The sequence below is a fragment of the Equus quagga genome, chromosome 11 (genome assembly GCF_021613505.1).
Source record: "Equus quagga isolate Etosha38 chromosome 11, UCLA_HA_Equagga_1.0, whole genome shotgun sequence".
NCBI lineage: Eukaryota > Metazoa > Chordata > Mammalia > Perissodactyla > Equidae > Equus > Equus quagga.
Genome location: NC_060277.1, coordinates 92,950,602 through 93,015,633, shown reverse-complemented (window position 1 = coordinate 93,015,633; position 65,032 = coordinate 92,950,602). Strand labels below are relative to the sequence as shown.

General features: G+C 46.0%; 2 protein-coding genes across 2 annotated transcripts; one reads left to right on the top strand and one right to left on the bottom strand.

Annotated features, from left to right (window-relative positions):
* Window positions 1-4,975: 4,975 nt before the first annotated feature.
* Window positions 4,976-19,620, top strand: GPR179 (G protein-coupled receptor 179). Its single transcript, XM_046674834.1, has 11 exons — window positions 4,976-5,769; window positions 7,073-7,181; window positions 8,809-8,896; window positions 9,333-9,568; window positions 10,333-10,401; window positions 10,774-10,883; window positions 11,190-11,428; window positions 11,613-11,751; window positions 12,413-12,518; window positions 13,019-13,165; window positions 14,512-19,620. The coding sequence occupies exons 1-11, from the start codon at window positions 4,976-4,978 to the stop codon at window positions 19,618-19,620; spliced, it is 7,146 nt and encodes a 2,381-aa protein (XP_046530790.1).
* A 1,873-nt stretch (window positions 19,621-21,493) lies between these two features.
* Window positions 21,494-38,656, bottom strand: MRPL45 (mitochondrial ribosomal protein L45). Its single transcript, XM_046677067.1, has 8 exons — window positions 38,520-38,656; window positions 37,413-37,590; window positions 36,888-37,005; window positions 33,692-33,790; window positions 25,359-25,407; window positions 24,331-24,480; window positions 23,727-23,900; window positions 21,494-23,515 (listed from the first exon to the last, which is right to left on the bottom strand). Exons 1-8 carry the CDS (start codon window positions 38,652-38,654, stop codon window positions 23,429-23,431), a joined length of 990 nt encoding a protein of 329 aa, XP_046533023.1. The 5' UTR covers window positions 38,655-38,656; the 3' UTR covers window positions 21,494-23,428.
* Window positions 38,657-65,032: the final 26,376 nt, after the last annotated feature.

The following is a 65,032-nucleotide window of genomic DNA, read 5'->3' as shown; positions in this document are numbered from 1 at the left end:
CGGCTCTTGGTTTTCACTTCCCGGGCGCTCAGGCCGAAGCCACCCCTCTCGGTCAGGTGGAGCGGCCGCGGAAAGCCCGGTCTGGTCCTGGGAGAGCCGCTGGCCTAGAGGGGACCTCTGGTTCTGGTCCCGCCTATGCCGCTATGCGATGTGTAACCGTGGCCGAGTCATTTCTTCATTGACTAACTGTATCCTCCTGGCATCAGTGAATATGGAATGACACATGAATAATGTGTTCTACACCCAGTGTGCTGCTAAATGTTGAACAGCCGACTCTCTGGGAGGAAAAGGAGAATGTATGCACATATGTATCAGTACATAAGTTTATAAATTATAATGATGTAAAGGATGTGTAGTACACAATTTACAAATAATAACATACAATTGCTGATTTCATGTAACCAATTGATTCTCACATAGTTCTCACCAATTGATTTCACATAATAGAACCTATTGATTCTCCCTTGCACACTGATTTTTGCCAAATTCTTGTGTGGGTAGCCGACCTGTGGTTTCAATTGATGGAGGAGTGTAACTGCGACATGAATGAATGTTGGTTGATATTTTCCTCTATGTCAATGTAAGAGGAAAGAGAAAAACTGTCAGTTATGAGAGCGACTCCTTTGCTGACTCAGAAAACGATTTTCAAATGCTGAAAGTACATTTCCTCAATTTTTGTGCTATGCACAATGTATAAGCTATAGATATAACATATTAAATTTTAAATCTGAATTAACATTTTCTCCATCACTTTCTTAAATGTAGATAATCGACAAAATAAATCAAGGCTTTCATTTGCAGCGTTTGCGGATTTCCATGGTGTAAATACTCCCACCATGGCTGATTTCAATCTATCAACTTGACTTTACTGAACACAGAGTTGGAAAGAGATGAGCAGTAGCATACCATTATGTAGTAGTTTCATCATGCAAATACAACAACATAAATAACCTTGAGAGCATGGGTAAATAATAGTAGTAAAATTATTAGGAAGTGATGAGTTTTGACATCTTTGATTTTAATATTTGTTTAATTATGATTGTTCAATTTAATTATTAATAGTGACTGGGTCTAACAACGGGCTTGCAAAATTCCTGAAATTTTAACACTTGGCTTTCACAAGCCTGTATGAGCCAGCTCCACAGCACCACTAGTCCTCATTTTTCTTATCTGCAAAAGGATAAGGATTGCTGCTCTGCTTACTTGCAGGCAGGTTGTGAAGATCAAGTAAGATCAAGCTTGTTGTGTAGAGGCAATGGGACTGGAGGCAGAGAGGCCAGTTAGGAAATAAATGCACTTGTTCCATGAGAGATGTTGAGGGATGCAAGGGATGAGGAGGATCAGCCAGCAGAATTTAGCAACTTTAGTACCTGAGGGTGCATCGAGGGGAAGAGGGTTAAGGGTCTGCTATGAGTCCTGCAGCCAGAGAGCCCTTTTTAAGATGGAAATTTGTCCATAGCCTGTGATTCTAACCCTTCATGGTTTCCCATTGTTCTTAGGCTAAAGACACAACTCCTTAAGGAGGCCTGTGGGGGTCTGACCCCTGTCTCTCTCTGGCCTCACTTCCCACCAGGCTCCACCTTGCTCTCTCCCCTGTACTAGCCTGTGTCTGGCTCGCACACATATGGCCATCGCATAAGCTATTCCTTTTTCTCTAAAGGCTTTTTCCTTCTCTTTTTGCTTAGTAAACTCCTACTCATCCTTTAGATTGGGCTCACTCCTCACTACCTCAGGGAAATCTCCCTGCCCAGGCACTTCCTCCTCACTGAGCTCCAAGACCACTCCTTTGTTGCACGTATTGCACAGGTGTCATTTGTCATCTCTCTGTGGGGTTATTTGATTAAAGTCTAGCTTCCCTACTAAGCTGTAAGCTCCAGGAGGGCAGGGCTATGTTTGCTTTTTCCCCATCATGGACTCTCCAGTGCCAAGGACTGTGTCTGGCCCTTGATACCTAAGCATGGAATGGTGGTTCAACCTCACACCTTGTAGGAGGCTCCTGATACAAATCTATCTCTAATTGTGCACAAAAGAAGTAATATCCTTCCTTGCTCATGAAGAAACTGAAGCTCAGAGAGTTATTCACCTAGGGTCAGAGTTCAAAAAGGTGAGTGGAATTCAAGACCAGCTCTGTCTGACTCCAAAGATTTTATTCTCTACCCTCTCTCTCTCAGGTGTCACTCAGGTTCCTGGAGAAAAGAAATGAAATTGCTATAGGATCACAGAACACCCCACCCAACATCCCTGGCTGTCTCTGGAAAAGTCTCTGGCCCTGGAACAAATTACCCCATGAATGCAAGGTGTGTAGCTCGGCAGCGCCCTCTGCTGTCCAGCTGCTTCTTGGCCCCGGAGGGAGGCTGACCATGTCCACCACCTGGGGTATCGCCACCTGCCCAGAGCACAGAGGCTCAGGGGGACACACACAGGCTCTTTGTAAGGCAGGGCAAGGAATGCTGCCTTTTTTCACTTTCTTAAATGTCCAGGCCTGTAGCCCAGGTCCTGGAAAAGACATTGAAAATTAAGCTCCAAGCAAAGGGAGTGTATCTTTGTATGAGTTGTATTTGTGTTTGTTGAGTGGGTTTTGTGTCCACACATACCTCTTTCACTGAGGGCTATGTCAGTGGTTCCTGCAGTGGCAGGACCCTCAGTTCAACAGGTATGTGGAGAACAACTCAGAGACCTAAGCCAGTCCTGAGGTTCCCCCAGTCATCCAGCAGTGGGCTATGCTTCAGGGCTGCGGGATGAGCGGGACAGGTACAGTCCCTGCCGCTCTGGAACTTGCCATCTTGTTTGAGTCCCAATCGTGCCATTTCCTGGATGTACGACCAAGAGCAAATAATTAAGCATCTTTGAACCTGTTTCATTTGTAAGAATAAGTCAATAATAATCCCCCTTAGATGGGGCTGTTGTGGGGATTAAGTGAAAACTTACATCTAAATGCTAAAACACTATAAAGACATTAGTTATTATTATTAAAAGCTTCTTGGAGGAAAAAACAAATTACTGTTTTGTCTTCACCTAATGTGTTTTGTTGGCCCTCAGCTAATGGCAACCAGTCATACCGAGAACGTGGAATGGGTCACTTGCTCCCCTCCATCCTCTCTCTGTTAACACACACATTATCAGAGAGGCCAAGGAGAGAGCCAGGGATGTGTGATACAGGTCTGACCCCACTGACCACTCAATGGCTTTACGGCCTGGAGAAGGTCACTCTGCTGACATTCACTTTTAGTTTTAGTTTCCTTCTGTATTAGAGAAAGGTCTGGGCTGGAGGCACTCTTAGTTCTTCCATCATAAGGATTCTGCTTGGGGGTGTCCTCTAGCCCCCTTCCCCTCCTCCCACACCTTACATTCCCATTTAGGGTTCTAAAGCAGAATTGTTGTTTGCAGAGGCCACCTGTAAAGCAAGGGAAGTTTTTAGCAACCACCACCCATCCCTTCCTACATACACTCAGTGATCAGAGACATTAAAGGTTTAAGATTGTAGGGGACAGAGTGAGAAGGGAAGAAGCCAAGAGACAGCATGCACAGGTGGGGCCAGATCGCAGGGTGAGTGGGAGCACATTGGCAGTGGAAAGGTGATGGAAGTGGTGGGGGGGGGGGGGGCAGGGGCTTCATTCTGCGGCTACCCGCAAGAATCCACACTCTTCCGGATCCAAGGAGGCTGCCTCAGACAGTGCTAACTCTGGGCCCCCCAGTTATGATGTTCAACAGAGGGAAGGATGTGAGGAGTAAGAAAACGAGGAAGAGCAGAATAGGTTAGGCACAGTTTTCATGAAGAAAGGAATAAGGCAGAGTCTAGGATGACAAAATGAAGATGGAAGAAGTGGAGGCGAAACTTTGCTCACTCTCTTCTCCCTGCCCCCATGATGTCTCCCCTCCCCGCCACCAGCTGGGTTGTTGACTCTGCGGTGCAGGAGAAGGAAGGTACCCCTGGGTTGGGAGGTGGAGACCTCGTGGAGGCTCCTGCTCTGTCCTGAACAAGAATGTGGTCCTAGGGAAGTCCCTTCCCCTCTCTGGGCCTTGATTTACTCCTCTGTAATGAGGCTTTATTAAGATCTCCAAGGTTGAATAACATAACAAGATGACGGTGGTGATTTGATGGGACAGTATAGGGGAGTCAGAGCTCTGGGTTTGAGTCTCAACTCAAAGTAGGCAGTTACGTGGTCTTGGGTGAGTCTGTGAGCCTCAGTGTCTGCATCTGTAAAATGGGGTTAAGAATATTTACCATCCATGGTTGTGGGGAAGATTCATTGAGATGACGCACGTGAAAAACACTTTATAAACTGCCACAGTCTGTACAAAGATTAATTGTGGTGATATTAGGCTCTCTTTCCCACCCTCACCATCCCCAATCTCCAATTCCAGTCAGCAGCACAGTGTCAGGGGGTACAGGCAGCCAGAGCAGATTGCCAGGAGATGCAGCTTGGCCCTTTATCATGCCCATCGCAATTGCTGCCAGGAGGCTGAGTGGAGCAGAGGGGCGGAGAGAGGGGCATAGGCTCATCTGTGGTTGCTATGGCACCCCATCCCGGATTTGCCCATCTCTCCTAATGGAGCAAAGGGCAGAGGGAGGGGGAGAGGTAGAGAGAACAACTGTTCCCTTCCTCTATCCTCCCATCTCTCTCTCTCTGGAGCAGATGTGAGGTGGGGAGTCAGGGGAGGGGGCCTAGATACTGGATAAGAGGGGGAGGGAAGAGTGGTGTGCCAGGATTTAGAGGGTTTGTGATAGGGGGCCACACTGAGAGAGAAGGGGGAAGAGCCCTCATGCCTACGTCCAGAAGCCAGCTGATGACGTTATAGAGAAGAAAAAACAAGCAAGACAGCGCCAGCGTGAGAGAGAGAGGAAGAGAGAAAGCGAGGATAGGAGGCGTGGAGGCAGGCAGCCCCAGATTGCGGCCAGCCTCTGCCTGGGCTCTCCTGCCGCCAGATCCCCCAGGCAGCCTGGACCCCAGGGTCCCTGACAGCTGCCCCGAGGATGGGCACCAGGACAGTGGTCGTGCTGCCTCCTCTGTGGGGACTGCTGGGCTGCTGTTTCCTCTGCGGCTGGGCTCTAGGGGGTCCACGGCCCCTCCGCTCTCTGCCCCCGCTGTCCTCCCACATCAAGCCAGGATCTGTACCCATGTGGGTCCCCCTGGAGGGGCCTGAGGCAGCCCTGGCTTTTCTCTACTCTGGAGATGCCCAACAGCTGTCAGGGGCTAATTGCAGTGAGCGCTATGAAGCCCATGGAGCAGAAGCCAGACCAGGGCTCCCCCCAATCCTGTGGAGGGCAGCAAGCACCCTTGCCCAGGCTGCCAATTTCCTCAACATGCTGCTACAAGCCAACGACATCCGTGAGTCCAGTGTGGAGGAGGATGTGGAGTGGTACCAGGCACTGGTCCGCAGCGTGGCTGAGGGGGACCCAAGGGCGTACCGGGCTTTGCTGACCTTTAACCCTCCACCAGAGGCCAGCCACCTGCAGCTGGCCTTGCAGGCAACCCGGATGGGGGAGGAGACCATCCTTCAGGACTTGTCTGGGAACAGGGTGCAGGAGGAGAGCCCAACTGGGGCCCTGGACACCCCTGCCCTGCAGAAGCGGGTGCTGACCAACGACCTACAAAGCCTCGGCAGCCCCAAGTGGCCACGGGGAGATGGATATGTGGGGGACATACAGCACGTGAGGCTGTCTCCTCCCTTCCTGGAATGCCAGGAGGGCCGGCTCCGTCCCGGCTGGCTTATCACACTTTCGGCCACCTTCTACGGACTCAAGCCAGACCTCAGCCCCGAGGTCAGGTAAGTGGGTTTGTGCAGGATTCGATGCATTTGTGGGTACATAGGGGTGGGGGCGGTTCAAGTCCAGCCAGCTGTGCATGAGCAATTTGGCATGCACATGTGTGTCTGGGGGGCACAGATGTGTGTATTTGCATTCAGCTGTGTGTATTTGCAGTTGACTCTGGGAATCTGTAACTATGTTAACATAAACAGGTGTGAATGTACATTCTGTGTATGAATCAATCCACTTACATGTAGGTATACACGTGTGTGTATACAGATGTGTGGGTATAGCCAAGCATATATCTTGGCCCCCAGGTCTGAGTAGTGGGTGTAAGAGGCAGGAGAGGGCCTGATGTGGAAGACAGTGACAATCTATGAACAAGGCATCTCAGAGGAGCCAGATGGGCACTCTAGGAGTTAAACCCACTCGCTGCTCTCCAGCAATCTAGAGCTGTAAAAGGAGGCTTCTCCATGGAAAGGAAAATTCTTGGGGGGGCTTTGAACATTGCCCTTTCTGTCCAGGAGTTGGCAGGGTCCCCAGGGTCACTTCCAATGGCTATATTCTTACATCAAGTAGGTTCCACTGTTCTGCCTGTTCTGACCCAGGAGCCTGTGATACTCCTCAAATAAGTGACCCCCCTCAACCAGAGTAAAGAGATGATTAACAGCCCCGGTGGGAAGTAGGCAGCAAATGGGCATACTGCAAGGCATTCAACAATCAACATTGCTTTCCAGCTATGTGTCCCCGTTCATTGTCCCCAACGGGGTTCCCCTCCCACCGGCAGGAAGCCTGGCTCCTTGCCAGCTCTCTCCCCACTCAGCCCAGAGCAGAGGTTGAAAGCCCTTGGGCCAGGCAGCTCTTGCTTTGGGCTCCTCCATTCCCCATCGCCTTTGCTGTGATCAATTCAGACCTGGTTTAGGCAGAGTGAAGGGGTGGTTAATAGCTGAGCTCTGTGTGTGTGTGTATATGTGTAGTGGGGAAGTGTGAAAATCTCCTTCAGACACATCATCAGAGCCCCAGCTGCCACATGTCTTGACATGCCCCCTCCCTCTACCCATTGATAGAAACCAGGAAACGATAGGATGTTGAAAAGCTCAAGGACGGGGGGATAACCTAGGGAGAGGGAGACTGTTGCCCACAGAGACAGTGAGAGTTAATAGCACCAGAGAAACGAATGCATGTGTGCCCTCTCTCCCGACACATTGCAGCCACTGTGCTAAAGTTTGCAAAGCTTGCATTGCCCCATAGTCTGCAGCCCAAGGACACGTGTCCACCTTGGCATCCTTTGCTGTGCCCCTAAGTGCCCATTCACTGTCCTAGGGGGCAGGTGCAGATGGATGTAGATCTTCAGAGCGTTGACATCAATCAGTGTGCCGGCGGCCCAGGCTGGTACGGTAACACGCACCTATGTGATCTCAACAGCACCCAGGTAAGGATAAGGAGGATGGGGGGGCGGCACTAGGGTCCTGCCTCCTACCCCCTTTCCCATCACTGCCACCACCCAGCTCCAAGGAGCAGCTGACAAAGGCACATCAGCTTCTCAAGGCATCAGTGGAGTCCCTGGTGATGAGATAGATAAAGATGAGACACCAGGCTTTTTATACGCAGCCTACCCTCTACCCTCCACCTGAGAAAGCCACCCTCTTCTTTTGAAATCTCAGTGTGTCTGTCTTCTCTCCCTTCTGTTGCTGCATGCTCCAGGATCCCTCCCCAGGACCATCTCCTGAGCCTCTATTAATCATCCCCTTTCATTCTCTTGGACCACGTTCTCCTTGTCAACAGAGCTGCAGGCTCCTCTGTCCCACAAAGGATGCTCTGTCGGTGTTTCTTTGTTGAAATAAGTGGAATTGCTGGTTGGGGCCCGGGAGGAATCTAACCAAAGACGGAGCTTGAAAGGCTCTGGGACTCAGGTAAAGGTGATGGAACCCGGGCCAGATGCTGGCAGAATCAAAGTCACGGATGCGGGAGAATTTGGATAATGGAAAGCAATGGCTGGTAATCCTGAAAGCCCAGTACTGGGAAACTGGGAGGCCAATGAACTAATCTTCTCCACGGTTACATTGACTGCATGCTTGTTCCTGAGCTGGACTGAAGCCAAGGCGAGCCCTGCAGCGTGCTGGGAGGTGGGGCAGGTTTGGGGACCTGCTGCTCTTCAGGACACATGTGTTTGAGCTATCAGTCCAGGGAGAGAGAAGGGCTCCCATTGTTCAGTGTGCTTTTAAACCCAGCCACATCCACATCTCTGGGTACACATTTGTCTGACTGTGCAGACTGTGGCAGGAAGAGTGTGTTCATGGTCCAGGCAAGAGGGGAAGCTGGGTCACAATTTCAGAAGCACTACCCTCTGGATATGCAGTCTCCCTGGGTTAACCCCTTCCTTTGCCCCACTGCTGTCTGTTCCTGACCACTCCCTCCAGCATATCTGGCTTCATCCATGTGCTCATCTTCCCTGTCTGGCTCTGAGGTCTGCTCTGGCCCCTGCTGGGCAAACATCAATGGGCAGAAGTGGAATAAAGAACTGGCCTTGGCATCCCACCAGCCTGGCATTAGGCTGGCATTAGGGCTAGGGGAAGCAGTCCTGTGTCAAAGCCAGATGGCCCCTGGCAGAGGAAGCTGCTCCCCTGTGGGGGCCTTTTCAACCCACCTGTGTGCCAATGAGGGAGGCTGATGGGCAACCTTTGAAGCAGGATGTAGGCACACAGATGTGGCTGTGCTTGGAGTCCTCCCTACTTCCATCTCCCCCCAGCACCTCACTCTAGAGATAGCTGGGCACTGGGGAGTGAGACCTATAAGGCTCCCATCCCTCTGCTGGTCTGAATAAAAGGGTGATCCATCCCTGTACTCTTTGCTTGGGGGTCTCTTTGAGGAGAGGCAGTAGTGAGCGGTAGAGTAGGGTTTCCATAGAGGGGGGAGGCTTCCCTAGACTAGGGAGAGCTTCTGGTGAAGTTCCCTAGTGTGGACCCAGGCACCATGGATAGAAAGGCAGATGGACCCTCCATCTCTTCCCAGGAGGGAAAGCCCCATGTAAATACCTGTTGTGTTTGTCATTCCCACAGTGTGTCCCCCTAGAGAGACAGGGCTTTGTCCTTGGCCGATACCTCTGCCGCTGCCGACCTGGCTTCTACGGGGAGAGCCGCCCCGGAGGTATGTAACTGTGGTGAGGGCCAGGCAGGTGTTTTACACATTAGGCTGGTTGCAGGGGGCCATCTGGGGAAGAAAGGCAGGCTGGGGTAAGACACTGGGAGGAAATTTGTGGGGCAAGGGCAGAGAGAGAGGTGGAGAGATGGAGAGGCAAGCAGGATCCAGTTTGGGGGTGTCTGTGCCTTCTGAGAATGAGCCCATAACACACCGATCTGATGCAAGTTGACCTCATAATGAGCCCTAGCATGTCATCACCTCGTCCTGTTATCCTGCCTTCCCTGGGGAGTACCCACTTCCTCATTCCTCCCCTTCCCGACCCCAGGGGCTAGGGACCATAGGAGGGCAGGGAGAGGGCTGTGGTGACCATCGGGAGAGAAGGCTGGGATCTCAGGATGCCCCAGCTGGGCCTCTCTCCCTGCACCCATCTTGTTCTTTATAGGGTTAGAGGAGAGTGCCGCCCAGCCTTCCGGGCAGTTTGGGTCCCCACAAGGCAGCTCCAGGAGGCTGCTGCGGTGCCAGCCATGTGCTGAGGGCTGCACTAGCTGCATCGATGCCACACCGTGCCTGGTGGATGAGGCCCTGGCGCTGCGGGCAGCAGTGCTGGCCTGCCAGGCCTGCTGCATGCTGGCCATCTTCCTGAGCATGCTGGTTTCCTACCGCTGCCGCCAGAGCAAGGCAAGGAAGGCCCCACATCTCTCTCCTGAACACATGTCCTACCCATCTTGGGTCCCTAGCATCAACTGAAAACTAGAGACTACCTAAGACTAGAACTTTCCATGGGAGAAACAGGTTCTGGCCTTGATTCTTAATCTAACTCACTATGGGACATTAGGCAAGTGACCTCACCGGTGGCCTTAGACCTGTTTCCTCACCTGTAAAATGAAGGCATTGGACTCGACTCGAAACACTGTGTAGGCACTAGGGGAAGGGATCCAGATCCTTGTGGAGCTCCCAGTTGAATGGAGGAAGCAGACATGTAAATAAAATGACAGCACAGCAAGACAGGGGCAAGGATGGAGGTGAACCAGGCTTGAAAGTCAACCAGATGGTCAGCAGGCAGAGAAGGGGCTATCTGGACAAGGGAGCAGTCTGACCCAAAGCTTGGAAAAACACGTGAGATCCCTTCTAGCTCCAGCAACCTCTGATTTGAGCCCATTTCTGCAGCAAGGCCCAGGCTGGGATTGGGATGGGCAGGTGGCTGGGGTGGCAGGGGCTACGTGAAACCTTGGCCTTAGCCAGGCTCAGTGCCAGTGGAGCTGAGCCTGTGGTGGGAGTGGGGGCATGGCTGTGGATGGAGAGGATGGAGCTAATGTTACAGGGGGAAACCTTAGCCCAGGGCCACAGCATGACTCCTAAAACAGGGCTGAGACCCTCCTGCACCATCGTCCAGGCTCTGTCCTTCCACTGCCCTGCTTACACGCCTCTCTCTGGGTTCACAGAGGATCCGGGCATCTGGAGTTGTCCTGCTGGAAACCATCCTTTTTGGATCCCTGCTGCTGTACTTCCCTGTGAGTTTGTGGCCAGAAGCTAACCCTACCTCCCAAGTCTCAACCTGGCACCCTCCAAACCCCAGAATCCTTCTTCCTCTCTGCCCTCTTGGGGGGATTCAGAGACCTCAAAATCCCCTACTCATATCCACAAATGCCAGGCTGGCCTAGTGAGCTCTGGAGCCAAACAGTCCAGGCTTAACAGGGCTCTGTGACCTGCTGTGAGACTTACAAGTCACCTAACCTTTCTAGGACTTAAGCTGCTCCTTTACAGAATGGAGTGACGATGCCTCTATTGCAAGGCTGTTAGGAGGATCATCAGTGTGTTTGGCAGAGGCCTGGCACGTAATGGAAGTGCAGGGGAGAGCAACCCTTTTTGTCCCTCCCCACCAGGTCTTCATCCTGTACTTCAAGCCCAGTATATTCCGCTGCATCGCTCTCCGCTGGGTCCGGCTGCTGGGTTTTGCCATTGTCTACGGCACCATTATACTCAAGCTTTATAGGTAGGGTCTGGGCAGACCTTGCTCTCACGCTGCTCACTCCAGGCCACCCCAGCTCATTTTTGGAATGGAGTTCTTCACAGCCAGACCCTTACCAGCTCCACTCCCCTGTGCCCCCAAGGCCTTCTCCCATCACTGTAGCCCTCTCCCCCATGTAACTTTCTGGAGGGTGAGGGGGCAGTGAACCACAGAAGGGATGGGAGGACAGGTATGTGTGGAGGGGAGGGAAGCAATGGACAGAGGCCAGAGCCCTGGCCCCTCTCCTTGGTCCTCCTCCATGCCCCCCACCCACCATCCACACCCTTGTAGAGTGCTCCAGCTCTTTCTGTCTCGAACGGCCCAGCGGGGCCCCCACCTGAGCAGCGGGCGGCTCCTGCGGCGTCTGGGGCTGCTCCTGCTGCTAGTGCTGGGCTTCCTGGCTGTGTGGACGGCGGGGGTCCTGGAAAGAGGCATCCAGCACACATCCCTGGTGACCCGAGGCCACACTCCCACAGGCCGCCACTTCTACCTCTGCCACCACGACCGCTGGGACTACATCATGGTTGTGGGTGAGCTGCTTCTGCTGAGCCCAGTCTGGCCCCTGGCTCTGCACCTCTAGGGGTCCTCTTGTCCTGTCCTCTGGCTTTGGACCCAGACCCCTGGCCCAGGCTCCCCACAGCAAGCCCTACAGAGAAAGGGGCAGCATGGCTGCTAAGGTGGTGCCTGGCTCTGTCCCTCCCTGCTTCCCCACAGCTGAGATGCTGCTCCTGTGCTGGGGCAGCTTCCTCTGCTACGCCACCCGGGCTGTCCCCTCCGCCTTCCACGAGCCGCGCTACATGGGCATCGCCCTGCACAACGAGCTGCTGCTCTCTGCTGCCTTCCATGCTGCCAGGTGAGGACAGGAGCTCCTACTTATGACTCCTCCCACCCCAACATCATGCCTCACCTTTCCCAGGTGAGGTCCCTTAATCCCATGGCCGCCCTTGCAACACTACTATGCCTTAGCAATGTGAGGAAGGCCCACCACCTGTAGCTCTCTCCCTACTCCACAGATACCCTTCCTGCATGGAACCCAACACCCAAGAAAAGGAAGCGTGCCCCACTCCTAATTCCTCTCCCATTCCTAAGCCACTTCTCCAGCACCCTCATCATGCTCCTTCCCACACATACTCAGTTTTCCCTGCCTTCTTCCTCCTCATACCTCGGTGATCCCAGCAACAGGCCTGCTGAGTGTCTACAAGGACCTGGCCCTGTGGCGGAGGCAGAATCAACCCACAGGGCAGCCCATAACAGAGTTGTGGAGCATGAGTCTGTGCTATAGGCAGAAAGAGAAGGCGAGCTGGAGTAGTCTGGGAGGGCTTCTTGGAGGTGGGGGTTAACATGAGCTAGGACCTACATCCTAGAGAGGGCAGGAAGAAGAAAGAGTATCTTCGTCATTCCACCCAGCCCCTCCATGGAGATCAGGGCTGGGGCTGGGAAGGTAAGCCAGTGGGGGCAGGGAGGAGGGCCACTCCCACCTGCTGCCAACCATCCCCCTCCTACCCCACCCTCAGGTTTGTGCTGGTTCCCTCCCTGCACCCAGACTGGACCCTCCTCCTCTTCTTCTTCCACACCCACAGCACAGTCACCGCCACACTGGCTCTGATCTTCATCCCTAAGGTGAGGTCTTCCCCCTTCTGGATGTGAGGCAGACCCCCAGCCCTTTGTAAGGGGCACTGTATGTCTGCTGCTGCAGCAGCGCCCTCTCCAGGTCAGAGTGAGGATGACACCCTGGGGTGAGTGGGTTCTGAGCAACCTGGGCCCTAAGCCAGGAGCCACTTGGGGGAGGAAGCTACCACCTCTCTGCCTCCAATCCCTGAGCAAAGGAATACGAGCTAGGGCTGGAGGAGTTCTTGTAACACAACTGAAAACCAACTCAGGAGCAGCTAAAGAGGGACAGGGCTAGGAATTGTGGGGGCGGGGGTTAGGACCCCCCTGGTCTCTGAGCTAGAGAAAGTCAGGGAGGATAAGGCGGAGCAAAACTCTTCGGACCCCCAGAATTTCAAATCAGAGGTAGGGTGAGGATTCACAAAGTAAAGGCGTGTTCCACAGGGCAGGGGGAGTAGAAGTGAACAGGGAGCCCAGGTGACTCTTTCTCCAATCATGCCCACCCTGGCCAGTTCTGGAAGTCGGGGGCTCCTCCCCGAGAGGAGATCGTGGACGAGGTTTATGAGGATGAGCTGGGCCTGCAGCGCTCGGCCTCCTACCTTGGCAGCAGCATTGCGTCAGCCTGGAGCGATCGCAGCCTGGACCCCGGAGATATTCGGGTATGTGCCACCCTCCCCGCCTCCTTGTGATGCTGGCTTTTAGGGACTGGCACTGCTGCCCTGCCACCTGGGCTGTGTGCCACTGCAGGTCCCCTGCCCTGCCCCTCGTTTTCCCTCTCTCCAAGACTTGCCTCCCTCCCTTCTCCATGACTGTATTTGAAGGAGGCCACATACCAGCCTGGTACCTGAGGCCCAGGCCACTTGGCCAGTTAGAGGCAGAGCCGTGAGTGGAGCTCCAATCCCGTGTCCTCCACCCCCACTAGTGGGGCATCATGAGTGCAGACTAAGAAGACCCACACCAGGGCAATGGGTGACCCTAGGGCCAGCCGTGGGGCTGGGTGGTTCAGGCAGTGAGTGGCTACCAGAGACTTCCACACCAGGATCCCCTTTCCCTGGACCTGGCAATCTTAGAGAAAGGAAGATCTTCCTGAGTCCTACAGTAAGAGAGCATCCTTACTCCTATTTTTCTGCTTAGGAGTATCACTATAGTCAGGGGAACCCTAACGAGAGGCTCAGTGGGTGGGAAATAAGGAGACCTGGTGGTCTAAGCCCATTGTTTTATCAAACCTAAGGTGTAGGAACAACCTCAGAACGTCATTTTGTCTACCCCCTCCACCTCCACTGGGGCCCACCTCTAGACTTGACTTGTTTCTATCTCCCAGATCCCTCGTCCCAACTGTCCCTGCCTCTCCCGCTGTGTCCTCCTCACCCTCTGAGCTCCGGCCCCCTGGGTATAGGCTGAACTGAGACCCCAATTCAGCAGGGAGGCCCACTGCCACAGCAATGCTCGCCTGCACCCCCCTCCACTTTGCAGAGCAACAACCAGTCTACTCTTCCCTATGCTGGCTCTGGGGATAAACCCAAAGTATGACTTTCAAAGCCCCATTCCATCATTTACACCTGCGTATGGCACTTTTCACACCCACAGGGCCTTCAACGTCATACAATCCTCTTAAGGAAGCTACCTAAGCAGGCAGCCAGTTACTGTTACTTTATAGAAGCAGAGGCTCAGAGTTCAAGGAAATAGCCTTGAGGCACATGATGGGTCAGCAGCCTCAAACCCAGGTTTCCCATCCCCAAAGTTGCTGATTTCCCACCAGACCACAGTGCCCAGCACTGAGTGGATCTGGCTTGGAACTAGGTTGGCACTGGTCTTGCAGGAACAGAGAGGTGAATTTCTGAGAATTTTCAAAGCAGGGAAGGGACAGAGCGTGGCGGGAAAGAGATCCCCTAGAGGAAATGGTCTGAATAAGGGCGCAGGGGACAACAGTGCAGCCAGGGGCTGGAGAGAGCTTAGCCCGCCCATCTGAACGTCAGCTCTTCTCCTCACTCCTCCCTCCCCGCAGGACGAGTTGAAGAAGCTCTATGCCCAGCTAGAGGTCCACAAGACCAAGGAAATGGCTGCTAACAACCCCCACCTGCCCAAGAAGCGGAGCAGCTGGCGCCAGGGCCTGGGCCGCTCCTTCATGAGGTGCCTGGCCGAGTTCCCCGAGGCCCTGACCAGGCAGCACTCCCGGGACTCGGGCTCCCCGGGCCACAGCAGCCTGCCCGGCTCCTCCCGCCGCCGGCTCCTCAGCGCCAGCCTCCAGGAACCTGAGGGGCCACCGGCCCTGCGCAAGTCCTGCAGCACCTATGACCACCACGACCATCGCAGGGAGCAGGACCCGCCTCTCCTCGACTCACTGCTGAGGAGGAAGTTAGCCAAGAAGGCCTCTCAGGCTGAGAGCCCGGAGCCAGAGGAAGGGCCCCCTGCCCTGGGCTTCAGGTCAGCCAGCGCCCACAACCTGACAGTGGGAGAGAAGCTCCCCAGAGCCCGGCCCGCCTCCCTGCAGAAGTCGCTCAGTGTCGTGGCTGGCTCCAGGGAAAAGGCCTTGCTCGTGGCCAGCCAGGCCTACTTGGAGGAGACCTATCGGCAGGCGAAGGAGCGAGAGGAGAGAAAGAAGGCAGAGGCAGCCTTGGCGAGCCCAGGGCGGAGGCCGTCCAGGAGGCTGGAGCGAGCTCGAGGCCCCCTGTCAGCCCCACCTTCCCCTGCCAAGAGCAGCAGCATGGACAGCTCCCACGCCTCTGGGAAGCTTCACGAGGAGGCTGTGAGAAGACTGCCTCACCCACCTATTCGGCACCAGGTCTCCACACCCGTCATGGCCCTGTCTGGGGCCTGCCTGGGAGAGCCAAGGATGCTGTCTCCCACCTCCACCTTGGCTCCAGCTCTGATGCCTGCTCCAGCCCCAGTTCCGGCCCCTGCCCTGGCACCAGTCCCAGGACCCCCCCAAAGCCCTAACTTACTCACCTTTATCTGTCCCTGGGAGAATGCAGAACTGCCAGTCAAGAAAGAAAATGTGGCTCAAGCAGGCCCCTCAGGGCCAGAGCAAAGCAGCCACTCCCCGGCCCCAGCTCGGGCCAGGCTCTGGCGGGCCCTCTCTGTTGCAGTAGAGAGAAGGGGGTCTGGGGAGAATGGGAAGGACACAGAGGATGGCCATCTCCAGGAGGAAGCTGATGATGGGGATGAGAACAAGCCCAAGATCTTCCCTAAATCCCACAGCCTCAAGACCCCTGTTCAGCAGGGCTCCATGCGCAGCCTGGGACTGGCTATCAAAGCTCTGACCCGTTCTCGGAGCACCTACCGAGAGAAGGAGAGTGGGGCAGGGAGTCCTGAGAAGGAGGAGAAGCGCAGAGCTTCAGGAGAGGGGGTGGGGGCATGCCCCAGATCTCCCAGGTTAGGCCGGCCCAAGGCAGTGAGTAAGCAGGCGGCCCTCACCCCTTGTGACGATGAGGAGTCCCTCCAGAACCAACAGAATGCTCACACCAGCAGAATGCTCCAAGTCTGTCACCAGGAGGGCAGCAGGGAACAAGACAACAGAGGCAGGAGGACATCCCAGAGCCTAGAAGAGGGGAAAGTTGAGAAAGCAGGTTTGACAGGGCCTACCACACTGAGGCCAGTCAGGCAGGGCACAGCTGGGGACAAAAATGCTGAGCGAGCAAAAGGAGCCCCTGTGGGGTGGCAGGAACTGCCTCAAGCTGGCCTTCAGTCCCTGGGCAGTGCTGACTGCAAGGTGGCAGAGGTATGCCCCTGGGAAGTCACCGAGGCAGCAGCGTGTCAGCCTGACAGTAGCAGCAAGGCTGAAATCTGCCCCTGGGAGGTGACTGAAGGAGCCCCTGAGAAGGGGGCATTGAGACAAGATCTAGATGATTCTCAAGAGGAGAGGGGAAAAGCCTCAGAAAAGTCAGAGTCCAAAGATGTGGTCGCCATTGCTCGGAAAAAGCCAGAGAGGCTGGTCAGGGGGCAGGAAGCTGTGTGTCCCTGGGAGAGTGCCGATCCTGGGGGTCTGTCCCCTCGGTCAGCACCTCAGGACTCGGACAGAACCAAGGGCAGGTCTGAGACGTCGGGCAGTGCGGAGGCTAGAGAGGTGGAGAAGAGACGGCGGGAAGCCACTGGCTCAGAAGCTTGTATACCCAACAAGGCCAAGGCAGAGCTGTGTCCCTGGGAGGCAAGTGGAGGAGGAGAGAATGGGAAACCGTCCCAGGAGGGAGTGAAGCAGTTCCCCCAGGAAAAGCAGAAATCTCCCAAGAAAGCAACCTTCTGGAAAGAACAGAACCTGGGTGGAGACATGGAGTCTCTTTGTCCATGGGAGAGGACAGATTTCCGAGGTCCCACAGCAGTCTCCACTCAGGCCCCAGGAACCCCCCAGTGCTCAGGGGGTTTGGGCAGCAGCATCGTGGAGGTGTGTCCATGGGAGGCAGGAGACGCTCCTGCTGTCAGGAGAGCGGAGCTGTGTCCCTGGGAGCTGGGTGACGAGGTAACAGAGAAGGAAATGCTGAGTCAGGGGACAGGTAGAGAATCTCTCCAGGAAAAGGGGAAAACCTCCAGAAAAGGGAGCTCTGGAGAGACAGGGGCACAAACTGGGAGAGCAGAGCAGAAGTTTAGTCAACAGGAGGAGCTGGTGTGTCCCTGGGAGAGCACGGCCCCTGGGCACTCCAGCCCATGTCTAGACAATTCCTCATCCAGAGCTGGTGGCCAACTCCTCAGCAATGGAGGAAAGAGGCCCATGCAGGACAGTCCACAGGAAGACTATAGGCCAGAAATAAAGGAAGTAACACCTGCCAAGGCAGAAATCTGTCCCTGGGAGGTGAATGAAAGAACAACAGAGGACTGGACATCAGGACAGGCACGAAAAGGAGGAGACTCTCAAAAGGACAAGAAGAAAATGCCTGGAACATCAGGAATCAAAGATGTCACAGCTTGGGAAAAGCCTGAGGGACAGAACAAGAAGCAGGAAGCAGTCTGTCCTTGGGAGAGTGTGGACCCTGGCAGCTTCTCCCCACAACCAGGTCCTCAAGACACATTTAGACCCAAAGCCAGTTTCCAGGTGTCAGGTGGTGTGGGAAGCAAGACTGCTGCGATCCGTCCGTGGGACGCGGAGGGAACTCTGCCTGCCGACAGGGCCGGGCTCCGGCCCTGGGAAGGGAGTGCTGGAGCAGCGCAGGAGAGGGCTTTGGCCGTTGAGGCCATTAGGGAATTGCCAATCAATACAAGAAAGGCTTCTGCAGATTCTGGACCCGGCGAGATAGCTGTTACTGCTCCAAAGAAGCCAGAGAGGCCAGCCCAGGAGCGGAAGGTAGCCTTGGATGCAGGGGGCTCCTCTCAGCATTCAGACACCCTGGACACTGACAGACCAAAAGCTGGATTCCAGGAACTGGACCGTGTGGGGTGCAGGCCAGTTGAGGTATGTCCCTGGGAAGTGGAGGAAGCGCCTACCAGTGAAAAAGCCAAGATTTGTCCCTGGGAGGTCAATGAAGGAGCTACTGGGAAGGGACTGGAGCAAGAGTTGGGGAGTGATTCAGCAAGTCAGAGGGAGGAAACTCTAGAAAAGGGGAGACTCACCTCTCTAGAAGAAAACATATCAAAATGGGAGACAAAACTGGATCAAGAGCAGGAAGCCATTTGCCCTCAGGAGAAGGACTCGAGGGAACCCTCTGCTCAGGCTTCGGAGGTCTCAGACTTGTCCATCAGCATGAGTAGCAAAGTGGCAGAGGGGCATTCTTTGGAAGTGAGTGAGGAGGCAGCAGAGAAAGGGGACCTGACACAAGACCCAAAGACAGGCTCCCTCCCAGAACACATAACCCAAGAAAAAGCTCCATCTTCGAAAGGAGAAGAATTCACTACTGAAGATGGGGAAAAAGCAAGCAATGAGCTAAAACCTATCTGTTCACACGAGAGCATGGCCCCAGCAGGTTCTTCCTTCCACGCAGACAGTCAGTGCCTTGACCAATCTAAAGCTGGCTCTCGGGCGCCGGTCAGCATTGGGGGCAGGCTCGCTGAGGGGTGCCCATGGAATGCTCCTGCCCTGGATGCTCATGCACCTGACAGCAGTGCCAAAGCTGAGATCTGTCCCTGGGAGGTGACTGAAAGAATCCCTGAGGAAGAGGTGTCAAGACTGGATGGAAAAGGGGAAGCTCAAGAGAAGGAGGGGAAAGCCCCAGAGGAAACAGAGCCTGAAGTTGTAGCAGTTCAGGAAAGGCCAGAGAGGGCAGATGGGAAGCAGGAGGCTGTGTGTCCCCAGGAGAGTCAGGATTGTGGAGGTCTGTCTCCACAACCAGCCCCACCAGCTCCTGACAGAGGCAAAGGCAGTTGTGAGGCAGCAGGCAGTGTGGGGGCCAGGGTAGCAGAAGTGTGTCCGTGGGAAGGGGAAGAGGCGCCCTCTGCCAAGAAAGCAGAAATCTGCCCTTGGGAGGTGAGTGGAGGAGCAGCAGAGAAATGGGGACTGGAACAAGAGGTGGACAGAGAATCCCAAAGGCAAGGAGAGATGTTCCTTCAAAAGGCAGGATCTGGAGGGACTGAAGAACTCTATTCAAAAGCAGCAGCCAAAGTCAGCAGAGAGCAAGAGACAGTCTGCCCCTGGGAAGGCACAAGTTCTGGGGGGCTCCTCCCCCAGCCAGATGCTCTGGACACTGACCAACTTGCAGTCAGTCTCCATGGAGCAAGCAGTATGGGGAGCAGGATGGCAGAGCTGTGTCAATGGGAGGTCACAGATCCAGAAGGAAATATAATAAAGGGCACCATGGCAGACATCTGTCCTTGGGAGGAAACTAGAGCCCCATCTGAGGAATCTGGCCTCCTGGCTTTAACAGCAACTCAGACAGAAATATTTTTCCCCACAGCCCCTGAGAAACCACCACACCTTTTAGTCCACAGACCTCTGGGTAGCTTCCTTCCAGAGAGCAAAAGCCCCCACCCCAAGGTGAGCAAGCCAGCCGGTACTATTACTCTGGAAGGTGTCAGGGAGCTCCAAGGACCTTCAGGACTTGGGCCAAGGACCAGCTTAGCCCCAGAGCCAAGTCTCCAAGAAGCTGAGGATCAGAAGTCTTCCTCCTTAACTGAAGACCAAGGAGAAGTAGCTTCTAAAGCTCAACATGAAGAATTTGCCCCTCCAACTGTCTATCCTTGGGACTGGGAGTGACAACTCCATCAGGTGAGGTGGCTAGTTTTCAGGAACCATGGTCTCTTCCAAGTCCAAGGTGTTCTCAAAGAGCTGAATCAAAGACACTTGGCCACATCCCCTCTCCAAGAAGGTCAGAAGTCAATTCATTCCAAAGACAAATTATACAAGAAGGGTGCAGCTCAGACCCCAAAAGCAAGTCCCACCCTCTCTTTACTTCCAACTCTTCTTCCTTTTCCAGGGAACAAAGGCCAGATGCTCTGTTCCTAACGAAGCCTCCCATTGAGTTAGAGTCCTCAACACAAGCCATCTGTATCTGGACACTCACTTGTAAAGCCAAAGTTAGGGATGACAGGACATCAGCAGTGCCCAGACCACATTTTCTCATAGGGAGACCCAAGTCTTCTCTGAAGGCTACAAAGGACCATTTTTTTTAGAAGAAACTAAGCCACACAAGGCATTGGTTAACATGGAGACTGAGGATCAGACAAGGCTATTAAGGTCACCATAGGATGCTTAAGAAGCCACTTAATTCAAGTTCAAAGATATTTGGTGGGGAAAATGGCTCAAAAGAGGTGCTGAAATGCTTTGCAGCCCTTGTCATTTTGACTTTGGATCTCCAATTTCTGCTTTACTGATTCTCATACCTGCTCTGCCTGACCCCTGAAGTAAAGCCCATCAAGCAATCCTACCTCCATATCAACACCTGCCATTCAAAGCAGCATCCGAGACAGACAGCGTGGGAGGAAAGGCAATCGCTCCACGCACTGGCCAGGGTGGAGTTCTCCCTTCCAGAACCAACCCCCCAAGTCCCAGTTTAAGGAGTATGCGCCTCGCCAGCTTTCTCAGATGGTCTCCCCTTCTTCCTGCCCTGTCTTTTGCCAATCTCGAGAGTTCATCTCACCGGCTCATTCTCCTCATCTTAGCCTTTCTGTGCTGTCATTAAAGGGACGCCACTCTGTTGTCAATGCAGCTGGAGCCAGGGGGAATCTCTGATTCTGATGTGAGAACCACTCCAAATCACTTGCTCAGTAACAAGAGGCCCACATCAGTCTCCTTCCTGAGAATCCTGAGAAAGAAACGAGGTCCAGTTTACAGCCAGCACCGTAACTGCCCCGAAAAAGAGTAGTGCTCCAGGGCAGGTTAGAGGCCTGAGGGCCAGAGAAAGGAAATCGTGTACCTACAAAGCTTTCTTTCTTAGCTCTCTCTCCTTAGCTTGGTTCTGTTCTCTCAAGCGGTTCAGGCTACCCTTGCTTGAGTGGTCCTAGATAAGAGCACTGGAATCAGATGATACTACCAGAGCGAAAGGAGGGAGGAGAAAAATACTGGTCAAAGAAGTCCCAAGATTGGCAGGGGTGAGGTGAAGGTGGAAACAGGCAGATAAAATGTGGCAGAGCCGGGCAGGGGCCCTGAAGATGGCAGTAAGCCCATCCTCTAACTGGACAGATACCGATGCCATTCACGTGGAGGAAAAAGACAAAAATAAGAGACCAAACACCCAATGGGAAAAAAATGAGTCTGCATGTAAATACTCTGGGCAGCTACAGGACTTCAGAGAAAAACTAGCAAAGTGCTCCATTTCCAAAAAGGCGAAGAAATGGAGTAACCTGCTCTTTCAGGGACTGGATATCCTTGTTCCCATATCTAGGCCTCCCACTTACCTAGGTCCCCTGCCCTGGGCTTTCAGAGCAGTAACTTGAGTATGTTGTTGCTCTGGGCATTGGCTAGTTAACCCCACAGCTTCTGAGCCAATGCAAATTTTGCTAACCACACCTCAGAATAATTCCATTGGGTCTGGTCTAGCCCGGAACAGAAAAGTTGTCCCTATACCCACTGTTGTGAAACAAACCACGGGGAAAAAAAATAAAGAATGCTTTTCTTCTGACCACAGCAGTTGGTTCCAGCATATTTATTATGGTGATTTCCTTTTTTCAGTGTTTTAAACAGGAACAGTGGATAGGTGATGGAAGATCAGTGCCTGCTCTAAAGCCCATGGCAGCTACGTGGCAGCCTTCAGGACCTCGGGTGGTCTGGCTGATTTCAGCCAGTGCCCAGCTCTGTGGCTGGCACTGCAGATCTCTGCCTCGTCCTTCTAGCCAATCCTTTACATCTGGGCCATTCGCTCAGCTGGATTTGATCCCAAGGGGAATGAAACTGCACTTATCCTCTGGCCCCCTGGTGGCTGCTACTGCTTAGCTGCTATTAAGGATTATCTAGAGAGCCTGGAGAGGCAAACCTAGGGGTGTGGGGCGAACCAGCTTCTTTGAAGCACTGTTTTTACAGATTCAGGGAAATCAATGTATCGTTCGCCCATTAAGTGTGCTTTTTTTGTTCTCTGCTGCCCTCGCCTCCCTGGATTACCTCCCCCAACTCCTCACAGCTGTGGATCCTGCTCAAAGCACTCCCCTTCTCATTTTGCCTTAATCTGAGGCTCAGGCAAATAGGATGTGACCAAACCTCACTTGGGCAGTACATTTTAAGCTAAAAGGGTTGGGACTAAGTAGCATGATGAGAGTGGCTGCTCTGGATTAACCCATCAGCGCTGCCTCTTCCCCAAGCACACAAATCTTGTTTCCAGTCAGACTCAGCAGCTGCTTACAAACATCAGTTTCCCTTGGTGAGGCCTGGTCTGTTCACTGCTTCGCTGAGATGCTAGCTTTAAAGACTGAGGAGTTAAGTTACTCTTGACCTAATTCCAGTTTCTTTGGACTCTACTTTCAGGTCAAGGTCAGAACAGATTAATCCTTACCCTAAGTGACAGTCTCCTTAGAAGAAAATTCCAGGCTTGAAAAATAGAAACTATAAGAATTAAGGTCCTCTTTTTTAAGGGAGCCCATACTGGGCTGATGAAAGCAATAGTAGGATAAGCCAGCTGCACTGCTGGTAGAGTGATTTCCCTTGTCACACCTCAGATGACCCAGGACACATGCGCATGTGAAGTCCCACATACTCCCAGACAGCCCAAGTGGAGCTAAGGAACAAGGAGGGGCTGGGCTGTTTCACTCTGCAAAGGTTCACGTTCGGGTACCTTGCCTTCCCAGTGCTGAGATGGAAAGAAGAGTCACCATCTTCAAGAGGTGCTAGATGTCAGGAAACCAAGTCTTACAGATAGATTTCCCAATGTACCAACTCCTCCACGGTCCCTGCCCCCGCCCCACCATGCTTCCTGGGATCACACCAGGATGCAGCTGATAACTAAGAACACAATCCAAAGGCCAAGGGATAAATGATTTCTCTGGATTTACATCCTTCTATGAAATACAAATGCTGATTCAGTGGGCCAGTGTATGAGACAAGACCCTCTTAAATTACACCATCTTTTCTAAACACTAATTATTTTTCCCAAGTCTGGATTTCCTGGAAGTCATATCACTCATAATTCAGCTTTTCTTCCATTTCTTCCATTTGAAGGTGAATCTGCTTCCAGCCTGAACCAGGAGAAATGTATAGAACCCACCACAATTTGTCCAACACCCTGATAGTGTTTTATTTCAAACTCTGATCCCTGCCCTGTTCTGCCAATTTGCTCCTGACAGTCCCTGCTATGGAAAAACCCGTATCAGATATTCTCTGTAACATACCATTTTTCATCTAGACTCAGAGGCTAGACATAACATTTTAAAAAGAAGTGGGTCTATTGCTATGCACAGCTGCCACCCTCCTGAGCCCAGCCATCAGCTGTGGTTATTAAAGATGAGACTACTGAAAAGACCCAAGCAGGACAGGAGAAAACAAACTTAGTTCTTTCTACAGCGTGATGGAGATGGATGACTTCACAGCTTCCAGCCACCTCATCACCCATGCTTCACCTCAGGAACCATTTTTGCCATCAGGCTAGCTGAGGCTTATGGGCCTCTCCTTGTGGCTCTTCATAGTCTTCCCAAGGTTTCAGCTGGGGACCAGGGATCATCACCGTCTGAAAGAGAAGGAAGCTGAGTTATCTACCATCCAAGCCCATGGCTTATCCAGGAGAGATTCACGCTTATCTCCAAGCCCACCCCCTACAGGAGGATTCTCCTTCCCCAGTGCTGCATCACCCTGTCTCTCCACCAGGTGGAGCCCAACAGGAACGGCTCAGGACACCATGAGTACCGCCTCGGCTCTCTTAAACCACGCAAGCTGCCTACCTTAAGGATGGGTTGCTTAGGGGGTGCCCATGGTGGGACAATCTTGCCGTGCATTCTCCAGCTCCCATAGGGGTTTACCAGGTGCTTTTCAAAAACAACATACTCCAGGACATCCTTGGGCACATCTTCCTGTCCATACATCAATCGGCCAAACCGATCATAGATGGCCAGAGTCTGGAAGGATGAGAGCAAATCTGGTCTGTTAGTCCTCAGAGTTGCTTGTTTTGTTTTGTTTTTGTTTCTGTTTTTCTGCCACACAACCATTTTTGAAACAACCATAACAAAACATTTAAATGGGTAGCAAAAAATTATCTCAGAATTGTGACTCTAGACTAACTGATCAACTACTAACACTTTACTCTTAGAGGTTTTGGGGGGAGAAGAAGAGGGAGGGGGTTGGAGTCAGCCCCAGGAAGGGTGGGAGAAACATCCTTGCACCCGTCTCAGTACAGCCAACTTCTTGCAGTGCGAAGCGGGCAGTGACAGACCAAGGAAGACCGTGGGCAGCTGGGCAGGACCTGGACAGCTGTAGCCGGCACTCCAGAGGTAGACACCCAGCCTGAGAGTGAAGAAAAACTGGGAGGAGAGCAGACGGGGCCTCTACCTGCCGGGTGTGCATGCGGACGGTGATCTGGCCGTACATGTTGCCCTGGTTCAGCAGATTTGAACAGCGAACCTGAACCACCAGAGGTGGCTCTAAAGATTCTATGAAGCTCCAGCGCACGGTCTTATATTTGAGGTCCCAGACCATGTCCTGAGGGCAGAAGAGAGCAAGCTCAGTGGGTCTTCCCTCCCTTTAGGGAAGCTGTTGCTTCCTTCCACCCCTGCTCTCACTTCTTGCAATACTATAGCCAACGTGCAACTTTTCCAACCAAATGCTTTCTTGTGCCTCTTTTCTCTCTCACCTTTCCAAGTTTTCATTAAGCTATAACTCAAGCCCACCTAACAATAACTCTTCATCTAAATCACAACTCAAGGCCAACCTACCTCCTTGAGGACCCTTCTCCAAATCAATGAAAACCACACTCCAAACTGCCTGCTTACCTAACACACCATTATCCCTCCAAGACACTTCCATAAGCTGCTAATTATTACGTGTATTTCTGTTGACTGCACACATGTGGTTTCCCCCCAACCTCACCTTTTAGCAGTGAAGGGTGGGATTTTACATGGATATAAGGCTCAATTGCTAAGACTAGCCTAGCTAGTCTTGTCCCTAGGGAGATGAGGCTGAACTGATAGCAAGTGAAGTTCCTATTCTTGAACCACAAAGTCTCCATTCTTGGGGGTCCTCCCAAAGTACCTAGCACTCCCGCTCCCACAAAATGTAAGCCTCATGAATGCCTGTTCAATCCTTTATTACACTGTAGGCGTGTGCAGGGCTGGCCTAACATGGCCCACACCCTGCCCTCAGGACCCGTACCCTGAGGCTTCAGTACTGCTTGCTGGCGTGCACAGCCCTTACCAGGGTGCGTGTCAAGTCATTATCATTCAGCCAAAAATAATGGCACTTAAGCTTTTGCCTTAAACTTCCTGCACTTTCAAAACTGATCCTTTTTAAGTAAACCAGAGGTGATGTCTAGAATCTTCCCATTCAGGCATCCCACAGTTCTAAGGAGGATGAGAACCTACCGGAAAACAGTTTTCAGTTACCAAGGTATGAAGCCGGTCATGGTCTGAGCTAAAAAAGAAAGAGATATATATCATTGACTCCTGCTTTTATGATACTCTATATGAAAGTTGAAAATACTCCTAGAAATGGAAGACACTTCAATTCGTTTTTACAAATATTTTCTGCACAGTTATTATAAGCCAGGTAATAGGCTAAGTCCTGGGGACACAAAGATGAAAATGATTTCAAATAAAACTCTGAGATCTAATAGCAAAGTAAAGTTATGTTTGAAGGGCCGGCCCCCTGGCCAAGTGATTGAGCTCGCACACTCTGCTTCGGCGGCCCAGGATGGCACCAGTTTGGATCCTGTGCACAGACATGGTACTGCTCATTGGGCCGTGCTGGGGTCGCATCCCACATGCCACAACTGGAAGGACCTACAACTAGAATATACAACTATGTACTGGGGGGCTTTGGGGAGAAGAAGAAAAAAATATTAATTAATTTAAAAAAAAGATTGGCAACAGACGTTAGCTCAGGTGCCAATCTTTATTTTTTATTTATTTATTTTTTTTGAGGAAGATTAGCCCTGAGCTAACATCCGCTGCCAATCCTCCTCTTTTTGCTGAGGATGACTGGCCCTGAGCTAACATCCGTGCCCATCTTCCTCTTCTTTATTTATTTACTCATTTATTTATTTTGTTGTGAGGAAGATTAGCCCTGAGCTAACTACTGCCAATCCTCCTCTTTTTGCTGAGGAAGACTGGGCCCGAGCTAACATCCATGTCCATCTTCCCCTACTTCATATGTGGGACGCCTACCACAGCATGGCTTTAGCCAAGCGGTGCCATGTCCGCACCTGGGATCCGAACCGGAGAACCCCAGGCCGCCGAGAAGCAGAATGTGCAAACTTAACTGCTGCGCCACTGGGCAGGCCCTTCCTCTACTTTATATATGGGACGCCTGCCACAGCATGGCTTGACAAGCGGTGTGTAGGTCCACACTCAGAATCTGAACTGGCGAACCCTGGGCCACCGAAGAGGAACGTGTGAACTTAACCGCTGCGCCACCGGGCCAGCTTGGTGCCAATCTTTAAAAACAGAAGAAAAATTAGGGCCGGCCCAGTGGCACAGCAGTTAAGTTCGCATGTTCTGCTTCAGCGGCCCAGGGCTTGCTGGTTCAGATCCCGGGTGCGGACATGGCACTGCTTGGCAAAAGCCATGCTGTGGTAGGTGTCCCACGTATAAAGTAGAGGAAGATGGACATGGATGTTAGCTCAGGGCCAGTCTTCCTCAGCAAAAAGAGGAGGATTGGCAGTAGTTAGTTCAGGGCTAATCTTCCTCAAAAAAAAAAAAAAGAAGAAGAAGAAAAGTTATGCTTGACTCTCAGGAGCAGAAAGAAATTTCTCTGAAATTATCATATATCCTTAAGATGGGCAAGAGATTCTAACAGGACATGGGGATCAATATTTGTTCTAGCTGCTAAAGGGAATGAAATCCAACACAAATAATCAGAAGCTCATCTTATCTCCTCTGACCTCAGACACACCATTAGTACAACTGAATTCTCCTTGTATCTATATTCTTATCTATGAACTAAGCCAAAAGATAATCATCTGTCTTTTCTGGTCCTTTCTTTTTATCTCCCCATCTTTGGTGCTGCCAGAGTGACCTAGTCATGCTGATTCTATGAAGTAATAGTAAGAAAACAGACAGCAAACCCCAGCTCCTGTACATACAAGATTTTAGCAGGGTTCCTAACCGAGGGGTTTCAAATAAACCTAAGATCACAGATTAGTTTCTTTCAGATACACATTCATAATTTTTCCCCACAGTTTAATACTTTCTGAGAAGTTTAAGCCTTTGTCCCTTTGTAAAATCTTGTCTCTACTCCCAGAGTGAGTAAGGGATTAGATCTATCTGCTTCCCTTGCACCTCTATTCCTTTTTTTTTTTTTTTTGAGGAAGATTATCCCTGAGCTAACTACTGCCAGTCCTCCTCTTTTTGCTGAGGAAGACCAGCCCTGAGCTAACATCCATGCCCATCTTCCTCTACTTTATATGTGGGACGCCCACCACAGCATGGCTTTTGCCAAGCAGTGCCATGTCTGCACCTGGGATCTGAACCGGTGAACCCCAGGCCACTGAGAAGTGGAACATGTGAACTTAACCGCTGCGCCACCAGGCCGGCCCCAGCACCTCTATTCCTAAGAGAAAATATTTCAAACCATTTCCTCCACTGTAGCTTGAGACTAGACCAGACTAGACTCGACTGAGTTGTGGCGACAGCTACCAGGATTACATGCCTGGCACTTCTGAATGAACTCTTCCTCTTCACTATCTCTAGAAATATTCAGTAGAGATAAATTCCCCTTTCCATGAGCTCACTTCCTATTTTGCAATAGAACTTACCCTGAAAAATAAAAGGAAGACATCTGCTTCTGGCAACATAATGGACTGAGCAAATGTGAAAGTACTCCCATTATAAACACAGAAAGAATATAATATACACAGACACAGACACAGTTTTTAATACTCTAGTTCACAAGAAAGGTAAATCACCAGATGCTAGAAAGGAAAAGGAACTAAAACCAGAATGGAAAGAATACAACCTGATACCGTGACAGCACAGGGCATGATTAAGGGGTCCAGGAATAGGATCTATGGCTAGGACCTGACTCTTCCCAAAACCTTGGACCCTCAAAGGGCAGGCAGCTGGAACTGAGATCCCTGCATTAAGCTATGATCCTCAGAGCCCTGCACTGGCAGCAAAGGGAAACTAGAAACACAGTCCACCAACAGAGAGAGAAAGCTGTTCTCTCTCCAGGGCTGAGTGAGGGGAAAAAAATAAAAACTAAAAAACTGAAGCTCTAAGCCTATGTTACACTCAGATGTAGACGCAGAATTTATGGCACCTGTATAGTGTAAGAATTCCTAAGCTAAGAAATTAACATTAAAACTATACCTGGTCAATGATATGCCTGGGGCATCTGGAAGAAACAGACACAAAACCTCTCTGGGAGCATATTCATAACTTAACTTGTTTAGAATCCTCTCAGAAGAAACAGTCTCCACTGAAGATGAGCTTACAACTAAACATTACAAAATGTACTTAGAATCTATCAAGCGAAAGTCAACAGACACAGACATGAAGTAAAACGAGAGAGTAGGAAGTTCTAGGGGTGAGTCCTTCCATCAAAACAACTGACATACTGGAAAAAAATGACCAGAACCACTGTTGCAGAACTCTGGATTCTGACTGGACACTTATAACAACCAAGGCAGTGCTTGATGAAGGGAGAGGCCACAGGTCTTGGGTAGAAGAAAATCTGTGCAAACCCCCTGCCACCCCTTCCCTCAGCCCTGCCAAGACGGGGAAGATGGCCCACACTCCCAAGGTGGACGGCTGGTGCTAAGTCAGGCAGTGGGGACTCTGCTCTTTAAAAGTTTGGGGTTGCACATTTTGGTCAGTCTGGTGGACTACAGAGAGACCAAGACAGATGAGGCCATGGTTTCGGCCCTGTTGTTGCAATAGCTTCTCCCACTGGCATCTATCAGAAGATTTAGAGGGACAAATGAACAAGAACATCTGTTTTGTTTTTATTCAGCCAGACATTTAAGGAAATCTTTGTCAGGTCACTGGCTGACTGCAGAGACAACATAAGAGAAACCTGGATGACTACACATAAAAAGAATACACACTTAGCAATATCAGTTTAGAACAGTCACAAACGGATGGCAGCAGCACTGATGAGCAAAGTCAGCAATTCCTCAGGAGTAGAGGAATCTGATTTTCAGAGTTATCACACTATAATACTTAGAATGTCCAGTTCTCAACAAAGAATTACAAAGTATACCAAGAAACACAAAAGTATGGCCACTCACAGGAAAAAAATACTTTGACAGAATCCATCCCTGAGGAAGCCCAGACATTGAATTATTAGTCAAAGATGTTAAATCAACTGTCCTAAATATGCTCAAAGAGATAAAAGGAAACCATAGACAAAGAGCTAAAGGAAATCAGGAAACTATGAATAAAATAAGAACATCAGTAAAGAGATGGAAATTATGAAAAGGAACCAAACCAATTCTGGAGCTGAAAAGTACAATAACTGAAATAAAAAATTCACTACAGGTGTTGAAGAGCGGATCTGAGCAGGCAGAAGAAAGGATTAGCAAACTCGAGGATAAGGTAATTCAAATCATCCAGTCTGAGGAGCAAAAAGGAAAAAGAATGAAGAAGAAAGAACAGAGCCTGAGGGACCTGTGGGACACCATCATATATACCAACACACATATCATAGGAGTCTTGGAAGGAAAAGACAGAAAGGGGCAGAAAAAAATATTCAAAGAAATAATGGCCCAAAACATCACAAATCTGATGAAAGACATGACTATGCACATCCAAGAAGTTCACCAAACTCCAAACAAGATAAACTCAAAGAAATCCATGCTGACAAACATTACAGTCTAAGTGTTAAAACCCAAAGACAAAGAGAATCTTTTTGTTTCTTTCTTTCTTTGTTTTTTTTTGCTGAGGAAGATTCACCTAAGCTAACATCCACTGCCAATCTTTCTCCTTTTTTTTCACGTGAGCTGCCATCACAGCATGGCCACTGACAGAGCAGTGGTGTAGGTCCATACTCAGACCAATGGAAGAAAATGGAGAGTCCAGAAATAAATCCTCACATACATGGTCAATTGATTTTCAACAAGGCTGCCAAGAACATTCAACGGGAAAGGACAGTCTTCAACAAATGGTACCTGGGAAAACTGGATAGTTACATGCAACAGAATGAAGTTAGACCCTTACTTTACACCATATACAAAAATTAACTCAAAATAGATCAAAGACCTAAATGTGAAAGCTAAAACTATAAAACTCCTAGAAGAAAATGTAGGGGGAAAACTTCATGACATTGGATTTGGCAATGATTTCTATTATTTGGCACTGAAACCACAGCCAACAGAAGAAAAAAACATATAAATTGGACTTCATCAAAATTAAAAACTTTGTGCATCAAAGGATACTATCAAGAGAGTAAAAAGACAACCCAGAAAATGGGAGAAAATATTTGCAAAGCATGTATCTGATAAGGGATTAATATCCTGAACATGTAAAGAACTCCTACAACTTGACAAAATAACAACTCAATTCAAAAATGGGAAAAGGACTTGAACAGACCTTTCTTCAAAGAAGATACACCAACGGCCCACAAGCACTTACAAAGATGCTCAGCACCACCAGTCAGCAGGGAAACGCAAGCAAAACCAAAACAAGACACCACTTCACATCCTCCAGGAGGGCTCTCATAAAAGGAGGAAAAGAGCAGGTGTTGGTGAGGATGTGGAGAAACTGGAACCCTTGTGCATTGCTGGTAGGAAAATAAAATGGTGAAGCTGCTGGGGAAAACAGCATCGTAGTTCCTCAAAAATTAAACATAGAATTACCACATGATCCAGCAATTCCACTCCTAGAACTGAAAGCAGGAACTCAAACATAGACCTATATACCAATAATCATAAAAGTACTATTCACCATAGCCAAAAGGTGGAAACAACCCAAATGTCCAACAGATGAATGGAGAAACAAAATGTGATACATACATATAATGGAACATTATTCAGCCTTAAAAAGAAAGGAAACGCTGACACATGTAACAACATGGATGAACTCAGAAGACATTATGCCAAGTGAAACAAGCCAGTCACAGAAGGACAAACACTGTAAGATTCCACTTGTATGAAGTACTTAAAATAGGCAAATTCATAGAGACAGAAAGTAGAATATACATGACCAGGTGCTAGGAGGAAAGAACAATGGAGAATTACTGCTGAAGAGGTACAGAGTTTCTGTTTGGGACGATGAACAAGTTCTGGAGATAGTGGTGATGACTGCACAACTTCGTGAATGTACTTAAGGCCACTGAATTATGCACTAAAAAGGGTTAAAGTGCTAAATTGTACATTACGTGTATTTTAACATAATCATTAAAAGCCCTTATTAAACTGATAATTTTTAAATAAATGGTTACATCCTTCATCTTAAAAAATACCTATTTGGAAATGTAGGCATACAAAAAGACAAAAACTAACCAAAAACAAAAGAAAAAAATAAGATAAAACAGACCTACAAGAAGATATAGATTTTATCAGATGCAGACCTTAAAATAGTGTAATTAGCATGTTCAAGAAATTACATGAAAGAATGGAGAATTTTAGCAAAGAACTGGACACACACACACACACAAAATTTTCAAATGAAAATTCTACAAGCAGAAAAACAGAAAATAAGTATAAAATTAAGAACTCAACAGATAAGTTTAACAGCAGACTGGATACAACTGAATAGAGGACAGACAGATCAGAAAATATCCAAATTAAGCTGGAGGGGGAAAAAAAGATCGGGAAATATAGAAAAGAGTCCAAGAGATATTTGGCACACAGTGAAAAGATCTAACGTGTATTCAGAGCTACACAAGGAGGCAAGAAAGTGGAACAGAAGCAACATTTGAAGAGATGTTCTAAGAATTTTCCAACACTAACAAAAAAAGCACCCAAAGATTTAAAAAGCAATAGGAACCCAGAGCAGAATAAAGACACACATACAAACACACACACACACATCAGTATATCACAGTAAACTGCTGAGCACTAAAGGCAAAGAAAAACATCTTAAAAGCAGCCAGAGAAAAAAGAAACTTTAACTTCAGAGGAACAAGAAAAAATAGCTAACTTCTCAATAGAAACAAGAGAAACCAAAAGATGACATCTTCAAAATGCTGATGGAAACCAGCTACCAACCTAGAATTCTCTACCCAAAGAAAACATCTTTTAAAAATGAAGTGAGGAAAAAAACCTCATGAACAAAAAATGAAGGTGAAATAAAAATAAGGCTGTACTAAAAAACTAGATAACAGAACATGGAAGATGTATGAGGTACAGATTTGAATTCAAGTGTTCAAAGGTTCTCATCATATTAAGTCAAGAATATACGTTAAACATTTTAACAATAGCTACTGAGAGAACACAAGTAGAACGTAACACTTCCAAACAAGTGGAAGGAATGAAAAAGGAGGAAGGAAATTACATCAATCCAACAAGTGAAGGAGAAAAAGCAGCAAAGAAAAATCATGGTAAATAGAATGCACAAAATAACGTGGTAGAAAAAAAATCAAATATACAAAAAACTATGTTGAACAGTAAAAATAGCAAGTTTCAAAAAGATACATACAGTATCATTCATGTAAATTTTCACAATACATAAAGCAATAATGTACATTGCATATACACATGTACATGTGGTGAAAGTATAAAAATATGCATGGGAATGATACACACGTAGGATAGAGGTTATCTCTAGGAAGGAAAAGAATGGGGAGATGGGGCTTTAGCTATATCTGTAATGTTTTATCCCTGTCCCTTCCCCCGACTAGGCATTCTGAAGTAAATATGACAAAATGTAAACATGTATTAACTTAAATGGTACCTATATGTTTTTATACGTTTGAAATATTTCATAATTAAAAAATTTTTTTAAGAAATAAAATAAAAGTAGGGGCCAGCCCGGTGGTGTAGCAGTTAAGTTCACATGTTCCACTTCTCAGTGGCCAGGGGTTCACTGGTTCAGACCCTGGGTGAGGACATGGCACCGCTTGGCAAGCCATGCTGTGGCAGGCGTCCCACATATAAAGTAGAGGAAGATGGGCATGGATGTTAGCTCAGGGCCAGTCTTCCTCAGCAAAAAGAGGAGGATTGGCAGTAGTTAGCTCAGGGCTAATCTTCCAAAAAAAAAAAAAAAAAAGAAAGAAAAGAAAAGTAAAAGGAAATACTTAATGGATTTTATACTACAGGTTTGGTGTCCTCTCTGAAGCCTAGCCACAGCATCCTCAGTTCAAGAGTGTCAGCAACAGTCCAAGGAGTGGTACTTAAAATTATTCCAGGCCTCTCGTTGATTTTTCATCTCCCTAGCAGCCGTGACTTTGCCCTTGGTTGCATGAAGAAAAAGTTTGAAATTTCCAAACGAAATTTATTCAAAATAACTAAGGAAAGGGAAATGTACATATATAAGACAAGCACACACAAAAAGGGTCAGGATGAATTAGGGATCAGGTGGAGTGAAACAGCAGCCCTTCAACAGAGTCTCCCAACACTTGTGAGTGGAGCTGAGCCAGACCAAATGGTGAAAACTGCCAGAAGCACGGAGCGGAGTCAAGGACAGCTCCAGGCTCCAGCTATTTGCCACACAGGAAGTTCTCCCACTCTAGAATTCTTACCTGAAGGGAAAAAAAAAATCTGTGCCTAGAATAATAGCTGCTGAGAAGATAACGAGTAAAAGATAGGGAGTTTACTTACTTGTTTAGACAAAGGTGAGCTTCAATGAAGATATTCTTAGCTTTTTCAGGGAAGTCCTTTATTTTAAAATTAGCATCACATTCTCTTATCCTCCGGATTCTGTAAAATTAAGCAGGAGAATCATTTCTAAAGAAGACTTCACATAATTTCCATAACTCACAGCTTACATTAACCTCCATTAATGTCTGTCCATTTATTCAATAATTATTTTTTGAATGTGCCAAGTCTTGTAAATTCAACCTTCTAACACAACTTAAATCAATCATTCTAAAGAAAGACCAAGGCTGGGGCCAGCCCAGTGGCGTAGTGGTTAAGTTCACATGCTCCACTTCTGCGGCCCAAGGTTCACAGGTTTGGATCCCAGGTGTAGACCTACACACTAATCAAGCCACACTGTGGAAGCATCCCACATACAAAACAGAGGAAGACTGGCACAGATGTTACCTCAGGGACAATCTTCCTCACACACACACAAAAAGACAGAGCAAGGCTTCTCATAGTGAAATTTCAGAATTCTGGCATCAAAGAAAACATTCTCTAAGCTCTTAGAAAGAAAACACAGGTTTCACACAAAGCCTCAAGAGTCAGAATGACATCAGGCTTCTAATTAGCAACATCAGAAGTTAGAACGATAGGGGCCAGCCCAGTGGCCCAGCGGTTAAGTGCGCACATTCTGCTTCGGCAGCCCGGGGTTCGCTGGTTCAGATCCTGGGTACAGACATGACACCACTTGGCAAACCACGCTGTGGTAGGTGTCCCACATATAAAGTAGAGGAAGGCATGGATGGGCATGGATGTTAGCTCAGGGCCAATCTCCCTCAGCAAAAAGAGGAGGATTGGCAGCAGTTAGCTCAAGGCTAATCTTCCTCAAAAAAAAAAAAAGTTAAATTAAAAAAAAAGATGTTAGAACGATAAGGAGCAGTGCTTTTAATTGAGGAAAAAATTATTTCTAGCCAAGAATTCTATACTTGGGCAAATTATGAAACAAGTGGGAGAGTAAAAGAAAGACTTTTCCTTAAATTTGCAAGATCTCATTTATCTACCGTACACCTTTTCTCAGGAAGCTGCTGGGGAATGTGCTCCACCAAAATAACAGAATAAATCATGAAAGAGAAAGATGTAAAATCCAGGAAACAGGGAATACAACACAAGAGCAAGGCAAGACAAACATCAGGATGATGACCAAAGGAGATCCCAAGACATCCAGTGGGATGGGGTAGCTCAACTTCCTGACATCCCTTGTACTGAGAGGAAATTCATACAACCAGGGGTTCTGTGAGCAAATGGGAAAAAAAGACACAACTCCAGAAAAAAAAAAATATTATGTAAGAAAGGCAGAGTTATGATAATGTACTGCATGACTCAGCGGTCAACAGCGTTTTCATAGCTCTAACAACATAAACAGGGAGTTTTGACCTAATCAAAGTGTGACTGTAAGACTACTCAGAGGATGAGAGACACCATGACCAAGTGGCATTCATCCCAACAAGGCAAAGTTGGCTTAACATTCAAAAATCGATTAATGTAATACACTGTATCAATAGGATAAAGGACACATACCACATGATCATCTCAACAGACACAGAAAAAGCATTTAACAAAAACCGAACAGTCCCTTCACACTCTTTTCACCTCAGAGCCTGCTTATCCTGTTTTGTCTCCCTAGATGCTATTTCTCACTACACCCCTCTACCCAGCTAACTCCAAGCAATTCTTTAGGTCCCAGCTTTAAATGTCATTTCCTCAGGGAAGCCTTTCCTGAACTCCCAGACCAAGTTATCTTCCCCACGTGTTCCCACAGCGCTCATCCTTCGCCACACCTGTAATTATTTGTCTGCAATCAGTATTTTAATGGCTGTTTTCCTCCCCGAGATGATAACTCCATAAAACCACATGTGTTTTGCTCATCATCGTCACATGTTTTGTTCATCATCTCTACTACCAAAGAGCTCACAGTCCAGGAGAGAAATACATGAAAGCAAATCATCCCAGTATAGAGTTATTAGAAGCAGTAAGTGTAAGTCTACAGTTACCATTACAGCACAGGCAGCCCCAAAAAGAGTCCGAGAAGGCTTAAAAGCACACACAATGCTCAACTGGTTCTTGAGGAACAAGGCTGGAGTTACCAGGTAAAGAAGGCGCAAAAAGACATCTTCAGGCAAAGGAAAAGACGCGCAAAGACACAGAGGCATAGCACAACACTGCCAAGGAAGTGGCAGTCAGTTTGGAAATGCTTAAGTTTAGGAGGAGAAAAATGGAATGAGATGACGGTGGAGAGGAAGGCAAGAGCCAGATTTTAAAAAGCCCTGAATACCACTGAAGAAATCTGTATTTTATTCTTCAGGTAAGAGGGAGCCACAAAAGAGTGTAAGCAGGAAAGGTGATGTGTTATTTAGAGAAATAAGTTATGGCCACATGAAGAATTAACGCTGACTCAATATACTTGTGCACAGAAATCTATATATGACCCTAAAGAACCTCCGAGTGACAAATACTAAATGTTTCTGTCCTTTCAACAAAAAGAGAGACTAAGAAGAAGGTTTTGGCTTCTGCTCCTTAACTAAGGCGCAGTTAGCTCCCTAGAAAAGGTCTGTCTTCTTGATCCTTTTTGGCTTTTCTTACTCTCTGAAGTTTAAACTCTAAGGTACTTCTAATATAAATATGCTCTCTTTTGTTATTATTTTAAATTTTTAAATATGTGATCAAAAAAGTGTCCTACAAATGTCAAAGTCAAATCCCTGATGTGACAAAAGCTACCAATAAAGGTTGAGATGCTAAGAATCAGAATGCCCACATTCTACATTAAGCACAGACTCTGTTACAGAGAAAGAAAATTCTGTCAAGTTATCAAGGGAGTTATATCCAATCCAATTAACCCAAGAATAAAGTAACAATAAGAGATTTTTAGGGGCCGGCCTGGTGGCACAGCGGTTAAGTGCGCATGTTCCGCTTTGGCAACCCGGGGTTCTCCAGTTCAGATCCTGGGTGCGGGCACAGCACCGCTTGGCAAGCCATGCTGTGGTAGGTGTCCCACATATAAAGTGGAGGAAGATGGGCACGGATGTTAGCTCAGGGTCAGTCTTCCTCAGCAAAAAGAGGAGGATTGGCAGCAGTTAGCTCAGGCCTAATCTTCTTCAAAAAAAAGAGAGAGAGATTTTTATTCTACTATCCACTCCCAGTTGTCTCAGACACCTACGACAATTGTGATGCCACATTCTTCTTCAATCGCTCAGCTCTCCGTGCCAGTCCTTCCTTTGAAAGAGATGACACTCGAGCATCACCCTCTGGAGGAACATAGGCGTCAAAGATACCAGCTGTAATGACAGAAGGAGAAAACTAAAATAACAGTGAAAGACTGAGAAAAAGTCATCTTGAGGTCATATAAAATTGGCAGGGATCCTGGCTATAAACTAGACTAACGAAACAGACTTCCATGTAGACGGAATCATGTTACATTAGAAAAACCAGAATAAGATAATTTAAGTTTTCTTTCAGAATCTCGGTTTCTTCTTGTACCAAATGGAGAAATTTCACCTTTGCCTTCTAGGAATAGTGTGAAAACAAGATGACCTCACGAAATATAGCATATACAAAATCATGACTGAGGCTTAACTGATTTTGTGGTTCATTAAATGCTGTCAACCATAGTCCAAATCATTCCACTTTCCAGATCTCTGGCAGCAGGGGTTTGGGTCAGGATCTCAGAAATACCATGCCTCACCTGTACAGGCCAGATGTATGGGGCGCTCCAAACGTTCGGGGGGAATGACCAGTCCTGCTTTCCGGGCATGCTCTACAAACTCCTTTTCTGATTTGAATTTAGATTCATAAGTAGGTGGTGTGAAACGTTTTTTAGTTCTCACTGGAACTACAGCTGTGGACTGAGTCACCAGGACTGGCTGGAAGACAGGCAAAGGTTAGGATATGGGTAACTCGGAAAAAAATCTACCACCTTGAACAAAGACAGAAAGGGCACATCCAAAGAATGACTTAGGAACAAATACAAAGCCACATATATGGGGAAATGCATTACTACCTGAATACTTCTGGGTGTCTCTTACTAGAAGCCAGTAAGCAACCTTTACTAACACCATTCAATATTTACTAAAGGCTTTCCTTTAGTACTTTTCATAGTACAAGACTATGCCAACTCCAGGGATGCAGAGCTGATTAAAGCAAAACTTCCGCTTTGAAAGAACCTTCAGTCTGATGGGGAACTTAAACACCAACCCAATACTGAAATGAGGAAAATGCTATTATTAAATCATACGAAAAGTCTTCTTGGCATCTCCTCTATATTTACTCAGATTACATTCTGCTCATTCTACTGGGAGCCTCACTGTCAATTTTGTTCCGTCGTTCTAGCTCCCTAGTGATCAATAATCTTTTTAAAGGCCAAGTCTCTTTTTTCTCTGACCATGAGGTTTGTTGAAGCAGGTACAGTGACAATGTGGGACTCCCTCCGTTCCAGCTACTGCTCAATTTAGGACATTTATAAGAATTAAGAGGAAGCGAGCCCACTTTCCAAATCATCACATCTCTCTCATTTAACACCTCCCCGCCAGACAGACCAAGACCAAACTGAAGAGACTTAATCCTAGAGAAACTTAATCTTCGAGAACTTGCTCGCCCTCACGACCCTACCCAGGCTCTCCCCACTCGACCACTTAGCTCAGTAGCTAGGTCCTGTCTATCTCAAATTCTTCCCTAGCCTAAATTTGACTCGCATCGTCCATTATCACCAAGGACAACTGCAAAGCGAGTATTTCCCTCTGCTCTCTCCTCCTCTTCCAGCCTCCGGAGTCCTATCCGCCCCGTCCCTACCCACCTGCCGAGACCACCGTCCTAAAGCCCTAGGTAAGCAAGACAATCCCCGCGGCATGGAGGCTGCCATTTTGTTCACGCAAAGGCCGCCGGGATGGGGACGAAGAGCGAAGAGCCTGGGGCAGGAAACAGGGCGCATAGGGTGGAGTTAACTCGGGTGTGGAATTTTCCAGGGCGCGCGCCTCCGCCGAAGTGTGAGCGGCGCGAACGCGCACGTGCGCGTCGCGGGGGGGAGAGGTGGGGTGGCTATGGACTGCGCGTGCGCAGCAAGAGGGCGTTGGGGGCAGGGTGGAATGCACGGCTGTCACGCGCCAGCCTGAGAGCGCTGGAACGCAAGCTGGGCTTTCGCGCAAGGTTTTCTGGTGGCCAGGAGTTGGTACTTTTTTATAGATTGGGACTTTGCTCTCCTTTCCATTTCGTAAAGAATGGAAAGGTGTTTCCCTTCTGAGACAAGTGGTTTTCTTCAGTGGCTACTTGGATCCCAGAAAGTGCAAAAATTAATAGTTTCTGGGTCTGGGTAATCCTAAACCTGAGCCCTAGTTTTCCCAATCTGTACCTCCTGAAGAAATTCTGTCTAATTAAGGGAATTGATAACTACTATGTTATTGAACAAACATAATGAGCACTGGGTTTATTGAAGCAAAAGACACGTGGACTAATAACATTTGTTATTTGTCGTCTTGGGAAAGAGACATAGGTTTAATGTTAACAAATAATAGCTTATACTCAGAAATTGTTTACCGCATGCCAGGCAATTTTTTAAGCCTATTACATGGGTTAACTCAATTAGTTCTCACCACAAACAAATAATTCTCCTTTCACATATAAAGTTGGACCACATAGAAATTAAGTACATAATTTAAGGTCACAACACAAACAACTGGGAGAACTGGGATTCAAATTCAAGCAGTCTTACTCCAGAACCCATGCACAAACTATGATAGTGTATGGCTTCACATTCAGTTGTTAAAGAATTCATGATGTTGGGATCATCCTGGAAAATCCAGTGCTGTAATCATTGCTGAATGGCAAACACTTTCCACTTACCATAGGTTTTTATTTCATTCTGCCACTTAGTGTTTATTGAGCACTACCTACAGTATTTTACAATGAGTCAGGAGCTGTGGGCTGTACATACAAGAGCTGTTTACAGGCTAGAATAGAATTACTGCAAAGGTCCAGGTAAAATAGTGGAAAGAGAGATTACTTTTGGGTTTGAGGATCATATATATTGTCTTAATTCTTTTTTTTTTTTCTTGAGGAAGATTAGCCCTGAGCTAACTGCTGCCAATCCTCCTTTTTTTCTGAAGGTCCAGCTAAAATGCTGGAAAGAGAGATTACTTTTGGGTTTGAGGATCATATATATTGTCTTAATTCTTTTTTTTTTTTTTTTTTGAGGAAGATTAGCCCTGAGCTAACTACTGCCAATCCTCCTTCTTTTTCTGAGGAAGACTGGCCCTGAGCTAACATCCATGCCCATCTACCCCTACTTTATATGTGGGACGCCTACCACAGCATGGCTTGCCAAACAGTGCTATATCTGCACCCAGGATCCAAACTGGCAACACCTGGGCCACCAAAGTGGAACATGCGCACTTAACTGCCATGCCATCAGGCGGCCCCTGTCTTAATTCTTGACTTCTCATCTATACTGTAAATTCTTCAATGGTAAGAGTTCCCCTACAAGTCCTAGCCACAGCATTAAACCTATAGCATGACACATTAAAAGTAACATGAAATTAGGTGGGAGGGGCCAGCCGGTGATGCAGCAAGTAAGTTTGCACGTTCTGCTTTGTCGGCCTGGGGATTGCCAGTTCGGGTGTACACCTACACACAGCTTATCAAGCTATGCTGTGGCAGGCGTCCCACATATAAAGTAGAGGAAGATGGGCACGGATGTTAGCTCAGGGCTAATCTTCCTAAAAAAAAACAAAGAAAGAAAGAAATTAGGTGCTATATGTACATGTTAATTAAAAATATGTATTAAGAGTTTAAATGAAAGACATCTAATTATTTCTTAAGACTCCTGTCTATCTACTCTATGTCACAGAAAATGAAACAAATTCTTTTTACTGGACTCCCCACCAAAATGAGGAAACCTCCCTCCATGATAAGTGGTTATTGATTAATCAGGACATCGATATAGTCTATCTGAGATTATCTACTCCACTGTTGAGTTTTATGTTGGCCTCACACAGTAGCCAACATGTCTCACATCATCTCTGCCTACCCTCTGATCAGTTTCTCAGGGAATGCACTTGTTCCATATCAGCCTGGATAAAATAATACGAGGAGTCAATATCATTGAATTCATTCTGAGATGAATTATAAGTGGGCTTTTTTTATTAGCTGCTCTTTTGGGAAATTCATATTATCTTCCTACCTTATTAACTCCATGGAAAATTAGGAGCTGCCTGATGGGCAAGTAACACCAAAAGGATATTTCTAATCCTATAATCCTAGTAGTTCACATTTTAGAAAAAACAAGATAAGAGCAAGAGAAGGGGTCTCACTGTGCAATTAGAGGAAGGAATAAGGTATTTAGGGGCTCGACTTTACAAAGGACAGTCTTGCACATAGCAGACACTCAAATATTTATTTACTGAATAAATGGATGAGTAGAATCCTATGTGAAATATGATGAGGCAGAGGGCAAGGTTGATTTCCTCTTTCTCCAAACACAAGGGTTTCCTGGAATCTCTTGTTGTCATGTTGAAATTTATAAGTGGCGCCAACGAGGGTGAGTTATCTTGTGAGCAGTGGGCATGTCTATGCATTTTTTTCTCCCAGTGGCAGATGACATCAAAGATTGGAACTCCGAAAGTTCTGCCTGATAGTCTACATTCCAGGAGAAGCACAGTTGACTTGAACAAGGAAAATGCTTCTGGAGAGTTGGAAGAATCTGATTACAATATGTTTATTGATTACAATAAACCACATGATTCTTGGATTGAAGCAAGTAGCAGGCTTGCCATGTGTTTGTCTTGTACTTCCCTCAACTTCACTGCTGAGTGACAGCATGAAGAGCAAAAGAAGTGAACCGTCTGAGATGAGGCAACATAGAAGAAACCAAGAATTCTGACTTTCTAAGAAATGTTCTCAACTGATTTATAGCTAACAATGTTAGCAGAACTTCTTTGTCACTCTAAGAGTTGACAATTATGACTCTCACATAATGGATAAAAATGCTGTAGTGCCTGAGCTTACATCTTAGCTGCACCTTTTTTCCTCACCTATAGAAAGGGGGTAATTAAGTATCTAATAGAATTAACTCATTTAATGTTCCCCCTCTGGTTAGTTATGGCCACTGCTTCCAAGCCCCATTATAGCCCTAGAAGGGATATCCTGGTAAGTGTAACTGCTCTTTGTGCTGGACACAGATAACATGCCTGCCCCCAGAGTCCACCCCAGTGCAGTGTCTGTAAAGCAAGAGAGCTCTCAACCTGGATATGAACTGGAAATCCTCAGGACGCCCTATGTGTTAGCTCTCTTCCCCTCGGGAGCAGTTCTCACCTCTGTTGAAGCTAAGACCACTGAAATGCAGGTTGTTTCCAAACCCGAAAGTAATTCCTTATTTCTGAGCTGCCTGACTTTCTCCTCCGAGCTGCTCTTCTTTCTCATCCGTCCTTCCACTCATCCCTGCTCCTGGGCGCAAAGGCCTTTTCCTTTACCTTTTTCTCCCTGCCTCAGACTCCTTATTTCTAAAGGTATATTTAGGAAGAGATATTGCTCATCCTGGCTCAGCTAGAAAAGAAGTGCATGCATCCCGCTGTTAAAGCTAGGTCTAGAATTAATCCCGCCCCTCTTCTTGATCCACTTTCACCACAGTTGGCTAAATCAAGCAATAATCCTAAAAGGGAGTATCAGGCTATTTGTGACTTCACCTCTCCCCCCACGCCACACTTAGGGAGGAGAGAGCAAAGCCCCTGGATCAGAGTAATCTGTTTCTAACCCACTTCCATTCCCAGGGATTACCTCTGCAGGAGGAGGGAGACAGAAATAAATCTGACACCCTAGTGCAGGGAACTTGGGCAAGAAGCTGCAGGAGTGCCTGTAGGTCTGTAGGCATGAAACTCAGGAGCCTGGGAGCCTGTTCTCGTATGCTGGGGTACCCTGTAAACGGGTCCACAAACCTAAACGCAATGCCTAGTGTACTATTTGGCAATGATAGGCACTCTGTAAATGTGTTGAACAAAAGAATGAAAAGTATATAGGTTGTGGGCTGATGAAGGCAGAAACAATTCCCTGGTTATACCTACAACCTCATATAAGGTCTGCATATAAGGAGACCAACTTATGGCTAAAGTCAATCAACAACAAATAGGGAGGTGTGATATAGCGGAAAGAGCTCCGAGTTAGGAGGCTAGAAACATGAGTTCTAGTCCCACCATTGCCGACAGTGACTGACCCTGTGGCCTTAGGCTAGTCACTTTGCGTCTCTGATCATTAATTTTCCCCATTAAAAAAAAGGTAACTCTCTGGGGCCAGCCTGGTGGCACAGCGGTTAAGTTCTCATGTTCCACTTCTTGGCGGGCCAGGGTTCACTGGTTCAGATCCCGGGTGCACACATGGCACCGCTTGGCAAAAGCCATGCTGTGGTAGGCATCGCATCTATAAAATAGAGGAAGATGGGCACAGATATTAGCTCAGGGCCAGTCTTCCTCAGCAGAAAGAGGAGGATTGGCAGTAGTTAGCTCAGGGCTAATCTTCCTTAAAAACAAACAAACAAACAAACAAACAAACAAATAAACAAATAAATAATTTGGAGTGTTTAAAAAAAAAAAGTAGCTCCTAGAACCCTAAAAGCCTACAGTCCCACGTGATGTGTACTGGGCTCTTATTAATAATGCACAAAGGCCTGAGGTCATTTGTATACTGACAAGGACTCCCTCTGGGGCCCCTTGTGAACCAAGTGCTCAGCACATCTTCCCTCTAGTCTGTATTCTTTCCTCCACCGCTCCTGGACCCTGACATACAAACATGTATCTTCCAGCTGACCATTCTTTTGAGATGCTCTGCAGTGGCTGGGTGAGGTAGGTCTTCCTTCCCAGCTGTTTGGGGTTGAAGGCAGGGAAGCTGTGTGAATACAGGAAACTTCCACTAGAGGGTACCAAGGCTTCACTGGGATCTCAGATTGCAGGGAGGCCTATGCAAACCCAATAATTCCAAGATTTTTAAATACCTACATTAAGAGTGTTAGAGATCTCCGTTCGTTGTTCTCCATTCCTTATCCTTTCTTACTGTTCCTTGGGAGGCTTAAGAAGTCTCTACTATTTTGACATCAGTTAGATTCGATTTGACTTCCAATCAAAGGCAGCTTGGTATAGTAGAATCCATGGGGTCTCTGGCAACTGCTAGAGACCTGGCTCCACTACTTCCAAACTCTGTGGGCAAATTACTTAAATCCTCTGAATCTCAGTGTACCCGTCTGTGAAATGGGGATAACGAAACTTACCTCATAGGGCTGTTGTGAGCACTAAGTGAAATTATATATGGAAATATGTGACTTGCAGACAGTTGGTGCCTAAAAGTGTTTTTGTTCTGGAGAAGAGTTCTAAGAATTATCACAAACTGGGAATGGCATTGTGGAAAGAGAGATGGATTTGGAAAAGCTGAGTACCTCCAAACAAGAAATGTGCCTTGGGGCCCGGCTCCGTGGCCGAGTGGCTAAGTTCGCGCACTCCGCTGCGGAGGCCCAGGGTTCGGATCCTGGGCGCGGACATGGCACGGCTCGTCAGGCCACGTTGAGGTGGCGTCCCACATCCCACAACTAGAAGGACCTGCAACTAAGATATACAACTATGTACTGGGGGCGTTTGGGAAATAAAGCAGAAAAAAAAAGAAAAGAAAAAGATTGGCAACAGTTGTTAGCCCAGGTGCCAGTCCTTAAAAAAAAAAAAAAAAAGGAAGATTGACAGCAGTTGTTAGCCTAGGTGCCAAGCTTTAAAATAAAAAGAAATGTGCCTTTTGGCCATTTTGGCGTTGAATCTTGCAGCTTTCCAGGCCAGTGCTACTTGGTCCTCCTCAGCCTGAGCCCTCAGTCTTGTTCTATCATCTGTATCAGTCCAGCCATGGCTCTCTTCTGCCCTTTTCTTACCCGGGTTTCTTTGGAAGAGAGTTGCGTTTCTACTCCTGCTCAGCTCCTAGACAAAAAGCCTCTTGCACTTGCGCTGTATTTGCTGGAGCGCCACATCTCCACCTGGCTCTGTTCTTCCCTGTTCCTCTTATCTCTCCTGTAGTCACCTCTGGGCTGGAATGTGCCATCTGTTTCTGAGATTGAGCAGAGGTTTGGGAAAGGGGGAGGGAGAGCGTGTCAGGGCTTGCGTGTCAGCAGACACGTTACAGCTGCAGGGCAAACCAGGGTGAAACCGCAAGCCAGAGGCCCCGGGGCAGCCAGCCGACCGTGAGGCCCGCCCCTCAGCTCCTCTCTCATCTCTGTCTCACCCCAGAGGTTTCCTGGCAGGAGTGGGAGAGGTTGGTATCGAGTCCTTGAGCCCTGACTCATTCCCTGACCCAGTTGGGTGTTACCCAAGTTATGTCCCAAATCGCTCTCCGAGGCTTTTGGTAGCAACCCAACAGTGTCATCCCAGAAGACAGAGGAGGAAAGCAGACCACCTATTTCTATCATCCCATCTGAGAAGCCCAACAACAAAGGAGAAGTTCATAGTCCTCATGGCCCTATGTACCACCCGGGAGGCTACGCTAGTTATAAAATGAACAAAATCATCTCCGTGCTACACTAAGACACTGGCTATTTTCCAGATTGCTTTTATAGAAACAATCATGCTTAACTTTCTCAGGAAAGAAGAAAATCGTTATTTTACTTTACTTGGGCAGGAGAAGGGGCTGAGGAGAAGGGAGACAGGGACTGGAACACTAAGCCAGGAAGTGACTGGGCATTATCACACAGTGAGTCAGGGGCCTATGAAGGGACATAACTCAGGTTTCCTAACCCCACCCCAAACCCCATTCTCTTTCCCTCAGCCTCACTGCTTACGGACTATAGTGATGTCCTGGACCTTACAAAATCTTCTTATAACCCCCAAATTCCTAAGGGTTCAATAGGAAGCCAACCGTATGATGCTAACGGGCTTCATATGTGCCCCTTTCATGATTTGTCCTTTGGAAATGTGAGATATATGTTTGTTGCCTCCTTGACAGGTTGTTGAAAACACTCTAGAGTTATCTAAGATTCAAGGAAGATCCATGTAGCAGTCTGTGATCCTGAAGTTAGATCTCAGAGATGGGAGATTCCATTTTTAAATCATTTGTTGGTGTTCACATCCTAATATCCTATGAGTCACTGTACCAGTGGATGCTGAAAATTATTTTCCTACCCGCCCCCCCTTTATTCAGAGGTCCCAATCTCTCCCTAACTAGGGTCATGCTTCCTAAAGACATTAGCTGGTTTCCAAGAAAAGCAGATTTTAGCTTTATCCTTTGGCAGAGAGAATGGAGTCATTGCACACAGGCCAGAACATTCTTTCTGCCAGAGCTCCCCATCTGGAAGAAAAGAGAAAGAGTTTCAGAGTTTCCATAAGGGCTGCCATAGGGAGGGAAGAAGAAAGCTACAGGGCTGGAACCTCAAACTCCATAGTCTGAAAAGAGTATCAGATTCAGCAGGCCCCAAATCCTGGCCCAGCAGTGCCACCCTTTTCCTTCCTCCTAACCCTTGACAGGATTTGCTTTGCTCTCCATTCCTTTATCTTTCACATGTACTAATCTGTCCTGCCTGTCCCACCTCAGAATTTTCCCTCTATTATTTGTTCTTTCTGTACCTCCCTTCCGATTTTGTGCGCTCTCAACGGATGACTCTTAGATGCTCCTAGACTACTTCTTAATACTTCTCAGAAAAATAGGGTTGCAGAATGAGAAGGACCTTTCTCATAACCTATAATGCACGGAAGGACTTTAGTGGGTCCAGGGAGCCTCTGAAATTGGATGCCAATTTGGTGCACAAATGCATCTTTCAGGCAAGAAGGCCCATAGCCTTCTTGGGCTCTCACACTTGCTTTCAAATCCCACTTTTGACCATGAAGTTCAGTGTTTTTCAGAATAAGGCTGGGAACCCACGTTATTTTGGAACCTAGATCATGACTTCCATTTTTTTCTAAATGAATAAAATGGAATAGAAAAATATCAATGTGGATCATACACAGTAAGAACATTAGTTTTGATTCATTAATTAATATTTGATTAAAATGCATTTATAATAACTTTTTTGATTTTACATATATATAATCAAAACATTCAGCATCATTCATTTAATGAATATTAAATGAAGCTACAGATGCTGCTCTAGTCACTTGGGGATATAAGGATGAAAGAGATGTTTCTGGCCTACAAGCAGCTCATATTTAGTACAAAAGAGACAAGTACAGGGGCCGGCCCGGGTGGTGCAGCAGTTAAGTTTGCGCATTCCACTTCAGCAGCCCAGGGTTCACCAGTTCGGATCCCGGATGCGGACATGGCACCGCTTGGCAAGCCATGCTGTGTCAGGCATCCCACATATAAAGTAGAGGAAGATGGGCATGGATGTTACCTCAGGGCCAATCTTCCTCAGCAGAAAAAGGAAGATTAGCGGCAGATGTTAGCTCACGGCTAATCTTCCTCAAAAAAAAAAAAAAAGAGAGACAAGTACAGTACACAAAAAATTGCAAAAGTATGATAAGTGCCACTACTGAAGTAAGCACAAGGTACAAGGTGCAAAGCAGAGTATGACAGAGTTTTTGGGGAGTTCAGGTGAGGCCACATTTGAGTTGAGTTGGGAGAGATGAGTAGGAATTCACACGGTGCGTAGTAAGGAGACATGAAATTCTAGGCAAGGGGATTGAGGTGCACAAAGATAACAGCAGTGTAAGGCAGCACGGGAGGGCCAGGGTGCTCACAGTGGTCTGGTGCATTGTCCCTGTACTGTGGGTTAGCTGGAGAGGTTGGAGACTCAGACTGGATCATGGAGAGTCTTCTACTGACTGCAAAAAATTCTAAATATCCTCAACAGACTGTAACCCAGCTGTGCCTGGGCTCTCCCAGTGTCAGGGAACCTAGAAGTATGTAAGGCAGCTCATTCTGCTCTTGAGTATCTGACTGTGACAAATTCCTTCCTATGCTGATGTAATATTTGCTTCCTTCTTTCACCCAGGGGTTCTCATTTGCCCTCTGTAGCATTACAAAATGAGTCGACGTCCTCTTCTATTAGGGCGAACCAAATGAAATTGCCATTTTTATAGATCAAAATGAGTGAATATCGGCAATTTCTTATTGTTAGCCTTATACTTGACAAAATCAGCTATGTGAGGACAGCTATTATGTGTTCAGCCCTGGTGGTCTAGTGGTTAGCATTCAGCACCATTGCGGCGTGAGTTCATTTCCTGGTCAGGGAACCACACCAGCCATCTGTTGGCTGTCATACTGTGGTGGCTGCGTGTTGCTGTGATGCTGAAATCTATGCCACTGGTATTTCAAATACCAGCAGGGTCACCCATGGTGGACAGGTTTCGGCAGAGCTTCCAGACTAAGATAGACTAGGAAGAAAGAGCTGGCTACCCACTTCCGAACAAATTGAACATGAAAACCCCATGACAGCAGCGGAGTGTTGTCTGATATAGTGCTGAAAGGTGAGAGGATAGCACAACAAGACCGGGCAGCGTTCTGCTATGCTGTTCACAGGGTCACTAGGAGCCAGAAATGATTTGACAGCACTGACAACAAAAATTATTTCCCCACCTTAGTCTTCTTTTTCTCATATTTAATATCTCTAAACTCCACCAATTCTTCCTCACCTGGTAAAGTTACTGGATCCTTTTCCAACCTGATTTCTCACTGGGCATCAATATCTGTCTACATATGGGACTCCCCAAACTGGTCAGTTCAAAAAACAGTCAGAGTATTCTCTCTTTTGATCTGACTTTGTGTCTTTTCATGAAACCGTGACCACACCGGGTTTGGTGAGTCCTAAAACTTTTTTCACATGAAATGCTGTCAAGCCAGTCCCACTCCTTCCTGTACAATTGAAGGTTTTTTTTTTTTAACCTAAATGTAAGTCTTTACTTTATCCCTGTTAAATTTCATCTTGTTGATTTTGGCACTTTGCTCCAATCTGTCAAGATGATTTTAAATCTTGCTTCTGTCATCCATCCTATTAATTATCTTTCCCAGCTAGATCATTTTTTAAGTTATTGATTTAAAAAAATGTTTCATAGACAGTGAGGCCCCTCTCTTTGCTGATGTCAATGTTTTAATCAATATCCTTTGAGTTCAGTTGAAAAGCTACTTAAAAATCTACATAACTGTGATTATCCACCCATAATTGCCCAGCCTCATTTTCTTGGCCCCATCTTCCTGCTCCTTTGTCACCTTTCCCCAACCTGCCCCTGGCCCCTTAGGCAAACCAGACCCACCCAGGCAGCACACGACTACAAATTTCTGTATGGGACCTACAAACACCAGCTGTTTTTAAAGGAATCATCAAACCTTCCGTTTGCTAATTCTCCACATGCCAGCATGCTGATCTCCCCTCCATGCAGCTCCGCAGGAGGCCTTGTGATTCCTAACCCTCATTACCCCACCAGCCACTCGAGACACGATGCCTCTATATTCTCCCAGGATACAGACTCCACCTAGGACTTTGGCATGATTCCTCCCATTGGGTCTTGATGCTTCCCCTCTGCCTATGGTAGAGTTCTCTTTTTTAGCTTGGCTATTATTCCATAAATAATATGTATAACCTTGCCTCAATCATTTTAATGGCCATGTAGCATTCCATTGCATAGATATACTATGCTAGGTGGTTCTCAAACTTTTGGGATTACAAGGAGGCCATGAGTCTGTTTGCAAGCACCAATGTAGAACAAATTCCTGGAAATAGAATTGAAGGGTCCAAAGATATGTACGTTTTTATTTTGATTGATAGTGCCAAATTGCTCTCCAAGGAGTCATACCATTTTATTTGAATGGTAGTTTAGATCTCTGCAACATAAGCAATTTCAAATTAAATATACCTGTTCTTAAAAGATATGTTGCTATTATACTACTGGAAATTTGAAATTGTTTCTAAAGTTTCCCTTCTTCTTCATTTCTCCTCCTTACTCTCTCTGATTGCTCCCCAACCCTGAATTCCAAATCGTCTCACTCATTTATACAAAGTAATTCTGCTGTCTCCAGACCCTACGCCTTAACTGTGCCCCAGCCCTGCATTTGCACATACAAACCTCAACATAGTAAACCTGCTGCCATCCAAAGCCATCCTCTTTACGAATAACAACATTGAGCACTAACATGCATTAACCTGTTAATCCTTTCAACAACCTTGTGATGCAGGTGCCATTATTATCCCTACTTCATGGGTGAGGAAATCAAGGTACAGAGAGGTTAGGTAGCTTGTCCAAGGTAAGGCAGTTTAAAAATTGCACAGGGGCTGGCTGGTGGTGCAGCAGTTAAAATTTGCATGTTCCGCTTCAGTGGCCTGGGGTTCGCCAGTTCGGATCCCGGGTGTGGACTTATGCACTGCTTGTCAAGCCATGCTGTGGCAGGAGTCCCACATATAAAGTAGAGGAAGACGGGCATGGATGTGAGCTCAGGGCCAGTTTTCCTCAGCAAAAAGAGGAGGATTGGCGGCAGATGTTAGCTCAGGGCTAACCTTCCTCAAAAATTAATCAATTAATTAAAAAAATAAAAATTGCAGTACAACTGTAATTTCACAAGGTTGTTAACTATCATAATCTTAATTAAAAAATAAAAATAAATTTAAAAAATATAAAAAAATAAAAATTGCACAAATACTATTTGAACCTAGACAGCAGGTCTCTAGGGACTACGCTCTTAACCCTGCAGACAGACACCTCTCTTGGCAGATTAGAATTTTAACAACTTTCTTAGTGATTCCTATGATGCAGTTCAAGCTCTGGTCTCTACCCTGATCTCTATCTAGCCCACAGCTTGTTCTATCAGCAGCGCTGCTCCACAAAAGTGCCTGGAAAAAACAAGCTTCTGGACTGCGTTACCTAGCCCACAGCAGAGGAAAAAGTGTGGGGTGGGATCACAGGCGGAGGGGCACATCAGTCAAGCCCGTTCCTTCTGCAGAGGTGTGGTCTCCCTGTTCTAGTCACTGGGTAGGTGCCCCAGACAGGAAGGGAGCAGTTGGTTTAGTCAGTCTAATTTTCCCTGGGACTCAGCATACTGTGAAATTCAGGAGATGCCTGAGGCCAATTTAAGCAAGTTCTATTCAACACACATTAATTGAGTCCCAACAATGGGCTAGGCACTGTGCTGAGTTAGGGTACAATATAAATGAGTCACATGCTTTAGAAGTGAAGATAAGCACTTCAACTGCCAGTTACCTAAGTGTGATAAATGCGGCAACAGCTGGAGATCTGAGCAAATTGTTTGGAGAGAGGGCAAGAAGAGAAAGGGAAAAGAGAAAGTGCAGATAAGGTGCTTATCCCTGGGAGTTTTGATTTTAAGGAAACAATCTAGATTAGGGAAAGAAGTAATAATTCAGGAAAGATTTCTGGCCAAAGGGAGGCACCTTCAAGAGTACTGAGTTCTTCAACTGCAGGTGAGGTCAAATATCTTGCCTGTTTATCTAGAATGGTGGGGGAAGGAAGGTAAGAGGGCAAAGAACAGCCAGGAAAAATTCCAGGATCCATAACGGCAGGGGGAGGGAGGAGGTTCTGCAAAAGGCTAATTCCTGCTTTTTCTGGCAGCTTTTCTGGAAATTGTGATGGTAGCTGGTGGTGGGAAAAAGTCACTGCAATCACCAGTGACTGCAGCCATTTCCTTGCCTCTAGGTGGCTGGATATCACCTGAGACTTTCCCGATGGCAGGCTGCTACAGATTCTTCTCCTCCATTTTTTTTTTCTCTTGCTCATTTAATAAAGTGAGGGTATTACTGATTTTTTTTTTTTTTTTTTTGGAGGTGGGAGGTAGGGTGGAAGGAAAAGAGAGGTTCATTTTCCAAGAGCAATGAATAAGCAAGCCACATCCTCTACATTAACTAGACAGCTTCATGCAGGATAAAAAGCCCTGGACAAAAGACTCAGTCAGCAGAGAGACCCAGTTTCTGGTTTCAGATCTGGTCCAACTTACTGCGAGCTTTGGAAATTCACAACTGATCTGTACATTCAGCTTCTCATTTGTGCTGTGGGAATAATAAATTCTTGTCTCTCGATGATATTGTGAAAAAAGAAAGAAAGGAAGAATAAACATTTAAAGGTCTCAGGAAATAGTACTCTGTAGCGATGTATTTTATTGTTTTTAATAATTTCTCAGACTGTTTCAGAAAAGTAAAATGCCATGGCTGACATACTTTTTTTTTTTTTTTTTTTGAGGAAGATTAGCCCTGAGCTAATATCTGCTGCCAATCCTCCTCTTTCTGCTGAGGAAGACTGGCCCTGAGCTACCATCCGTGCCCATCTTCTTCTACTTCATATGTGGGACGCCTACCAAAGCATGGCTTGCCAAGTGGTGCCATGTCCACACCCCGGATCAGGACCCAACAACCCTAGGCCACCAAAGCAGAACGTGTGCACTTAACCACTGTGCCACTGGGCCGGCCCCTGATACTCTATTTTTTAAATGGATGCTGAATGTTGCTAAGGGGCCTCTCTTGAGTAACTTCCTCCTCATAATTGGGACAGAAATTTTGGCCGTTGACAGAAACAGAGAAGGGCTAAAATAGAACTTAACTGTCCTGCAACTTCTGATTCTCAATAGACTCCACGTAAACATTTGGTTCTATCTTCAAAACTAAGTCATTAGGAGTCTGGCCCCGTGGCCGAGTGGTTAAGTTCATGGGCTCCACTTCAGCGGCCCAGGGTTTCACTGGTTCGGATGCTGGGCACGGAGCTAGCACCTGCCCATCAAGCCATGCTGAGGCACTGTACCACATAGCAGAGCCAGAAGGACCTACAACTAGAATATACAATTATGTACTGGGGGGCTTTGGGGACAAGAAGAAGGAAAAAAAAAGAGATTGGCAACAGATGTTAGCTCAGGTGCGAATCTTTAAAAAAAAACACAACTAAGTCATTAAAACATAGGCCAGGTTTAATGAAGAGCATACTTATGAAGAAATGTGGATAACATGAAGAGAAAGAAAAGGCAAGGAAAAAATCCACTGACGAACTATAAGTGGCCATAAAAACTGGAAACATGGGTAAATATACATAATAAAAGGCTCATGGATACTACAATACAATAGGTGCTATGTTCAATAACATTACAAGATATGGTGAATATGCCCCTCATAAGGAATACTTAGTTCAATGCACTGTGCCTACATGCAGTGCATGCAGCGCTAATGCAGAGTTTCTACCAATCCCTGCAAATGAGCCTGTGATGCCTTGTCTCACATAATTCATCTTTAACCTTCATTTTCACTGAATAAACCTACATGCCACAGAAGAAGTAATCAAGGGAGTCCAATCTGTAAAAAAATAAGCTATTATCTATGTTTCCTGGCTTTATGGCTATCTTGTAGCTTCTACAGAGATGAACATAGAGTATAGGTGCAAAGAGAACAGTAAAGAATCCAGAGAAGGATAGAGGGTAAAAGAAGAAATACACAGGATGTGACCATGGAAACAAAATTGGGAGGAAAATATCTATATCCAGGGAACAGAGAGACAGATATATAAATATATAGAAAGAGAGAGAGAGATCCTCTGGAAAATAATGCAATGTATCAAGGGGAAAGGACAGTGAGGACAGAAAGGTAGATCAGAATGGAAACAGCATTCTTAAGGGGAACGTCCTAAACTTCATAAACTGTTGAATAATAAGCAGCGCTTATTAGCCAAAGCTGATGGATGGGAGCATAATAACTTTTTCCACAGAAAATTAGTAGAAAAATATAATTTAAGAGCTAGAAAGAACTTCAAAGATTATCTAGTCCAACACTTAATTTTACAGATGAAGGAACTAAGGCACTGAGAGTTTCCAAAGATAGGTAAAGAATTGGGTGGCACTCTTGGAAAAAAGGCGATTCTGATGACCGTCAAGAGGAAATGATGTCTTTTAATAGTTCTCAATATGGAAATGAAACAGGTGATGGCAACTCATCTGCTCTTGAGTTATGCACCATCTGTTAGGGAAGAGCTAAATGGGAACTCAAGCTCTATTCTTCCTTGTCTTGTTCCAGCCATTCTTTAGGTGAAATTACATCAGCCCTGGAGTTTACAGAAAGAGATCATGGGAAGACCAAGTGTTGAGGAGGAAAGAGTGCCTGTTCTGAGTCAGGCTGCCATAGGGGGCTGGCATTGGCTCTGGCAGTTACTAGCCAATGAGAACCCAGAATTAATCCACGCATTTCTCAGTTTTCCAACATGAGAATAACAACATCTACTTGGAGAAAGAAGTGAAAGAATATATAATATAAAGTGCACAGCAATTCACCAAAACAATAAAAATGGCCCATATGAAAAAAAATTCATCCCAACGATGAATCAAAGAAATGCAGAATAAATAGCAATGAGATAACAATTCCACCTACCAAAATGACAAAGACTAAAGGAAACAAAGCTAATAATGCTGGAGGGTGTGGAAGCAGATATTCTCACAGATCTCTGACAGGAGTGTAAATTGGTACATTTCTGGAGGTCAGTTTGGCAACTTGTATTAACAGCCTAAAACACATTCACGTTCTTTGACCTGGGGTTTTACTTCTAGATATTTAGCCTAAGGAAACAGTCACCCGTACAGGAAAAAAAGATATATCTATCTATAAGTTTGTTCATATAGGTTCTTTACATGATAGGAAACAAGTATTAGTTTTCACAACTTTCCTCTCTCCAACAAGGCAAGAAGAATGCTTTGCTGCTAGATCAGTAAAATGTGGAGATTTGGTCCTAGAGAAAATGAAATACAGCTTGAATTTAACTTACATTGAAAAAGGCAGATACTTATAGGAAAGTGAAAAGGATTTTACAGAATGTTTGGGATGGGTAGAGGAAGAGATGATAGGAAATGGAAGGAAGGGAAGGAAGGAAACAGAAGAAAAGGGGCTAGTTGGGAGAGAAGCTTCAAACAATTGTCCTGCGTGTGAGGAATTAAGAGAAAGAGGGAGAAGAGAGGACTTTGAGAAGTTTTGCTATGTCTTTCTTTTTTTTAATTTTTTTTTTCCTTTTTCTCCCCAAAGTCCCCTGGTACATAGCTGTATATTTTAGTCGTGGGTCCTTCTAGTTGTGGCATGTGGGACGCTGCCTCAGCATGGTTTGATGAGCAGTGCCATGTCCACGCACAGGATTCGAACTGACGAACACTGGGCCGCCTGCAGCGGAGCACGCGAACCTAACAACTTGGCCACAGGGCCAGCCCCTGTAAATTTGTTTTTTTTTTTTTAAGATTTTAGGTAATGTTCTTTTTTTTTTTTTTTTTGAGGAAGGTTAGCCCTGAGCTAACTGCTGCCAATCCTCCTCTTTTTGCTCTTTTTGCTGAGGAAGACTGGCCCTGAGCTAACATCCATGCCGATCTTCCTCTTCTTTATATGGGGGACACCTACCACAGGATGGTATGCCAAGCGGTGCCATGTCCGCACCCAGGATCCGAACCTACGAACCCCGGGCCACTGAAGTGGAACATGTGCACTTAACTGCTGCGCCACTGGGCTGGCCCCTGCTATGTCTTAATGCAATCTCCCTTGGTTTTATCTCGAGAGAGGGAAGATTTACTTCTCTTTTTCTTTTCTTTATTCTCTCTCTCTTCTCTTTCTGTCTCTTCTTCCTTCTCCACCTCTTCCTCATTGCTTTGAATCTTCTTAAATGCTGGAATGATGTTCTTTAAAATCTTAGCTTGGGCTACCTATCCTTAGTTTTATATGGATTATATTTAAAACAGCAAAAATAATTAGAAACACTCTAAATATCCAAGAATAGGAAATTAGTTAAATAAGTTAACGAATTAAAAAAGTTAACACATGGGGGGCTGGCCCCCTGGCTGAGTGGTTAAGTTCGCATGCTCTGCTTCGGTGGCCCAGGGTTCCCCCGGTTTGGATCCTGGGAGCAGACATGGCACCGCTCATCAAGCCATGCTGAGGCAGCATCCCACATAGCACTCCCCGAAGGACCTACAACTAGTATATACAACTACGTACTGGGGGGCTGTGAGGAGAAAGAAGAAAAAAGGAGAAAAAAAAAAGATTGGCAACAGATGTTAGCTCAGGTGCCAATCATTAAAAAAAATTAACATACCGGTGGCCAAGTCATGCTGAAGAATATTTAATAACACAAATACTTGAATAATATATTAAGCAAAATATATTATGACCCTAACATGGTGTGTGTGTGTTTGTGTTATGTATATGTGCATAGAGAAAAGACAAGACAGCAGTACATTAAACATTAACAGTGATATTTCTGGAATTACTGATTATTTTTGCTTACTTAATGCTCACCTGAATTTTATGAATTCCCTATGCTGATCAAGTAAAACTTTTATAATCAGAAATCCCCACACAATAAACTTTATTTTTAAAAGTGAGTAGCATGGGGCCTGCCCTGTGGCCGAGTGGTTAAGTTCCCGCACTCTGCTTTGGTGGCCCAGGGTTTCGCCAGTTCGAATCCTGGGCGCAGACATGGCACCACTTGTCAGGCCATGCTGAGGCGGCATCCCACATGCCACAACTAGGACCCACAACTAAAAATGCACAACTATGTACCCAGGGGTTTTGGGAGAGAAAGGAAAAATAAAATCTTAAAAAAAAAAGTGAGTAGCACAAGAACTACACAGCTTCTAGAAAAAAATACAGACGAATATCTTTGCGACCTTGAGGGAGGCAAAGATGTCTTGGCAGGACACAAAAAGCACTGGCCATAAAAGAAAAATTGAAAAATTGGACTTCATCAAAGTTAAAATATCTACTCATCAAAAAATATCACTAAGAAAACAAATAGACAAATGACAGACTTGGAAAAAAATATTCAGAGTATATATACTTGACCAAGGATTCGTATCCAGATAATATAAGGAATGCCAATAAATCAACAACGAAAAGATGAACTACTCAATTTAAAAAGGAGCAAAAGACTTGAACAGACACTTTACAAAAAAGAGACATAAATGGCCAATAAGCCATGAAAAGGTGCTTGTAGTAGTTGCTGTGATGTGCCGCCCAGATTCTCCTTTTAGAATGAAGAATTTATTCCTCAGCCATTGGAAAGGCTGCCAGCAGACAGCCCTCAACTGTCTGTCCACTTCAATTGAAGAGCTCTGACTTGCCTAGGGTCACTCCTTCTTCTCATAGTGGCCTGCATCCAATGACGAATCAACATGGGGATATAAAGGCCCGGCCACTTGCCCAAACTTACAACATTCTGAAGGGTCACCCCAGTTTCAGCACTGTCTATAGGGTCAGCTGAAGCCTCTGAGACTACGCTGGAGCTCAACTTCTTCCTCGGCCCAGTCGTGCTTCTGTCTCTTCCCTTCCACAGGTATGAAGCCCAAGAGCACTCCTTTAAAAACCTCCTGCTGATTAACCTCCCCCTGAGAGTCCACTTCCAAAGGAACCCAACCTGTGCCAATGCTCAACATCAGTAGTCATCAGGAAAGTACAAATTAAAACCATAAGAAGATGCCATTTCACAACTAGTAGGAGGGCTAAAAAAAAAAAAAGACTGACATCACCAAATGTTGGTAAAGATGTGGAAAAACTGGAACTCTCATACACTGCTGGTGGGGGTGTAAAATGGTACAACCATGTTGGAGAATTGTTTGACAGTTTCTTAGAAGGTAAAATAGACATTTAACCTATGACCCAGAAATTCCATTCTTAAGCATGTACCCAAGAGAAATGAAGACATATATCCATAAAATCATACAAGAATGCTTATAGGGGGGCCTTTGCACTTAACGGTCGTTAAGTTCACACGCTCTGCTTTGGTAGCCCAGGGTTTGCGGGTTCAGATCCCAGGCATGGACCTACACATTGCTCATTAGGCCATGCTGTGGCAGCATCCCACATACAAAAAATGGAGGAAGGTTGGCATGGATGTTAGCTCAGGGATAAACTTCCTCAAGCAAAAAGAGGAAGATTGGTACAGATGTTAGGTCAGGGCTGATCTTCCTCACCAAAAAAAAAAAAAAAAAGCTTATAGGTAGCGTCAGTTATAACAGCCCCAAACTGGAAATAACCCAAATGTCTATCAATAAGAGAATGTATAAATAAATTGCAGCATAGTCCTATAACACTACTCGGCAATATAAAGGAATGAACTGTTGATACACACAACATGTGTAGGTCAAAAACATTATGTTGTATAATAGAAGCCACAAACACAGACACATACACAAAACACATACTGAACGATTCCATTGATATGCAGTACAAGAAGAGGCAAAACAAATCCATGGTGATAGAAATCAGAAAGTAGCTGCTTGGGTAAGGTGAGGGCAAGGATGAGGATTGACTGAAAAGGTCCATGAGGAAACTGTCTGGGGTGATGAAAAGATTCTGTATCTTGTTTTGAGTGTTAGTTACACAATGGTTACAATTGTCAATAAGCATTCACTTGAACATTTAAGATGTGTCTATTTTGTTGTATGTAAATTACACTTCAATCAAAGCTTACACACACACACACACACACACAAAATGAGTAGCATACACTAGACACTCAATGAATGTTGAATAAACAAACGAAGAGGAGACAATTTTTCTAAAGAACCAAATTACTAATAACTACCGAAAAGATTTCCCTCTCCTGGGTTATGGTAAAATGTGAGATTCTCTTGGGATGCTCTGATTAAAATCCTGTGAATATTTATTCTTCACAATGATTTTTTTTCCTCCCCCATTAAAATGGTTAAGCTTTGATATCTCCAGGAGTGGCAGAATCAGGTCTAAAACGTCTGCCTGCATCATTTGCAGGTGAGTAGAAATGCTACCGTAACAGTGGTGAGAGAATGGAATCAAAACCCATCATTGGTTTCCCAGTGTGGCAGATCAGCATTTGGCTGCTATTCCACATAATCTTGCCAACATCACTCTCAAAGTAATTTCCCTTATAAAATAGCACACAATCACCACCCTATTTTGAACATGGGTATTTAATCTCAGAAAAAGTATTTAAAGCGTTTGAAATATTTAAAGAGACAAGTTGATTTTTATGGAGCCAGTTGATATTAACCTATGCTGTTTTCCACTAAAGTTAATTCCCTGGGGTATACAAAAATTAGAAGACAGAGAATCCTTTTAGGGGTTTCATAGCCTAAAAAACTAACATGACACAATGCCAACTGACTCTCAAGAAAAAGATTTTTGCAAACACAGAAAGCTATTTTAAAATTCCCTTTTATAAAAATCAAACAGTTCAAAAGCCATTGGCTGCCATCTTCAAAATCTGAAAGCAGACTACTGGTGGGGTTGTCAGATTAAGCAAATAAAAATACAGGATGTTCCATTAAGTTTGAATTTCAGATAAACAATGAATGGTTTTTAGTATAAGTATTCTCCCCAAATATTCCATATTTTTAGTATGAGCATGTCCCATGAAATATTTGAGACATATTTATACTAAAAAACTATTGTTTAATTTGAAAATTAAATTTAACTAGGCATCCTGTACTTTACCTGGAAACCCTAGTTTGGAGAGCGTTACTCAACCTACTCTGCAGAACAAGAGGCCCCACCTGGCTGATGAGCATGTGCCTTTAGGGTTAGTACACGGAATTACAAGGTTAGCAATGGTCACGGTAAAAGGAGAAGAATTAAACCTTTCTTCTGCTCTGTGGCTTTCTACTCTCTCCCTCTCACACTGAAAAATATTGTGAAAAACATTTAAACGTATTTCCAATTATTTAGAGTGATAATGGATTAGTTGTAGTAAATAAAGAGTATACTTCAGTTGGATCTCTAGTATTTGTTTGTGTACGGGCTAAGAGCCTAGGATTAACCATAGAGATTTGTGAACCTAGAGAACTCGTTTCTCTTGCTAAATTTGCTATTCCTAGTGAGGAATGAACAGACCTGATTTTGTAAAGCAGTTTGAGGACTTCAAAATTGCTGCATGAAAATATTTTTTTCAAATGAAGTTATTCCCCTACTTTTTCCCCCAAAGGATTACCCCCATTGTTCTGCTTTATAGGACTTGTCATACTACGTCAGATCTCCAAGATGGAAGCCTGCTTCCGATGGAAGCTGGAATACTAGTACTCCACAGATGGGTTGAAAACAGCAACATTGCTCTGAGTCTGTTTTAAGCATTCATGGAGAGAGCATCCTTTTATGCATCAGCTGATGCTCTGCAGCACGGGATTCTATTACTATCATTTGAGCCGCTCGGTTATTCTAGCAATCAGACCTTTCTGTCTCCTTCCTGTTACCTGGCCTTGACACCAGCTATCATGTGCCCTCTCTGCCTTGACTCCCAGGCACACAATTCTTTTTCATTTTTTTTTAAAGTCAAATGCCAGAATATTGGACTTTCTAGGACAGTTACATGGCTATAACAACAGCAGAGAATGTGAAACCAGAGCTGTCCTGTAAAATCTAGGGCATGTGGTCCCTCTAATATTTCAACACTTGTCCTCTGACAGTTACCTACAATGGCAAGGATATTTGGAAAAGAGACAGGCCTGGGGGTCAGAAATTCTTCTCATCATGGCTTTAATCACTGCTTTGCAGTTGACCTTGAGCAAATTACTGTAACTATATCTATCCTATGACAGTTTCTGATCCCCTTTTATTTGAAGCCCCCTATAACAATACTAATAAAAGGGCAAAGCAAAAGGATCTCATTTCCAATTTACTTTGCCTATCCTTAAAATTTATCCTTAAAATCCTAGTGTTTGTAACATGGCACATTGGGCTTCTCTATCCCTTTACCATGAAGGGAGAAAATTTATGGAAGACAAAGGTCTTAAAGATTTTACCATTTTCATTCTTGTTTGGGAGGATGAAACACTTATCTGCTTTCAGGACTGAAATTTGTAACCTTCAAGTCTGAACCCAATCTGGATAGAAATCTAGTGTTCTAATTCCTGGAAAAAATAAAAGGGGCTTACAAACTAAAGTGATTTACCCCATCAGACAGTAAGAATAGCACTTTCTGTGAAATAGTAAGTTTTTCTCCCCTCCACCTCTTCAATTCCTTTGATCCTATCACCCTCTCCTCCACGAATTGATATCTCCCTCTTTTTTTTTTTTTTTGAGGAAGATTAGCCCTGAGCTAACTGCTACCAATCCTCCTCTTTTTGCTGAGGAAGACTGGCCCTGAGCTAACATCCATGCCCATCTTCCTCTACTTTGTATGTGGGATGCCTACCACAGCATGGCGTGCCAAGCGGTGCCATGTCTCTACCCAGAATCCGAACCAGCAAACCCGGGGCCACTGAAGCGGAACATGCGCACTTAACCGCTGCGCCAGTGGGCCAGCCCCGATATCCTCTTAAACTGAGGGTAGACAATAATGAATCCCTTTAGCAAAACTACATAGGGCTAAGCAAAGATGTCATATTTTGGCACCTCTTGGCCCTGAGACACATCAGGATAGGACCCAGCAAGAGTTCAGGGTTTCCTGATGCAGAATTCCTGAAACTGTGGCCTCCACTTCATAGTTAATGTATGTTTTGGGCAAGAAAAACACAAATCTCTCTTGAATGTTTGAATTGTGCTTTGTTGCCTAAAGAGTTTTGTCTTTTTTTTTTTTTGGCCTGGCCTAATTCCTGATGTCAAGTCCCTAGGGTATCGGTGCCATGCCTCATTCTCAGTGAATGCATATTTTATACAGTGTGATCGCACTTTGAACTAAAATAGACCATATCTAGACATCTGCTGGTACAGCCTCCCAGGACTAAAGAATATGAGCAGTTTGAATTGCTTTTTGTCTCTCTGGCTTCTTCTTGAATCAATTCATGATACAGAGATGTTACCATCTAGATCTTATTTAAAAAAAAAAAAGGCACTAGATCCCAAAGGCTAGCCTCTATATTGACACTATTTTCCTAAAAAATGCAGAATATCTGAAAATGAAAGGGTCCTAGATGCTTACTTTACAGGCTCTTCAGCTCTGGCATTATTTGTTTATTGTGGACAAGATGACTTTCAGTTCAATCCTGTGCATAAGCAGGCCACAAGCCAATTTCTAGCTTCCTCGACACTTTTTAAGTGTTTTAATCTTGACTCCGATGCAAATTCTTTAGGGAGGCTGGCAGCAGAATTTCCTCCTCTGTTATTTAAGATATGTGGCTAAAACTTCAAGGCAAATTGCTCATAAAATCACACCCCAGAAGATGTGATCTCCACCAACTTGGCAGGCCTTAATGTCTTGGGTCTCTTTTCTTCGCCCCACCCTTAACCTAGGGTTGGACAGAGGTTGAAATTATTCTCTTTGCTAGGCATGAGGATCAGGTATTGAGTGAGGACTAATTCTGATGTAAATTCTTCTTGTCAGGGATTTAAAAAGCAAACACAAATAGAGCCAAGGGTGGAGAAACTGAGGCTATCTGACTGTTACCAAGCTGCTGGGACTACGAATCTTCTTGGCTTCTTCCTCCGGTTTGCTTCACCCTGAGCCCTCACTTAGTTCTTTGGATTTGAAGTCAAGGCAACATCATTGCTAAGTCAATTCCAGCATGCCAGTTCCAGAACACTGTAACCTTTAAAGACTTGGGATTCCACAAGAAATGTAGCAGCATTCCAGAAGACCTACGCATCAGACACAGACATATGCATTCTTGCCTGCAGCAGAGGGTGTTGGCTTTACTCCCTAACTCATATTCTGCAAAACTCCGGTGGCTAACTCTTCATAAGAGGACACAGCCCAACAGGCTCATCTCAATTTGAAGATCAGCGACAAAGGGCCTGGGTTTAGTCATGTAGTTTCCTGTCACTCACAATTAGTAAATAATCCTGGAGTAGTGGTTGTGAAAAAGGAAGCAGAAGTACTGAAACAAAAAAAAAAAAAGAGAAGAGAGGGGCTAGAAAGGAAGTAAGACAGGTGGAAACGTATGACTTTTTCAACTTCCTGATGGAAAGATACCAAGAGAAATAAAACTCTTTCCGACTCTGAGGACTTTTCTTTGGCCATATTTGGGTGGATATAATGTCATATTGCCACCATCATATATATATTCATATATATGCATACAGATATATATATATGCACACACACACACACATATATATCACCTGTTATATCATATATAGTTACCATCCATCAGTCTAGTATATGACTTAAAGCATATGGAATTAATCTACCTCCTCTTCATGAAGAACACAGGATGGGTAGGCAACATTCTATCTACTCCCCACATTTCCAACAGTCATTCCAACAGCCATTTTAAGTTACAGAAAAGAGTGAAGGCTGGGATCTCATGGCAACAGCTTCCTATGGATTGCTCTCCAACTTTTTGTGTCCCTGGTTTGTGGAACCCCTTCACCATCTTCTGCAAGTAAGACTCATATTAAATTAGAGTTATAATTTCCATGCTTGAAATTGACATTGAAGCCCATAATTTCTAAGTCAGGAAGGCTAAATACTAACAGTAATGCTTTGTTTTGATCTAATGTGGTGGGTTTTGTAATGGTCTCCCAAACTCTTCCATATTTTTCTCTTTGCCTTTCAATGTTCCATAGCCAGTGTTTCTTTCCCTCCTGCCTGAATATTTTGGCTCCCTCACCCAACTCTTTGATATTCTTTTTGCTTTGAAACATCTCTTTCAATGACTTACATTTGCTCTATATATTCTTTATTCCAACTCTATCTACCACTCCTGCCATGAGGACCATTCTGACATTAAGAACATGATAGGCTTTTCTTTTTTTTAGAAATTCCCAAACCATAGGTAAAATAATACTTTTCTTTGAGAAAAGCATGCATTATGCACTTATCAGCTTTACAAATGGGGAAACTGAAGTAGGTAAATTATAAGATTTGCTCTAGGTCATGCATAAAGTCAGTGATGAGACTGGGACTAACTCCTGGTCCTCAGACTCAGACTAGTGCATAAAAACTAAAGACAAAAGTGCCTAAGATTAGAATGACTTTTTGTTTTTTCTTTCTTAACTTTTATTGAAGTACATAACTTGTATAGGTTTTTCATTTGCAGATTTTCAAGGGCTTCATTAAACAGAGAAACCTAAAAATCTGTTTGAAGTAGGGCTAGTGACCTTGGGACATTACTGACTTCCCCACTCCTTCTGAAGCACCACGGAGAGAAATGAATTTCCAAGAGCCCCTTGTCCTTCATTTCAGTTATTCCAGAGAAGCCTGCCTGCAGCATGTGTTATTTAGTCAGTCTTCTTTATGAGAACTATACACTACCTTCCATACCCTCATCCCAAGTCGTAGGTAGTAGGTCTGCATTCACTCTTGACTCGCTGCATTGGAACCTCCTGGGTCATGGGACTAGGCATGGGGCCAAGTAAGGTTCTCCCCTTTTTCCTCAGCAGGGTCACAATTACTGCTGCCAGGAAGTCTATGGCTCTGGTGTTTTTGTTTTAAAATCAGTCTGTGATTTTATAAAAGAAGGTTGCCTCTAGTCTTAGTCACTTAGTTTCTCTGTGGGGCACACATCTGGTACATAAAGAAAAGGCTACAGACTGGGTAAAATATTCTTTCTTGGTCATTTGGCTACTCGGGTCGATAACAATTGAGATGTACTTTGTGCAGGGCTCAGTACTGACAGTTATAAAAGAACTAGAAGTCAAGCTCTTGTTAGTAGTACATCTTGAAATGATATCCATGTAAAACAAATTAAAAATATAATTATAGAACAAGTACAAAGAAATCAGCAAAAGCCAGTACTTGGGAGCTGATGGGAAAGGGGTTAGAGTTGGGTGGAGTTAGTCAATGAGGACTTTCCGGAAAAGGTGAGCTTTGAAGGAAGGGAGGGGCATGGGTTTGCCGAAAAGAATGAGAAGGCCTTTCCAGCAACAATCCATGAGCAGTGGTAGAGAAGAGAGAAGAGCAAGCTGTAAGGGCCAAATGGTAAACAGGTTAGCTTGCTAAGACTGGAGAATCTATGTTAAAGGGTAAGAAGAAACAAGTCTGAGAAAATGGAAAGGACGGTTCATGGTGAGCCTTAAATGGTTATAAATCAAAGTTGCTTTAACAGACAAGAGGGAGCCTATGGGTTCTTGCGCAGTGAAAATAACTTTCTAACAAGCTGAGATACAGACAGATTAGAATAAAACAAACTGGCGAGTTAGAAAAATAGGCAAGCTGCTGCAAAATTTTCCGGGAGAGAAAAAAATGGCTGGGTCCTAATGCCAGCTCTGCCATTTATTAGCTGCATGACCTTGGGCAAGTCACTGAATCTCTGTGTGCCTGCTTTCTCATCTGTAAAATGGGGATAGATAATGGCGTCCACCTAACAGAGTTGTTGAAAGGATGACATGAATTAATATACGAAACATGTTTAGTAAGCATTCAAAACATTATTATTCAATTATTAGTTAGAGTATTAGTACATTACTAATCTTAGTATTATTTCTAAGGCCAAGAAGTGGTCATAGAAATTCATCTATGCAACAAAAGGCCCCATTTCACATCTTAGTTTGCAAGGATTGCAGTTTTTCAGTCT

Excerpts from the sequence above, each read along its gene's own strand:
- GPR179 (XM_046674834.1), top strand. The coding sequence starts at position 4,976 with ATGGGCACCAGGACAGTGGTCGTGCTGCCTCCTCTGTGGGGACTGCTG. Across the intron at positions 8,897-9,332 it reads CGGGGAGAGCCGCCCCGGAG|GGTTAGAGGAGAGTGCCGCC; the intron begins GTATGTAACTGT and ends TGTTCTTTATAG. Across the intron at positions 10,884-11,189 it reads ATTATACTCAAGCTTTATAG|AGTGCTCCAGCTCTTTCTGT; the intron begins GTAGGGTCTGGG and ends ACACCCTTGTAG.
- MRPL45 (XM_046677067.1), bottom strand. The coding sequence starts at position 38,654 with ATGCGCCCTGTTTCCTGCCCCAGGCTCTTCGCTCTTCGTCCCCATCCC. Across the intron at positions 37,591-38,519 it reads TAGGACGGTGGTCTCGGCAG|CCAGTCCTGGTGACTCAGTC; the intron begins GTGGGTAGGGAC and ends CCTGTCTTCCAG. Across the intron at positions 37,006-37,412 it reads CATACATCTGGCCTGTACAG|CTGGTATCTTTGACGCCTAT; the intron begins GTGAGGCATGGT and ends CTGTCATTACAG.